At 39.9% G+C, this 72,089-nt stretch overlaps 1 protein-coding gene across 2 annotated transcripts; it reads right to left on the bottom strand.

Annotated features, from left to right (window-relative positions):
- Positions 1–18,569: 18,569 nt before the first annotated feature.
- On the bottom strand, positions 18,570–68,140 carry ALOX5AP (arachidonate 5-lipoxygenase activating protein). 2 transcript variants are annotated; one of them, XM_072611846.1, is made up of 6 exons: positions 67,841–67,974; positions 56,724–56,849; positions 39,389–39,488; positions 30,327–30,397; positions 28,244–28,325; positions 18,570–18,990 (listed from the first exon to the last, which is right to left on the bottom strand). In XM_072611846.1, exons 2-6 carry the CDS (start codon positions 56,791–56,793, stop codon positions 18,828–18,830), a joined length of 486 nt encoding a protein of 161 aa, XP_072467947.1. In that variant the 5' UTR covers positions 56,794–56,849; positions 67,841–67,974; the 3' UTR covers positions 18,570–18,827. The 2 variants fall into 2 exon arrangements, with proteins under 2 accessions (XP_072467947.1, XP_072467948.1); XM_072611847.1 differs by lacking the exon at positions 56,724–56,849 and having other exon boundaries at positions 67,841–68,140.
- Positions 68,141–72,089: the final 3,949 nt, after the last annotated feature.

Here is a 72,089-nt window from a genome sequence, read left to right as displayed (position 1 = left end):
GAACGTAAGTCCCACTTGGGGTCCATTCCTGGACAAAGATTGTAAAGAGAAAGCCATTAGGTCTGCCTTGATGAGGAAGCTTAGATAACTTGACAGCAAAGTGGCATCCTTGTTGGCAGGTCTGAAAAGTGGGCCAGAGAAAACTAAAAACATCTTCTATTTATAGGATAAAATCAGAGGGAGGTCAGGAAATCCCTTTCCAGTGAACGAATGAGTTCTATATGCCACAGGAAGAGCAAAGGAAAGGATAAGTCCCTCTTATATTCTTGGGTGCTACTTATTTACTCATTAATCAAATGAATGGTGTTCTCTCTTTGATTGATCAGGGTGTTCCCTCTAGGAATCAATCAATCAACAAGCATTTATTAAGTGCTTATTATGTGCCAAGTACTATGGTAAGAGTGGGAATGCAAAGAAAAAACAAAAAGGGAGGAAAGGAAAAAGCATTTATATAGTGCCTACCATGTGCTAGTGCAAAGCACTTTTACAAATATTATCTCATTTGATCCTCACAACAACCATGAGAGGTAGGTACTGCTATTATCCTCATTTTTTCAGTTGAGGAAACTGAGGCAAACAGAGGCTGAGTAACTTGCTCAGGGTCACACAGTAAGTATCTGAGGAAGGATTTGAACTTAGATCTTCTTGACTTCGTATCCCAATTTGATACCAAGACCTGTTGATTCCACCTTCATAATATCTTTCCTATATACCTCCTTCTCTCCCCTGATGTGATATCTTCTTTGTTCAGGCACTCATCACCTCATGTGTGCCCAAAGGCCAAGGTCCCCCACTGTATCCTGGGCCAGCTCCAGTCATTCTGATGTGTATCTGGCCACTGGACTCAAATGGCTCTGGAGGAGAAAGTGAGGCTGGTAACTTTGCACAGCCCTCCCTCACTTAAATCCAGTTCATTTGCATGTCATGGCATCTCCTCCCTGATGTCATTGTGGTCTTCAAGAATAAAGGACCTCATCATTTTTAGGAAATCATTCTCCCATTTTGACCCTTTACTAGCTCTTCTCCATGACAGTGGCAAACACCCTTGATATCTCCATTTCATGACTCACTGGATCACCAAGCATCATACACTCATCAAACTTGGTTATGTCTTCTTTCTTATCTTTTAAGGAATTTGGTATGATTTTGACACATGCTTGTGAAACATCTTATTGGAGGCATACTCTACTTCATCAAAGGTTTAATATAATCAACAAATATATGCACAGTGAAATCTTGTATTCCCTACATCTTTCAGTCAGTTGTGTGATGGTGAAGATGTTGATTTCTTATGTATCTCTTTCTATAGGCTACCTGTTCCCTTCCATTACCTTCATCAAGCATGTCCTTTCTGTCTATGTAAATCATTCTCGTAGGATTGTTATATAGATAGTAAATAAGAATATGAGTTAGTAGTCATTGACACATACTTGGACAGTTTTTGGTTGAGTTTTTTTGGGGGGGGGGGCGCTAATAAGGCCCAAGATTGTTTCAGTGCTTTTGCTACCTTCTCTTCCTTCAGATGAATTGAGAATCACTCCACCAATGTCCTCAAAATTCTATCACCTGCAATGCGGATCTCCTCTGGGTATACCTGTTCTAGTCTAGCTGCTTTTCCACCTATGCTATCTTCAATTCCATTTCCACTTCCTCTATTTCCAATTCCCCTTTCCACTTCCTTCTGTCTGTGCTGTGCTGTGCTGTTACAGTTCAAATGTGGTAGCTCCAGTATACTTGATGTCAAAAAGATCTCGTGTTCAAATGTCTTTGCAGGTTTTTCTTCTCTCTTTCATCTATTATGTCCTTTTCCATTTTCATCCTTAAATGCCTTTGAGATGATTTTGCTTGGTTGGGTATCTTGCCAAGCTTTCTTTAAACTGTTTTTCCCTTTCCTGTTTGTTGTTTTGTGAAATAGAACTTTTCATTATTTTCCACCATCCTTCTCTGTAGAATGTTTTTATAGTAAGTTTTATTGATGCCTTTGCTTTTATACCACAATCATTTCTGCATACTCCATCCCCATCCTATAAGACTTTTTAAATAAGTTTATATTCCAAGCCAATTTTACTCTTGGCTACCATATCTCTCTCCATGCAAAGAAAGTCAAGTGTTTGCTAAGGCAATTTTTAGGCTCTTTTTTTATTTGTTTCTTGCTTAGGATAATTGATTATTTAACTTCTGCATATAATTTTTATAACCACCACCAATGTCTTTTCCACCATCTATTCCCCATTTGTGACATTAATAACTTATTTAAATGAGTAATGAGAGGTTCGTTAACAGAAAACTAACCACTCGGTAAGGAATCCTTTGGCCGTGAAACAAAAGAAGGAAAACAACAGACAAAAAAATGGAAAAGCTCTTTAGAGAGTTCTTAACAAACTGATTTCTCCAACAATGACAGTGGAAATGCCACATTTGGATTCTAACATCAAGAAATAGCACTAAAGAAAATAAAGTTGAGGAAAATGACTTAATTAGACCAGGAATATGGAGAGGATGTCTGCAGGAGGTGATGAAATTTTGAAGGCCCTAAGGGATTCATTCTGAAAATATCTGAAACCAGAAAGCATACTATACACTTGGATCAAATCATGGACCTTACAGTTACTGAAAAAGCTGATTAAGAAAATGCTGACAAGAACTATATATGCCAACTTTTCCGTCTCTACAAAACCTTTCTTAGAACAACCTACACACCTATGAAATACACATATGAAGGGCAGCTAGGTGGTGCAGTGGATAGAGTGCCAGGCCTGGTGTCGGGAAGACCCTTCTTTGTGAGTTCAACTCTGGCCTGAGACACTTACTAGTCATGTGACCCTAGACAAGTCACTTAGCCCTGTCTGCCTCCATTTCCTCATCTATAAGGTGAGCTGGAGAAGGAAATGGCAAAACATTCTAGCATCTTTGTCCAAAAAAAACCCAAGTGGTATCCCAAAGAGTAAGACACCATTTGACAACAACATAAAGTACATCTTTGATGAAAATATGAGAAAGGAGGGGTGTATGGGGTTTTCAGGGAGACCTAGCACCTCTGAAGAGAGAGCTTATTAAGACTTTTTGGGGCTGCTCATCTGTCTTTGGTGTCCATCTCTCAACCAATTCTCACTTGTGACTCCAAGAAACTGTAGTGTGCACAGCCATCTCAGCAGATGGCTAAACTAGGTTGAGGATAACCAATAGGCCTGAAACCCATCAGTGAGTTCAGGTGATGTCTACCCTAAGCATGTGAAGACTGTCCCCAGTGGAGAACAGCTTGTTCCAATAACCATGAAAACAGCTGAAGCAGGTGCTATAAAGTGCTTAGGGTTTGGTCAAACACCCGAGATGCCAAGGTCATCCACTGCATCCCAGGCTATTGCTGGTTGTCGTGACTTTTGATCTGCCACTGGACTTCAATGACTCTGGAAGAGAGAGTGAGGCTGAAACTCTTATATGACTCTGCTTTGCTTAAATCCAGTTCACAACCCATTCATTGATCCATTTCAAAAACAAAGGATGAACAATGAGAAGAGAACAGCTAGGCTTTTCCAAAACATACATAACAGGTCACATCGTTCCAGTCACACAACTGACTGAAAGATGTAGAGTATACACGATCCCGCTGGCTAAATCCCATTGATTATAAGAAAGTATTGCCTTCAGTTAAGCAAAATGTTACCATAACTATTGTTATTCAGTTGTTTCAGTCATGTCCAACTCTTTGTGACCCTCTTTGAGGTTTTCTTGGAAAAGATATTAGAGTGGTTTGCCATTTCCTTCTCCAGTTCATTTCACAGATAAAGAGCTGAGGCAAACAGGATTAAGTGACTTGTCCAAGGTCATAGCTAGTAAGTGTCTGAGTCTAAAGTAAGTCTTCCTGAATTTAGCCCTGGCACTCTATCCATTGTGCCATCTTGCTGCCCCCCATAACTGGGAATCTCCAACAGGGAGTCTCCTTTGAATATGATAAAATCATACTAACCTTTAAAAGATATAAGAATCAAAATAACTTTGATAATTAGTAATATCAAGTCAATGTTCAGTTTTTAGGGTTGATCCACTAGTAAATGTATTGTAGACAAATGCTATAGAGGGACAACAAAAAAATTATTCAGAGGTAAATACAAGACAGAGTAGGCTGTATTGTCTTTGGAAAATTATGCTTTTAATGTCTTTTAATCACCTCAAGACTCTCCCTGAAGCAAAAGTCCATCTTTTGACATTGTTATTCTTCTAGTGCTATTTTTCAGCAATATCAAGTACTCAAGGAGTTAGTGACAAGTCACCCAAAGGACACTGGAGAATGACATGGTGGCTGAGTCACTGTCATGTATTGCCAGCAAGAATTTAACAAGAAAAGTGGTATAAAGCAGTGATGTCAAACTCAAGAGACCACTAAATCATACATACAGATCTCTGCTGGCCCCATATTAGCTTAGAAAACTACATGTTAACATTATCTATGTTCTATTATATTTTTATTCCTTTTGTTAAATATTACCTGATTATACTCGGGAATGTTGCCAGCTACAAGTTTGATACCTCTGATGCAAAGAACAATGGGTTTGGAATTGGAAGGCCTAGAGTCAAGCCTCAGCTTCCCCATTTAACTAACTGCATGACCATGAATTGACAGATTGACATAAAGAAATTAATTTTTCTAACCTTTAGTCTCATCCTCCATAATTCAAGGATAATAATTCTTACACTACTGATCTCATATCTCTTTTGTCAGGACAGTGCCCTTGTGAACTGGAACATGTAATTTTAAGTATGATTTAATATTATTTTAGAGAAACTGATCTGTAGCTATATATGTGTCAAGTAGACCAAGAGCAAGAACCAGAGTTATCAAAAGAAATTCAAGTTCTCCACAACCATATTAAAGAAGACTCCAAATCACCAATAACAAGAGAAATGAATATTAAAACAACTTTGAGGTTTCACTTCATACCCATCAGATTGGCAAAAATGACAAATAACAAAAATGGCTATGTGTTCGAGAGGCTAAGGGATGAAAGATGCACTAATACATTGTTAGTAGAGCTGCTAATTGGTCCAACTATTCTGGAAAACAATCTGGAATTATACTTTAAAAGTCCTTGTGTTATACATATCAATTGATCAGGCAATTCCACTTCTAGGAATATACTACAAGGAAGTCAAAGACAGAGGTAAAGGACTGGTATATACAAAAATACTTATAGTAGCACTTTTTTTAGCCGCAAAGTACTGGAAGGAAAATGAGTGTCCATCAATTGGGAAATGACTAAACTAATTGTGAGATATAAATATAATGGAATATTTTGGGGTCATAAGAAATGACCAATATAAGAAACTCAAAGAAGACTTTATGAACTAATGCAAAGCAAAATAAGGAGAACAAAGTCATGATAACCAGAATAACACAAAGGAAAGCAACGTTGTACAACCAGAATTCTGGTCAGCGCAGTAACCAGCTGTGGTTTCAGAAGAGAGACAGTGAAACATTTCTCCCTCTTCTGAAAAGAGAAGTGGTGAGTCTTAGGTATGAAATAAGTCATACATTTTCAGACAGAGCCAATGTGTTGATTTATTTTGACTGTACTTTTTTGTTATAAAGGAGGGAGAGTTCTGTGGCAGCAGGAGAGAGGGGAGTCAATTAAAAATGACAGTAATATAAAAAAAGGAAAGAATATCAATAAAATATTTTTAAAGGAACAAATGAACAAAAGAACAGAACCTGTTAGAATAGTTATCTAACCAGTGCAAGACATCAAAAACAGGAACTCTTCACAACAAATGGGAATGTCGAAGTGGTTGACTACATAATACAGGGGATGTCATTGTGACTCTCTGGACTGGCCATGACTAGGCAAGCAGGCACACAGGTGGGTATGGATACTTTGGGAGCTACTGAGCAACACCCTCTGAGAGCATCTGAATTTGTCCCTGTGTGGCTGGCAGTACCCTAGGCATATTCTAAAAGACTGGGAGACTGGACCCAGAGCTGTAACTAAGACAGAGTGACCAATACTTTGCCTCACAGGGCTGGATTTAGATGAAACAACTCACAGGACACTAACAGCTTTTGAAGTCCTCCCCTAACACAGGAACCATAGAGTTTAGCACCTAAATAGCAAGATTAATTAATTAAAACAGGAAACTACCAGATGGTGGGCTGGAATGAGATCCTCCCCTTTGCCTTTTTATTTCTCTCTTCCTTCGCTTGTTCCTCTCCCCTCTCAACTGCGGTCCATGCTATGTGCCACTTTCCCTGATCATGATGTGTGGCATTTGCCCCAGTGCAGAAACTCCTAATTATAAGTCTGACTGGACCAGAAATGCTTTGATCTCCATCAAAGCTGATTTCTCCAGATCAGAGAACTAAGTCTAGGGCTAAGATACACTAAGATGTATTTAACTGATGCAATTCCCACCACTGGCATGTTCCCAAAGTGGGTACAAGACATTACCAGATTACATGGGTTTTGAGGATATGAGGACACTAGTTGTCATCACTGGAAGCAGCTATCCCTTGTCTTCCCTTTCTTCTCACTCCAGTCTTTACAAATACAGCCCAATTTCTTCTTGGGCACAAAAGTGCATGGCATAGAAAGGCATGTCAACCCTCCTCCTGTATGTGGCAACTGCACTTACTGGGTATGAGCCAACAGTAGAAGAGAGAGATAAAACCAGAGAAGGTCTATTGTTGGAGAGAGACATCACTACTCCATACTGTTTGTACCTTCTGGTTAATTGTATTTCATGCTCACTCACCGCCCCCCCCCCCACCTCCCCGCCAGCCTCCAGGCTTCTCATGGCACATTCTGATCCCCTGTAACTGGGATAATTGAAGCACAAGGGAGACTCCCCAAATCTGAGCAGTTTTTGGACATGGGCTGGCCAGGGCTGGACTTTTTCAGGTACTTCAAGTCCTGTTCTCAAGACTTACCCATCTAAGTGGCCAAGCAGCAGGGGGGCCTCCCATCTACTTCATCTGGCTATTCTCCCTGCATTGTGGAAAGTATTCTAAGTATGGAAAATGAGCGTTCTATAAATAGTGATGAGAATTTGAATTAAAAAATGCCTTTGGCTTTGAGTCTCCTGGATCTAAAAAGGCAAATTCACCCAACCCAAGGACTGCTTATTAAAAGTAAAACATATGGTCCCATTCACAATAGAATTTACATAATGAGAGCACAGGGGTCTCTTCTGTTTCTAACCTCTAGAACAAACCTTCTCTGTGTTTCCTCAATACTCTTAAAACAAACATCATTCATGAGTAGTTACTATCACTATCAAGAAGCCAGGGCTGCTATAAACAGTCCATTGTCAGGACAGAATATCTCGGTCGGGCTGTAAAACAGTAGTCATTTGAGACGTGCAAACCTGATTTTCTAGTTCTCTTGCTGTTCCCAGCAATCTTGGAAGAAAAATCTAGAAATGAAGGTGGCTTACTCTCACCCTTTTCTCTCACACTGAAATAATTATAGGCCATTTTTTACACATTGTAAGAAAGGCCTATAGGAGAGGAGCAGGGGACAAGGTGGCAGGCCAACTTCCAATGACCTTTAACTTCATGGACTGGGAATTGGCACTAAATTTAAAGACTACGTCCAATGCCATGACCTTAGTGGAATTGCAATGCCCTGTGTTTACAGCATCTCTTAAAATCGCATCACATCACAATTCCGTGCTGAAACCTTCAACACACCATCATCACAGCAAAATGGTTCCCAGCCCAGGGAAGACAGTTTGTGCACAGGCTAACCCAAGACATGAAAGTCAATAAAACTGAAATATGCATCAGTAATAAGGACTGGGCTCTAAGCTTGCTTATGGATGAAATCTTTCCATGTGACTTTTCTGCTACTTCAAAATTTTAGTATTAAAAAAAATAAGGAAGTAGCATGGCAAAGAGAATCAGTGGGCCTAAAGTCAAATCTCACTCCTGCTTATTTGTCAGATCTGGGACAAATCACTCAATCTTACTTAGCCCCAGTTTCCTTGTCTGTAAAATGAGTGGAGTTGGGCTAGATAAGTCCTGAGGTCTCATCCCGTCATAAATTCTATGATCTTCCAATTCTTACTATAGGTTATAGAGAAATGCAATTATCTAGGCATTTGGTAGAGTTCTCAATGTCATTCAAGGTTGACAGGTTCACCAGCAGTAATCTCACTCTGCTCCTGTGGAATCCTCCCACCAGGGAGTTCTTTCCAGAATCACCATTTTGGGGAAGATTATTCCTCATTCTCCAGACTTAAGCACCATGCCTATCCCTCTTTCTTGTTCCCTCCAACCTCCATATTAGCTCCTTTCTTATGTGTTGTCGTCTTCCATTGAATTGTAAGACCCTGAGGGCAGGATCTATTTTCTTTTTTGACCGTATTTGTATCCCCAGAACTTAGTACAGTCCTGACACATAGTAAGTGCTTTAAAAATGCCAGTTGACTGATTGAATAAGCTACTCTGAATCTAATTCTGACAAACAGGAACAAGTTGCTAACATAGAACTGATGGAAACCTTGAAGGGGAGTAACCATTCCATTTTAGAATTACTGATGGAGAATCAGTCAATCAATACGCATTTATTAAGCACCTAGTATATGCCAGGCATAGTGCTAGACTCTAGTGAACATTAATACAAGGGAGGATGCAATAACTACTCTCAAGGGGTTTACATTCTAGTAGGGAAAACAATAATACATAAGTTGGTATATTCAGAGGAAAATAGAGGAAAATGCAAATAAATACAAGGTTGCTTGGGAAGAACACTAGAAATTGTGAGAATCGAGAAGACCCTAATCAATTTTTTGCTGTCTGTACTCCTACTGCTACTTAAGGCTTCCTTGTCTTCATTTCATCCTGTCTCTTCCCTCTTCTTCTCTATTTTAGTTCTAATTCTTTCCCCTTTCACTTTCTACTCTTTTCCCAGCCTTAATGGCTCAAAGGCTGTTTGGTTTTTTTGGTTTTGTTTCTTTCCAGTTGTTTTAGTCCTATCAGACTCTTCATGACCCCATTTGGGGTTTTCTAGGCAAAGATACTGGAGTGATTTGCCATTTCCTTCTCCAGCTTATTTTACAGATGAGGAACTGAGGCAAACAGGGTTGCCCTGTGGTTGAGGTATTATCCATGATGACCCTGTTTCCTAATAACCCATTTCATTCGAATGGAGAACCTATCCACCTAATCACAAATTTTCTTTCCTGTACAGTGTTTTCTCTTGCTGGAGATCCACAACCTCATTTTCATGTCAGAAATTATAACAAGCATGCAGCCTCACAAAAGTCAGTCTAATCAACAGGAACACCTCTTGTATGTCACCAGGGCCAGTACACTAATAAGTTTAAATACAATTAGAAGGGAGAAAAATGTGCCAGCCATCGGAAGCCACGTCCTAAGTAAGCACACAAATTTCCCATCAGCCTCCGTGGTCCTCTCTTGGTTGCCATAGCACTGGCATTGGAGGACCTGCCTAGAACTGAGCCATTGTCTGCCAGATGCCTGAGCCTTTGCCCTTCTGTTGATTGGCTGAGCAAATGTTTATTAGTTTCAGTTTCAAGGAGATTTATGTCTCATTGTGTTCATTCAGTGATTTCTACTCTTCTATTTATAGCATCTTCAGCTTTGGAGGCAGCCTTTTCAACGACAAATACTCATTTCCATGTAAACCAAACAGAAAAAAAATCATATAGAATGAAAATTAAAGAGGAATAGGGTGTTTATGTTTTACAGTGCAAAGAACACTTGGACTTCAGAGTCGAAAGATGGATTCAAGTACCCACTCTGCTGCTTACTGGTCCTTGGGCAAGTTGCCTATTCTGTTTCAGCTACAGTTTTCTCATCTATAAAATGGGAATGATAATTCTTACCCCATCTCCCTCATGGGATTGGCAGGAGGATCAAATGAGACCATTAAAGCACAAAACACTCCAGGAAGGTAAGCTCTGTCATTGTCACTGATTATTGTGAGGTCTAATTCAGAGTACTTTTAAGTCCTGGTCCTATAACCATGTGCTAATGTGCAAAAAAAAAAAAAAAATTCTAAAATATTGATAGAGGCCCATAGTAGGCACTGTATAAATGCTAGGTATTATTACTATTACATTTGCTTGTAACTGTTCTTAGAACCTGAATCATCCCTAATCTTTGTGAGAGCCAGGGAGGCTGGAGGGAGAAGGGACAAGGAGTCCTCAGGACCATGGCCTGAGTATCTCACCTTGAGTTTTTCTATCAAGGCAAGGAGGACAGCAGCCTCCAAGGGCATTCACTTCATAATGCTTACCATCTCAGCATCTAAGTGTTTAGGCCGTGAGGACAAGGAAAAAGGAAAATAAACTTCTCTTGGGAACCAGAGTCTAGCTGGATTTTTAATTTGGAGAGCAGCTCTGCAGAACTGAACAGAAACACCTTATCTAAACATTTTGATAAGAATAAAGCCCTGAGCTAATACGCAGTGGAGTTCTTGGCTTTCTGGTGATTCCATTTATAAAACAGCTCCACAAGCTGTTTCTGTGTACACATATGCAGATAACCTTAGTCTCTAGGGTGACAGGGAAAATGATATTTTAATAACACTACACAGCCGTGATCAGAAATACTGAAAGAAAGCCTGAAATGTTCACATGGCAATCTTCAAACAATTAATTACTTGACTTGCTTAGGCAAGACCACTTTGCTTGTCTGCATTCATGTTCTGAAGCATGCTTCTCAACACTGGAAACAGGAAATATACCCCAAAGTGAGTGCTCAGACCTGGACTCCTTGGTGAGTGCTGACGTAAGGTCAGAGAACTGGTTATCCAGCACTGTGTGCACCTCCACCACCAGATAAATAGTACACACACACACACACACACACACACACACACACACACACACACACACACACACACTTACACAAGCATACAGGGAGGACCAAGGCATTCCTTTAGAATGACATGAATAGAGCTATATCGTCCCAAGGAGAATGCCAAGAGCCTGAAGGAAGCTCACAGTCGTGATAATCCCAAGACTATACAGTAATTACTGCCTCCCCGAGTTCGTGGAGTGCCCAGAGGGGAGTGGGGAGGGACAGGGGTTATCTTTTGCAGATTTGGGGAGTGACCTTGTGGAGAGGTTGAATTAAAGTTATCCCTGCCACATCATAAGGGTTAGGTGTGGTGTCCCTTACAATCTGGAAAATCTGCATAAAATTTTTTTGCCCTGTCTTTGTAACAGGGAAGTCTGATTTTTTTTCTTTTTCTTTTATAGGGTGTTTACAGTACCTTATTGTGAAATTTAGGTTAAGTATTTGGTCATTGGCTTTGTGTCATCTGCTGGCATTCTCATGGCATCCTCAAAACTTCCAAAAAATTCCCATTTAATTTCTTAGGTCAACCTATGGTACATCAAAATCATGTTGGGGAAAGGCATAAGGTGGAAGGAATAATTGTATTATGGTTTTTTGAGCTGCAGTGCCCTGCTCAAGAATTGTTTTTATTTACTTCTTCAAACCTTGGGCCAGCATAGGGAAACTGAGTTAGCAAAGAAATGGAAAGAACATCCAATGGCCTGCCCTTCTACCAAGAGTCTGGGGTTAAAAGGAGAGACTAAGAATGGGCTGCTCCAGTGCTTCATTCAGCACCCCTAGGAAGATGAACCCCAAAATAGGGGATAGGGAGGAGAAAAGGGAAGAACAGTTCTGATCGTATGGCTTAATTAATAGAGTACTGAACTTTGAAGCAAGAAGACCTGTGTTCAAATCCCACACCAATTACCTGTCTGGTGAGAGTATTTCTTTTGTGCATGACTTGAACCAGATAGCCTCTGAGGTCCCTTCTCTCTCAAATTCTGTGATTCTGACAGTAAGTCACTTAAAGCTTCTAAGCCTCAATTTTTCCCCTCTATATAAAGAAGTTGGACTAGGTGGTCTCCAAGGGCCCTTTCAGCCCCAGATCTGTGATTCTGGGTCTGTGGTGAAGGACATGATATGGGATTGCCTGCCTAGAAAGGCTAATGAGCTATGCTAGGCCTGGGTCACTTTAGTTAATGATTATCCTGGAAAGTTTAGGTGCCACTCAGTCTGAGACTGGGTAGATTAAGAAATCTAATTATCTGACCTTGTTGTATTATTATACTGAATTTGTATATGCTTTATTTTTTTCCCTTGTGAATAAGCCTAGGGAACCGTACTCTGTGTGGATTAAGTAGGGATAGGAGTAGAAAAGAAAACAGAGGCTAGAACTGGGTACCATGGCATTGTGACAATAGCAAGAGAACATTTAAGATGGCAAGTTGGAAGGAAACTTAAATATCATGCCATCTAATGCCTTTATTTTAAGATGAAGAAACCCAAATCCAGGAGTGATTAAGTGACTTGCCCAAGGCAGGCAGTTGGCAAGGAGCAAAGCCAAGATTTGAACCTAGAAAGTCAACCTGACTCAGGAGCCATATTCTAGGAGGTTCAGTTCTCTAATTGAGAAGAGCTTTAAATGAAAGAGCTTTAAAAATAGAGTGAAAAGTGAAAGCTCTGAGGCCAAAGGCTAGACTATTTCCAAGAGTTACAGCTGGATAACACAATATGTCTCCCATCAAACGACACAACTCTCTTCTTATCCTCATCCTAAAACAACACAGCCATATTGTTGTTGTTCAGCCAATACAATTATGTTTGACTCTGTGCAATTCTTGGCAAAGAGTGGAGTGGTTTGTCATTTCCTTCTCCATCTCATTTTACAGTTGAGAAATACGAGGCAAACAGGGTCAAGTGACTTGCCCAAGGTCACACAGCTAGTAAGTAAGAAAATGAGTCTTCCTGATTCCAAGCTCAGTGCTCTATCCGCCGTACCACTAGATGCCCTACATGCCACAGTCATACATACACTAAAGTAGCTATTTTTCAAGATTAGATATGCAGGTTTAGAGTTTGAACTGGAGAAGGATTGGTACTTTCATCATCAGTTTTAGCTTTTTCTTCATGAAGTTCCATATATAAAACCAACCAATCAATAAAACTTATTAAATATTTACTACATGCTATGTACAATGCTAAGTGCTGGGAATTCCAAAAGAGGCAAAAGACAGTTTCTGCCCTCAAGGAATTCATGATGTAGTACTCTACAAAAACTCAACCTAAGGATCATAGATCCTCCCTCACCATCAAGGCTATCCATCTCCCTGAGACTGAAGAGGTACTCTCTGTCCTGGCCAGAAAATGTTCCATATCTGAAAGGGCCTGAACTTAAACTACTCTTCTCCTTTATGGGTAGAGCTCTTCTCGAACCCTAAGTTTTCTTGTCTCTCGTTCTACCATCCAACCTAATATCAAACTTTACCTAAGGTATTTTGCTCTCTGAGTTAATACCAACCTGCCAATTTTCAGGTGTCTATGCTTATAATTCTCCCTTCTGTACAATCCCTGATCAGATATGGCTTTGTTTACTAGCTCTAATCTCTGGTAGGTTGCTCACTCACCAAAACATGCCATCTGTGCCCTAGACTTTGGCCAATCATCAACTTCCCATTCTGTTTTTGTCCATTACTTTCCTTAATGCAGCCTCCCCTCAAAAAAAAAACTGAATTCATCCATCATTTTAGGAATCAGCTTGAAATTATGTGAGAAAAATCACTAAACTGTTTAAATTGAGAGAGCCCACAGATGGGCATGTTTCAAGAAAGTCAAAGGTGAAAGAAAAGTGTTATATATACCAAAATATTCATAGTAGATTTTGTATGTGTGTGTGGCAGCAAAAAACTGGAAACAAAGTGAATGTCTATAGTTGGGAGATGGTCAAACAAATCTTAGCATATGAAAGTAATGGAATTCTGTTGGGTTATAAGAAATGATGAATGTAATGAATTCAGAAAAATATTGGAAAACATGTATAAACTAATGCAGTGAAGTAAGCAGAACCAGGAAAACAATATACATAAAAATACTAAAGAAAAGAAAGAGAAAAGAATACTAAAATGAAGGAAAGAGGAAGAAAACAAACATTTATTCGGTATTTACTACATTCCATGCTTACTAAGTGCTGGGAATACAAATACAAGTGTAATCCCAGTCCCAAAACCCACCAGCATCGGACTTTCTCCTTATTAACGAAGATCAGTCAGTCTCCTGAGCCTGAGTGAGAGGATGGGTGGAGTTGGGGGAGGGGGGGAGAGAGAGAGAGAAAGAGAGAGAGAGAGAGAGAGAACTCTTCATTCTTCAAGTCTTCTTGAATCTTCTTTGAGTTATTTTCAAGTCATTGAGTCTCTTCAGACTTTGAGTACTTCCAGCTTCCAAAAAGAAAATTGAAGATACCAATCCAACCAAAAGAAAAGATTCTGGGGACATGATGGAGACCTCCAGCTCATCTCATGCCTTTTTTTAAATTTATTTTGAAAACTGAAAACGTTTTCTACAATCACTTTCATAAGTCTTAGATTTTCTCTCCCTCCCTCCCCGAGATGGCATGCAATCTTATATGGATTCTACACTTACATTCTTATTAAACACATTTTCGCATTAGTCATGTTGCATAGAAAAATTAAAATGAATGGGAGAAACCATGAGATAAAACAAAACATAACACGGGAGAAAATGGTCTGCTTCACTCTGCATTCTAATTCCATAGTTCTTTCTCTGGATATGGATGACATTTTGCCTCAGGAGTCCTTTGGGAATGTTTTAGATCCTTGCATTGCTATGAAGGGCTAAGTCTATCAGAAACAGTCCTGCCACACTGTGGCTGTTACTGTGTACTATGTTCTCCTGGTCCTGCTCATTTCACTCAGCATCAGTTTATATAAGTCTTTCCAGGCTTCTCTGAAGTCTTACTGCTCATCATTTCTTATAGCACAACAGTATTCCATTACATTCATATACCACAACTTGTTCAGCCAACATTTATCATCTTCCTGTTTTGTCATGTTAGCCAATCTGATAGGTATGATGTGATACCTCAGAGTTGTTTTATTTGCATTTCTCTAAGCAATAGTAATTTAGAACATTTTTATATGACTATAGATAAGCTTTTATTCTTCCTCTGAAAACTGCCTGTTCATATCCTTTGATCCTTTATCAACTGGGGCTCAGTTCTCTATATATTTTAGAAATGAGGCCTTTATCACAGACACTAATTGCAAAAATTCTTTCCCAGTTTTCTGCCTCCCTTCTAATCTTGGTTGCATTAGGTTCATCTCATTTCTTTCAAGAGTCTTTTTTATTCAGCAACCTGAAATGGGGTTGGTATCTTCCATCTTTCTAGAATCTGGAAGAGCCTGAAAAACAGAGACTTGGAAACTCAAAGACGTATCAAAAAAGACTTGAAGAAGACTGGAGGACTCTCTCTCTCTCTCTCTCTCTCTCTCTCTCTCTCTCTCTCTCTCTCTCTCTCTCTCTCTCTCTCTCTCTCCCTTTCTCTCTCTCTCCCCCTCTCTCTCTTTCTCTCTCTCTCCCCCTCCCCCACCTCAACTGCACCCAGCCTTTCATTCAGGTTCAGGACATTGATCTCCACCAATAAGGAAACAGTCCCATACCTTTAGTGCTGGAGTTCCACAAGCAAAAAGAAAGACAGTTGTTATCCTCAAGGAACTTATATTCTAGTGAGAAAAGATCATGTACAAAAAGAAACTGAAAAGTTGGAGGTGGGATCAAAGGTACCTCTTGATTTTGAAGTCCAGAGAAAGTCTGAAACAAGGCTGAGAGGAGAAAGCCAAATGTTTATATAATGAAAATACCCAATTTTTACCTAAAAGAAATAATAATTTCCTTAAATATGAGAAATTGAGAAACTCTAGGTAAGGAAGGTTGTAGATGTAGTCATTACATGAAAGGGAAGGCTCCCTGTCTTAGAGGGTCGGGGAATAGGATGTGGGTGGAGCATCCAAACAAGTCTAAAGTGATTAGCTACACAGATGACCACAATATGAAAAAAAAAGCTTTTTGAGAAAGGAAGAAGTTCAAATATATTGAGTGCAAACTATGTAAGAAAACCTGGGCATATTTGATAAAGTCTAGAAAGATATAACAAATTTGGATTACTATCAATAATTCTGATAGCATTAAGTTTAGCCACATAAAGAAAATTGAAATAATGGTAGCAGCAGTATATAACCAAGTTTCATGGTTATTCTGTTGTTGAGTCAGGATGGGGCTATGATGGTCAGTCACATATCAAGCTGACAAATTATCTTAAGCCAGGTCTATATTAAAGTACAAGCTATTCATGCCAGATGTTTTGGGACAAGAACCGAGAAACCTCTCAATATGAGTTAAGAAGAATATACATGGGATTGTCTTGCTGAATCAAGAAATGACCCAAGCTTGGAGGACTAATTAGTATGTTGGATGACAGAGTCAGAATCCAAAATAGATCTTGACAGATTAGAATTATATGCCAGGTCTAATAAGACACAGAAATCACTGTAAAATCTTATGTGGTTTCAAAAAATTATCAGCACAAAGACAAGATAAAGGAAATGTGACTAGACAAGTTTGTGTGAAAAATATCTGGGGATTTTGGTAAATTCTAAGTTCACTAAGTCAGTAATGTGACATGACATTCCCCCCCACTCACCCACCAAACTACAGTGACTTTAGAATGCCTTAGTAGGTACGTGGTATGCAGACCATGGCAAGTAAGAGTCCCACTGCATCATGTTCTAGCTAGAAAATATTTGAAGTACTGTGTCCAATTCTGAGTACCACATTCTAGGAAAAGCAATGATAAAATGAAGTCTATCTAGAGAAAAGTAAGGAGGCTGGAGGCCATACTATATAATGATCATTGAATGAAGTAGGGATGTTTCACTTAAAGAGGAAAATATGTGATAAGAGCCTTCAAAAATGTACAGTTCTGTCACATGAAAGATGGATTAGATAAGTTTTTCTTGTGTGTGAATAGCAAAAGTCAAAACTATGGGCAGCATGGAATGGAGTCTCTCAATGAAGTGGCAGAGAGGCAGATTTTGAAGTAAGATAAAGAAAACACCTGACAACAAATGCTATGTAAGAGTAGAATGGGAACTATTGGATGTTCAGTGAAGCTCTTCAGGTGGAGACCAGATGAATCTTTGTGAGGGATGGTCTTGAGGGGATGTTTCTGTATAGGTTCAGCCTCTGGGGATCCTTCCTTCGAACTCTGAGATTACATAGTTCTCTTTTTAAAAATATATAATTTAAAATATATATGCATGTATACATGTATATATACATGCATGTATGTATTGTGTTGTATATCTATATGTATATGTGTACATATATACATATACTTAGAAGATGCTTTAATGCAGATGTCACGGCAATTTAGACTCCTCATTTGCATCTGTGTTGATCACTTTGTTGCCAAACAAATGCCATTGTTAGGGTAATGGATTTTGGTCATGAGTTCAAAGCTAAATAGGCTTTACCTCATACTTCTAAATTTAAGTGTATGATTATTGGCCTGAGTAATCCCAAGTCTCTGGCTAATTAATAGACACATTAATAGTGCTAAGATGACACATTGGATAGAGCACTGAATCTGCAGTCAGGAAGACCTGAGATCAAATCTAGTCTCTGATATGTATTAGCTATGTGACACTTTAACCTCTACCTCAGTTTCCTCACCTGTAAAAATAGGGATAATAATAACACTTTCCTTACAGGGTTGTTGTAAGGATAAAAGGAGATATTTGTAAAGTGCTTTACAAACTTTAACTATAACTGGTCATAGGTGGTGGGGAGATCATACCAGAATGGGACTCAGATTCAATAATATTAAGGTAAAAACTCCCAACCCCTCAGGGATACCCCTACAACCCTGAGTTGGATATGTAGCCAGCCAGCCCTCTAGAAATCCAACTTGGTAATTCTAGTAGGAGCTGGGGTCAGGACTCTGCAGAGCTCATGAGGGTTATAAACGAATGAATGAAAAACTTTGATCCTTTATACTATTTATTATATGTTTATAACCTTTATTATATGTTAATTAAGCATTGCTTAGACTAATTTAAAAAAGTGAATAGTCCCTTTCCTCAAGGAGTTCACATTCTAAATGATGGAGACCAGACATACAGGAGAGTTCAACTTCATGGTGGATGGTCAGGCCTAATGGCCCATGGGGTTCAGTGGCAAGTCACATAGCAATACCCAGTGCTTGGAGGGCAGAGGGGCAACACAGGTGATAAGACCCAGTGACTATCTTATTGGAAAGATTGTATTGGTAACTCCCAATACTATCTTGAAGGATTGTGTTGGAGACTCCTTGTTCATCCAGGTAATTCAAGTGACTATGAATGACAACCTGAAGAGAAGGAGGGAGTGCTAAATGGGGGAAGGACATGGCCACCAAGAAGGGTAGGGTGGACCTAAGAGTCAGAGTTGCCATGGGAGCTGTGAAGGAGGGGTGGGGAGGAAGGGCAGTGTCTCATTGGTGAGAAGATTGGGAGGAAGGGATCCCAGAAATATTTGCTTTCTTGGACGTTCCTGGGCTAAGTTGGTAAAGAGGGAGATTTCCTTTCAGGGCCAGATCCTGCTAGGCCCTCTGGTGCCTGGTTGGGAAAAACAAGCAAAGTAGGGCTCTTCTTTTCCAGTTCCAATCCTATGAATTCTCCAATGTTATATACATGCTCAAAGACAAAACTCAACCACCGAATACAAGTGCATCTCATTTTATTAAAGAAAACGTGCTGGTGACGCCATAAGGCACACAATATTCAACCATTCTTAAGGTATGGAGCTGATTCTAAATCCTTTTCTTCTGTAAAAAGGTAGGTGACCTCAAACCATGAAGCTCAGGAAGTTATCTGATTTACAGCCACAGAAAGAGGGGATGGGTCCTACAAAGGGTTGAATTGCCATGGTTTCTATGTATCAATTAGCTGAGACCACCAACTCCATGCTCAGGGTAGAATTAGGGAATGAGAAGCAGTGGGGAGATGGTCGTAGTTATTGTCTTTATGTACTTTTCAAAGTCACTTCCAAAAAAGAGGACGAGGTAATAGTTGAATATGCCAGCAACAGACATTAGGAAAAGGAACAGTATGATGCGTTTTCCAAAGATGTAGCCAGGAGTGCTGGAAGGAAAGAGAAAAAGAAATTGTGGGTATAGAACCAATATAACCCATTTAACAATGCACATTCTGACTTGGGGGTGCCTGCAGTTTAAATTATAGTTCTTTCCCCTAAAGAATCTTTGATTTGATTTATATGGAAGATGCTTGTGTCACAGTATCTTTACTTAATGATCACGTTTTAAAAGTAAACTTAAGAAACCTAGACTTCTATTTGCCTGGGTTGGGTTCCCCATTCCCCAAACGAATGTTCCCACAAACCTATTGTGTTTTGGACACTCTTGAACTGGCTTATTTTTGTGCCCCTTGCCCTCTGTCATCCCGTTTCTTTCTTAATGCAGCTTTCTCAGGGGCGTGGGAGGGGACATGGGTTCACAATGCCAGGCATCTTTTAGTAATCAGGTACCCTTACTGGAGATTAGAAACACAATTACCTTATTAAAGTCCTTTCTGAGACTGTCGTCTTTCTAAAGGAAAAACAGTAAGGAAGGCCTTGGCATCTATATGTATCATGCAATACTTTAAGTACCTCTGTGTTATAACTGATGGCTTAAATGAGCCAATAAAGCTCGTTAAGACTAAAAGGTGCTCCAGCATCTAAGGGGCTAATCTATTCTCCTCTGGCTGCACAGGAATAACTCATGTTCCCATTAATGAGGGCTGGGCGCACATCAGCGGCAGAATCGACTCTTCCACTGTAAAGTGTGCAGTGAGAGAGACATTTTTAGTACATCCATACACCTCTTAGCAGGACTATAAATCTTAGACTGTCCAAGCAAAGCATCAGCCTGGGTCAGGAAGAAATTTCCCACTAACGTATGATCACATAATTGGGTTATTGAGATTGCTCTCACCACATTTATTCCCTTTTCCCAAACCCTTCCACGGCTTTCTTTAACCACGTCTATATCTAGCTGTCCCCAAAGAGCTTGGCAGGGTTAAACTCATTTGTAGGGTCCACCTGGATCTGCCTTTAAAGAGTTTAACATTGCCACATCTGTCCTTGGGCAAATAATGTTTTGCTTTTGTCTTTCCATTGCCCTCTAACTTATTTGTGAATTTGATCTTTTTTAAATAAGTGTTATTGATGCCTTTTAATTTAACATCACAGTAATTTCCAACTATATCTCTTCCTCATTCTCCACCAATAAGCCTTCCCGCTGTTCACATATAGGGTGTGCTATAGTGCATAGAGCACCGTTCCAGGAGTCACCAAGATGTGACTTCAAATCCAGCCTTTGGACCTTCACTAGCTGTGCAACCTTGGGCAAAGTGAATTATCCTCTTGCTGCCTCATTTTCCCCATCTGTAAAAGGAGGTGGGGGTAGAATAATATCACCTGCTTCTCAGAGTTGTTGTGAGGAGAATATCTGGAAAGTGCTTGGCAATTCTTAAAGTTGTATTTAAATGGTAACTATCATTTCTAATAAAGAAAAACAAATTAAGCCATTGTTTCTAATACATAAAGAAATAAGTATTGTTTTTAATATTTTGTTATTTGATTCTTAATTAACTGATTTAAAAATAATTAAATTTTCATTATTTGATTATTAATTTATTATTTCTAATGAATAAATAAATAAATATGTTATTTCTGATAAAAAGAAAAACAAAAAAGTTAACAAAACCAGGGGACTCGTAGCACCCGACAACATACCATTCCAGACCCAAAGACCCCACCACCACCTCTGCATCAAAAGGAAGGTGGTGCATTTCTTCATCTCTTCTCCAGAGTCAAAACTGGCCATTTTTATGACACAATTTTCTGCTTGATTTTGTGCAGCATTTTTTTTATTTTACTGTAATCACTTAATCCCCCTGACCCTCAGTTTGCTTAGCCATAAAACAAAGAAGTTGGACTAGATGACTTCCAAGGTCCATTTTAGCTCTAAATCTGTGGTGCTAGGAAGGAAGGAAGGAAGGAAGGAAGGAAGGAAGGAAGGAAGGAAGGAAGGAAGGAAGGAAGGAAGGAAGGAAGGAAGGAAGGAGGGAAGGAAGGAGGGAAGGAAGGAAGGAAGGAAGGAAGGAAGGAAGGAAGGAAGGAAGGAAGGAAGGAAGGAAGGAAGGAAGGAGAAGGAGGAACGGAGAGAGGGGGAAGGAAAGGAGGGAGGGAGAAGGGGAGGAAGGAAAAAAACATTAATTAATCAATCAATAAACATTTATTAAGCACCTGCTATGTTCCAGACACTGTGCTAAGCACTGGGGATACAAAAAAGATAAAAGACAGTACCTGTCCTCAAGGACCTTACAGTCTAATATGGAGGAAATAGGATGCAAACAAATACACACAAAGCAGGCTATGTACAGGACAAATAAGAGAAATAGCTAACAAAGGGAAGACACTGTAATTAAGAAGGATTAGGAAAGGCTTCTCATGGAAAATAGGATTTTAGTTCGGACTTAAAGGAAGTCAGAGCTGTCAGTAGTTGATGTAGAGGTGGGAGAGCACTCCAGGCTTGGAGGCCAGCCAGAGAGAATGTCCAGAGCCAAGACATGGACTCTCTTGTTCATGGAACAAGACCAATGTCACTGGATTAAAGAATATAAGTCAGGGAGCCAGGTGTAAGAAGCCTGGAAAGGCAGGAGGGAACTAGGTTATGAAGGGCTTTGAATGTCAAATATAGTATTTTGTATTTGCTCCTGGTGGTACTAGGAAGTCACTGGAATTTACTGGGGGAGAGGAGTGACATGATCGGACCTGTGCTTTAGGAAAATCACTTTAGTGGCTGAATGGAGGATGGATTGGAGTGGAGAAAGACAAGGTGGGAAGACCCACCAGCTATTGCAATAATCCAGGTGTGAGATAAGGGCTGGCACCAGAGCGGTAGTGATGTCAAAGGAGGGAAGGGGATGTATTCAAGAGATGTTACAAAGGTGAAATTAAAAAGCCTTGGCAACAGACTAGATATGGGGAGGTTGAGAAATAGTGAGGGATCCAGGATGACTCCTAGGTTGTTGAGGAACTGGAGGATGGTGATACCCTCTTCAAGTAATAGGGAAAGAGGAGGGTAGAGGAGTATCTAGGGATATTGAGTTCTGTTCTGTTCACATTGAGCTTAAGGTGTCTACTAGACATCCAGTTAGAGACGTCTGAAAGGTAGTTGGAGATGAAAGATTGGAGGTCAACAGAGAGATTGAGGCTGGAAAAGTCAGATGTGAGAATCATTTTACATAGAGACAACAATTAAATCCATGGGAGCTGATGAAATCATCAAGTGAATTAGTATATATGAGAAGAGGGCCCAAGACAGAATCCCTAAGGACACCTACATTTTTGGGCCTTATCTGAATGAGGATCCAACAGAGGAGACAGAAAAGGGGCAGTCAGATGGATAGGAGGAAAATGAGGATTGAGAAAGTACACTGGATTTGACAGCTAAGAGATCATTAGTAAATTGGAATTAGGTTTTACTGGAATAAGATCAGAAGCCAGATTGTGAGGGGTTAAGAAGGGAGTCAGAGGAGAAAAAGTGGAAGTATCTATTAGAGATGGCCTTTCTGAGCTCAGCTACAAAGGACAAAGGAGATACAGGATAACAGCAGGGGTGGAAGGGCCAAGTGAGGCTTTTTTCAGGTTAGGAGAAACATGGGGAGATTTGTAGATAATGAGCCAGTAGAAAGGGAGAGACTGAAATTAAGTGAAAGAGTAAGGATGCAGAGGGATTAGCCTTGGTAAAGAGAGGAAGGCCACTTCATCACATGAAATGGGGGTGAAAGAGGAGATAGCGTCTCCTGACTGACTCAGTCACCTGAGAGATAGGACATGAGAAAAGAGAACAAAGAGCCCATGACGAATGGCCTTAATTTTTTCTGTAAAATATATCAAAGTTCTCAGCTGAGAGAGTGAGGGAGGGGAAGCTATGAGATGTCTGAGGAGGAATGAAAAGGTTTAGAAGAGTCGCTGTGGAGAGTAGGATGGTAAGTTGATAAGTTAGGTACAGTAAGAATGCCTAGCAGCAGTGAGGTCCCAGTTGAGTTTTTATAACTTAAATTTGTGGTGGACTCAGTCAGAATGGTTGCATGATTTTCTATGCCTTCATTCAGCATCACATGTTTAGGCATCAAGACAATGAATGGTGAAAGTGATTTAAAGCTGAGGCTTGACTGGGCCTCATCATTAATATGATAAGGGAGTTAAGGATTCAAGAGAAGAGCACAGTGTTAAGAGCACAGAATTAAAGGTCACAGTCCAGACAAAGAGTAGGGGTATATGAAGCAAGGCACTGGGAGAGGTGAAATGCCAATAGATCTGATAAGGGGATTTAAAAATTCAACCTGGAAGTGGTACATCTGTGGGTGATGCAAAATCAAGAGTATGATCTTCTTTGTGTGTGGCTGAGGTGGGATGGAGGAGTGGGTCATGGGAGGTGAGTAGATTGAGGGTATTTGAAGGAGAATCAATATATATGTTGAAGTTCCCTAATATGAGGTCAGGAGTTGAGGAGGAGAAAAAATATGAATCTCATACTAAACTCATTGAGAAAGGAAGGTGAGTGTCCTAGAGTTTTGTAGACAACAGTTTCCAGGATTTTGATTGGGTGGTAGAAATGAATAACATGGAGCTCAAAGAAGGAGTGATGGAATAAGGGAAGAATCTGGAAGGGGCATTGGGTTGGCAAGGACTGTCCCAACTCCCCTGACTTGACCAGTGAGCTGAAGGGAATAAATGAAGGTGCAGCTAGTACGAGAAAGGGTGTCTAGGAAGGCTGTGTCATTAGGGAGAAGCCAGGATTCAGAGATTGCTAGAAGATGGAAGGAGTGGAAGAGGAAAGGATTTAAGATGAAGGGAAGTTTGTTGCCTATGGAACAGGCATTACAGAGGGCAAGGTGAAAGGGCTGGGTGGAGTTTAGGATAAAACTTTGGGATGGAAAAGTTGAGGGCGATGAGAATGAGGAATTGGCTGGTAGGGGTGAGGAGTGGGGTTTAGAAAATGATTTACAGGGTTTCATTGTCCCTGGAATGCAAAGTATGTGCCAGGTGTGAGAATGTTCATCACCAAATCGAGGCACTACTCCTCTACCTCCAAAGGATAGGTGAAGCAGGAGGGGGAGACCTGAAGTTGAAGGGAGCAATGTTCTTTACACTGGAGATTCTCCACACCCTAATTGGGAGATTGGGCTGGCAGCAGGAGGTAAAAGACACCTTGGGTTGGTACAAATAGAACTGAGTGCTTTGGGGTAGATGAAAGATGCCCAGTCTGGCCCTGAACAGCCCTTTCTCAGAGAAGACATGGTGCCCAGCAAGAGAAGGAAGTTTCAAGGCACGAGTACACCAAAGTCTGAGGGTCTGAGAACTGACTGTGATCCAGACACTAGGCTAAGCACTTTTAAAATACCTCATTGAATTCTAGAAACAACCCTGTAAAGTAGGCACTACGATTATTCCTATTTTGCAGGTGAGGAAACTGAGGCAGACAGAGGTTAAGTGACTTGCCTGGGGTCACATAGCTAGTAAGTTTCTGAGTCTGGATTTGAACTCAGGTCTTCCTGACTCCAGGTCCAGTATTCTATCTGCTGACTTAGCTGTCTCTGACAGTAAACTAAGAGACATAATTTTTAAACCTTGCCCAGGAAGCATAAATGCCCCTGTCTGGTTTAAGGGAGCTGAGTACTCATTCAGGCTGGAGAGTCTTTGTTTGATTTACTAAACCTGTGATAGATGTACCAATTGTCTTCCTTTTAGCTGCACACACAGCATAAAATTCCAAAATATGTCTAGTGATGGACTCAAACTAATTTGATTCTCACTCTTCAGAGGACTTAGTTCTAAAAGGAGGTAAGGTAGCATAATGGAAAATACCCTGGACTGCAGGTCAAGAAACCTGGGTTCTAATCCCAGGACTCCCACTAATTTGAGCAAATTACTTAATCTCTTCAGATCTCAGCTTCCAGTGACACTAGATTATCTCTAAAGTCACTTCCAGCCCTAACATTCAATTCAATTCTAATTAGGAAAAGGTCACAGGAGCATGGTGACTAGTTCTGCAAGGTAAGCAGCCAGACTAATGAAAGCAGATTTCCTATGGATGTCTCCCCAAGGAGGGGAATCAGCAGCTTCCACCTTCACACACATACCCACATGCACATGAATACACACGCACATGCACATGAATATACACACACACACACACACACACATCACAAAAGAAAGTTAATTTCTCCCATGAAGCTCAAAAAGTCACACCATGATCCAAAAACTGAAAATCCAAAGCCTGGGGGTAAGAAATAGTGAAATTTACTCGTGACAGCACACACTTACAGAATACTAGTTTACCAAGCACTTTTCCTCCTTAAGAAGCTGGGAGACAGGACACATAAGCATTATTATCCTTAGGTTACACAGGAGAAAAATTATGCCTAGAAAGGTATGTGATTTGCCCAAGGTGTTAGACAACTAGTGAATGGCAGTCCCAGGCCTAGAATTCCTTCCACTTCCACTCACTGCCTCACTTCCCTGGAAGAGGTCCTACACGCTCTAACAGCAGTCTTTGAAGGCTACTATCTGAACATATAATTACAATGACATTGGTGGAGTGATGCTACCAGAAAATACAGATGAGAGAAATGAGTGGGGGAAAAATCAAAGCAATCGTGGGGAAAGCTAGTCTCAGCAAGGGAGGATCAAGGCCATTCTTGGCATCCCTGTGACTTATTCCTTGGCAGTTGCTTCTGATTGCTAAGGGCTGCCTCTTGAGTATTTGGTATGTAGCTGCAGGGAGGGTGGTTCCCCTTGTAGCTATAATAATCAATTGTTGTATGACAAGGTGGCTGTGTGACCCCAGTAAAGTCACTTAACCCTGTTTGCCTCAGTTTCCTCATCTGTAAACCTAGAGAGGTAAAGAACAAACCATTCTGGTATTTTTGCCAAGGAAACCCCAAATGGGGTCACAAAGAGTCAGATACAACTGAGCAGCAACAACTATTAGATTCTAGGCAGACTGGCTCAGTTGTGATGAGAGTAATTGCAGCTTTTAGATTTCACATCTGCTTTGGTCTATAAATAACGTAACTGTGCAGAATAGTGGAGTGAGCAGTACAATATTTTTGAAAAGAGTGCTGGATGTGGAGAGAGGCGTTCTTGGGTTCAAGTCTCACGTCTTCCATTTACCGGCTGTGTGATCTTGGCCAACACCCTGGACCAATCTAAACCTCAGTTTCCTCATTTGTAAAAAAAAAAAAAAAAAGGGATAATTATATTCATACTACCCACTTCACAAGCTGATTGTAATCATTCAATGAGATAGTAAAAGTTCTTTATGACCACAGGGTCTCATATTAATTTAGGTTTTTACAATTATCCTTCCTCACTATTGATTATCACCATGGTTTCCATTCAGCTCATTCCCTAAAGACCTATCCCTAAAACAAGCGTAGCACAAATGGTGTACTTTGGCTCTTGTTGCACTCTCAGAGCTCAAGAGAAATCTTTGGAAGAGGCAGACACAAAATAGTATTAACTGACATTTACATTATGAGCTACAAAGCACATGGTGCACATTTCCTCATTTGATCCTTACAACAACCCCCTCTAGGCCATACACTTTTACCCCCATTTTATAACTGAGAAAACCTGCTCTCAGTTAAATTGCTTGTCCCCTGTGATGGGGACAGGAAGGAAGTAGCAAATCCAGGATTCAAATCCAGGACTTGCAACCCCAGATTCCATATGATTTTCACTCTGCCACTATCCTTTCCACCAAGGAAGGATCAGGTGAGGAGGAGGTAGAATAATCATATCCCTAAGAGCACTTTGATCCCCAAAAGGCCTCCCAGGTCTTTACTCCAATCCCATAGCTGAAGAGGAATCCCTCCTGTAGCATTCAGCTGCCACCAGACAACCTCCAGATTCTAAAGCAGGCCATTTCACTGTGGAGGCTCTAAAGCTGTTAAGTGTTTCCATACATGGAGTCTAAATTTGTCTCTTTGCAACTAGCACCTGTTGATCCTAGTTCTGCCCCTCAGGTGCTAAGCAGAACAAATACAATCATGGATTTAGAATTGGAAAGGACCTTGGAAATAATCTAAAGCAAGTCTGATGGGACCTCTCATTGCACTCTATTTTGCAGCTCTCTAATACATTTAAGTAACATTCTCCATAGGATTATCCAGGTTTGAGATTGAGCCTCCTTCTAGGCTGTAAACCCCATGAGGGCAGGGACATATAGTATCTTCCTTAGCACTTAGTACAATACTTTACACCAGGGATGGGGAACCTGTGGCCTGAAGGCCCTTTGACTAAACTCAAACTTCACAGAACAAATTCCCTTAATAAGGAGATTTATTCTGTAAACCTTGCATTCAGTCAAAAGGTCTAACTCAAGGACCTAGAAGGCCACATGTGGCCTTGAGACCACAGGTATACCCTGCTCTACACATACAGAGGTGGGATTCCAACCCAAATCCTTACACTCCAAAGCCAGCACCCTTTCTACTGCCTACATTTAAATGTCAGAAAGAAAAGAGGAAGGAAGGAAGGAAGGAAAGAAGGAAGGAAGGAAGGAAGGAAGGAAGGAAGGAAGGAAGGAAGGAAGGAAGGAAGGAAGGAAGGAAGGAAGGAAGGAAAGACTTATTAAGCATCCACTCTGTGCTGAGCACTCTAAGCACTTTACAAATATTATCTCATTAGATCCTCACAACAACCCGGCAAAGTAGATGCTATTATTATCCTCATTTGACAACTGAAGACACAGGTAGATTTGCCCAGGGTCACATAACTAGTGTCTGAGATCAGATTTGAGTTCAAGTGTTCCTAACTCCCAGTCTAACTCTCTGTCCACTATACTACCTGGCTGCCTCTACTGCCTTATTAGGACCTAGTAGTAGGTAATTAACAATGGGGTAGATGGGTGATGCAGTAGATAGAGCTCTGGGCCTAGAGTCAGGAGTATCTGAGTTCAAATCTGGCCTCAGACCCTTACTAGCTGCGTGACTCTGAGTAAGTTACTTAACCCTGTTTGCCTCAGTTTCCTTCTCTGTAAAATGAGTTAGAGAAGGAAATGACAAACCACTCCAGCATTTTTGCCAAGAAAACCCCAAATGAGGTCACAAAGAGTCAGATACTATTGAAAATGACTGAACAATAATAGGTCATTAATAAGGGTTTGAGGATTTTAGAAACAATAATACTGCTCAGTCACTCTATTCATGTGTTTTCAGGTCTTGGACAGGATGGTAGACTCAGTTAAGAATCTTTTTGAATTATCACCAGCCCAACATTAATCACTCCAGTGATTCCTAACCAATCCCAGTGACCCACCTCTGCGTCCTTTCTCCTAGATAACCTACAAAGTATTTTTGCCTCACAAACAGGTACATCAGTCCAGCAAAGGCAGCAGGAACTAAATGGAAAAAGAAAGAAAAAACAACATATTAGGAAATGTTCTTTTGTTAAATATTTTGAGCCAGTTCCGGGAAGAAAGGTGCCCTGCTAAAACAAAATCAATGCTGCATACTATAATGGACAAGAACCTTGGAAAACACACCTCCATTGGTATGTGTCTTGCAGAAGAAGAAAGTTATGAGACGGGAAACAAGAACCTTAGGAGTCCTACTGATTTACTATCCCCCTTCTTAAGCAATACCCAAATATTCAAACCATCCCAGGAGGAGTTGAGAGACCTTTAGAGAAGATGTTTCAAGTAGACTTTACCAAATGTTGAAAGCCCTGTTAGAGATTGACCCAAAAGTGGAATCCAACTTGATTGCTAAGGTTTTTTTCAGGTCTAAAATTCCACAAAAATATTAGCCCATATGCATGTGATACTTTAAGATTTTAAAAGCATAGGAAGCACTTTTATATATGGCCCAAGAAATATAAAGTAAGGGTAAAGTTTAGAATGGGGCACTATTTCTCTAGTAATCATAGATTCTTAGTCTTGTCAGTTTGGAAGATAATTCCAAAAGCCATGGAGTCCAACATCAACCCAAAGTGTGACTCTGCTGGACAACGTCCCAGATGAGTTCATTTAGCCTCCACCAGACCTCTAGTGACAGTAAGCTCACCATGGCCTGGGGCAGCTTGTTCCACTTTCAGACAGTTCTAATTCTTAGGAAGTTTTTTTTTCTCATAGTGAGCTGAAATATGACTCTCTGGAACATTCACCCATTGGGTCTAATTCTGCTGTCCAGAGCCAAACATAACAAATCTAACCCCTTCTTCCATATGACAGCCCTTGAAATATTCTAAGAGAATTCCAACAGCAGGGGCTGCAATTGGGTATTATATGAGTATTCCTGGTCCACTTACTTTGACAGTTTCCTCTTTTGTGTCTCCGGTATTTCCATGGACCTGTGATTCTCATCAACATGTATAATCCTTCCAACCAGGCAGATCCCAACCCATCCATGCTTTCCAATCTTGTACAAATGTTGACCATGTTCTCCCATAAGACCTCTTCAAGGATTTCATCTATCGAGAGGCCTTCCTCTCTCTCTAAAGGACAATCTTTGATTTAGCCAAAGTCAGGACTCCTAGTTTTCAGTCTTGTCATCATTTGTGCTGCAGTGTTGGTCAGGGTATCTAACTGAGTGTAAGAAAGGGGAAAGCTCTCTAGGAGGGCCTATCAGCAACTTCATGAGAGCTGGATGAGAATTAATGAGATGGTACCTGAAGAGTCCTTTAGGTTTTTTTTCTCTGAGTACCACTAGGGGGCAGGTACATGTAGCCATCACTTGGCTAGATAGCCCAATTCAAGCTTGTACCAAAAACCTCAGCCAGACATGGTTTTGATCATTAACAAGACTATGAGGTGCTGTAATCTTGGAAAGGAATTTTTAAAATGCCTCTGGTTTCCATTTAATTTTAAGTCAACTGATTATAGAGTCGCTCTGTTCCTCCAGCTTACTGGAGTCCAAACTGGAAGCTGCTGATAACCTGGAGAAAGGATGGTGTGCTGTAAGACAACCCCGCTATCACTGGCATACATATGCACAGAGAAGGGAAACAGCTGGAAACTTATTAACAGAAGAACAGTGACAGCAGCCCTAGAATATATCCCTCAGGCTCTCTCATTTGTAATGCCCTTGTATCTGAGCTAACTCTTCTTATGGATTCTGAGTCACATTTAGCCTTAAACCATCCTTGTCAGACCTGCAGCTCTCCACCAGTCATCAGGGAGCAAGCATTAGTGATGCATTATCATACCCCTCTCCCTTCTCCAGTAGAAAATGCCTGGACTGTGACCTCGGAGTGCTCTCAGCCACTGAAGGGTTTCAAACATCAGAACTGAAAGGTTGGCAAAGGGTCCGAGGTGGGGATGGGAGTGGGTCCTCAGTTCTGAACATATGGAGAAGTACACATAAATAACAAAAGAGAAGAAAATCCAAAAGGGAAATATTACCTTGGCTACAAAGTAGCCCTGCACTCCAAAGCATGACAAGAAATGTGGGATAGGCATCTATGCAGTTTTGGCTGGAAAAGAAAAAGAAAAATATTCACTTAAAAATGATCAAAACTTGATTTTTAACCTCCAAATGAACAATTACCATCTCACAGCACAAACAATGAAAAACAGGCTCATGTTCATAATTCCCCCTACATCTGTCCTATAAGAGGTGGCAGCCAGCCACCAAATTGGAAACAGGCAGGGATATAAAATGAACACATGTATGAAACTCATTTATTCTGCTCTTTCGATGAAACCTCTCTGATTCAGCGTTTCCTGATGGACTCCTCTGGCCCTCTCCCTAATGGTGGCTGTGCCAGGAAACTCATTAGAATTGAAAAGTGAACAATGCAAACAAGAGGGGCATGGTGGGGAAGACTAACACTGAATCCAGCCTTGTAAACCAGTCAAGGGCTACAGGCTATGGGTCTGAAATGGAAGACAGTATCAAGCCTAGAAAAATATCAGTGTTGTATTATGGAAAGAGCACCAGATTTGGGGTCAGAGAAGCCCAGTTTAAATCTGAACTCTGCTACTTTACAAATACAAGATGGTGGAGGTAAAGCTAGACAACTGGTCAGCTGAAAAAGATCTGGGGGGCTTAGAGGACTGCAAACTTGAGACTTTGTGGACAAAAGAGCTAACATATTAACTCTCTCCTTTAAGAGAGGTTCAGTTTCTAAAATGAGGGAGGGGATGGTCCTCTATTTCCTTCCCTGCTCAGTAACATCTGGAGTATTTTATTCAGTTCTGGGTACCATGTTTTGAGATGGAGGTCACTAAGCTGGAAAGTGTTCAAAAAAGGGTACCTAGGATGATGAGAAGTCTTGAAACTATATATGAGAAGTAGTTGAAGGGACTAGAAACATTTCACCAGAGAAGACTTTGGCAGAATAGAAGCCATATGTATTTGAAGTATCTCCCACGTTAAGGAGAGATCAAATTGATTTTGCTTTGCCCCAGAGGGCAGAACTAAGAGCCATGTGCTGAAGCTGTAAAGAGACAGATATTTTTGCTTTGGCATAAGGAAAAACTTATTAAAAATTAGAGCTATTAAAAATATAATGGACTATGGGTGGAAGAAGTCAAGATAGAAGAGTAAAAAGAACTGAGTCAAAAAAAGATCTAAGCCCTTATTCTAGTTCTGTCACTGGTTATCAGTATGATTTTGGACAATTCACTTTAACCTCTGGGTCTCGGTTTACTCATCTGTAAAAAGGGGAGGGGTTACAGTCTCAGGAGATTGCCCCAGGCACTAAAACATAAATCAATTTGTCCAGGATCACAAAACTAAAATGCGTCAGAGGCAACACTTGAACCTGGTTTTTCCTGAGACCAGGTTTACCTTGACTTGACACTATACTGTTTTTCCTGTCTTAACACAGTTAAAAATAGTAGCAAAAATAAAAAAACTATTTAAGTTAAGTTCCAAGTAAGTTTGTTAGAACCTTGACAGAGATTTCTCTTTAACAACTGCTTAGATCAGGTAAAGAACATCCTACTTTTTGCACTAACTGTGACTACTTGTTATAGCCCCTAGTGTGATGGTCCTTTGGTGACTGAACAGGATGAGCTTGAAAATGAAACAAAGAACCCAGAGATCAAGAAGATCTCGGGGTATATTCATTTCAATTAAATTAAATTCAACAAAAATTTATTAAGTACCTATATGCAAGGCACTAAGAAAACAATGGTATATTTAAAAAATGGCCTGGTCCCTATCCTCAAGAAGCATATAATCCACTAAGGGTTACTGTGTATCATGGAACAGTTGACAGCATGCCCCTTAAAGAGATCTCCATCAAAGAAGGAGATGCTTTTAGAAATCGTGTCTCCACCAAAGAAATGAATACTTATTAAATACTTATTAAAGAAAAACTTATTAAACAGTAGTATGGTGTAGCTCTGGAAGAGAAGTCTTGTCTCATCTTTGCCATTAACTCTGTATGACATCAGTGTCTGGCACATAAATGCTTATTGAATGTGCACATGTCTGGACCTAGGTTCCCTTTTTTTTTTTAAATGAGGGGGTAGAACTAGATGAACTCTAATATTCCATCTAGACAGATCACTTAACCTCTCTTAGTTTCAATTTGCTTATAAATGGGATTAGTATGTGTATGTACATTACATGTAAATGGAAATATACGTATGTAATTATAAAAATAAAATCAGAAGAATAGTACCACCTACCTCACAAGGTTGTTGTGAGGAACCAATGAGATAACAGAAAAGTGTTTGGCAAACTTTAAAGTACTATATCTCTTCCATCATCATCATTATTAAATCTCTCAACTCTTGTAAGAAGCAAAATGGAAGATCTGCCCACCAGATTATAGAAATAGATAAAATGAATTTAAGAAAGATTTATTGGACAATCCAGTCATTACAAGGCTGCTCCTTTGCAACTTATCCTCTGATTCTAATACTTTCTAATTATTTCAAGAGATGGAATGTCCATGCTTTATCATAATCAATCGATCAACAAATATTTATTAAGTAATTATTATGTGCCAGACATAGTGATAAGTTCTGGTAATAAAGAGATGCAAGTCCCTGTACTCAAGAAACTTATGCTCTAAAAGGGGAAACAATACCTATGAGTATCTGCAAAGTACATACCAAATGGATCCAAGGTAATCTGGAGAGGTGGAACCCTAATAGCAGGGGTGAGTGGGGTAGCTGGATGGGAAAAGTTTCATGAAAAAGGTAACCTTTAAACTGAATCTTGAAGGAAATCAGACATCCCTAGAGGTGGATGTGAAGAGAGAGGGAGTTCCAGGGATGGGGAACAGCCTGTGCAAAGACACAGAGCTGGTAGATGAAGCATCATGTGTGCAGAATAGCAAAAAGGCCAGTGTAACTAAAATATTGGGTACACACTGGGAAATAAAGTGGAAGACTGCAAAGGTAGGAAGGCTCTAAACCATATATGTGGCATTTATTTTTCTTTCAACCTTGAAATATCCCATTGCTTTTATATTTTTCTGTTATACTCTTGACAGTACAAGCTGGTATTTTTTCCTGATGGTATTTGCTGAACACAAGTTATGTGTAAATTGTATAACTTCATACCATCAAACCAAATGGGTATGATGTGAAAGTTTAAATCATCTACATCATCTAAGCAAAATAAAAACAGACTATCCCTACCCCTCTGGACCTGGCCCCTGACCTGATAAATTTTTGGATTAAAATGGTCAAAAGATCGGGCACTGAGTAGATATCAAAGTCAAAGAATCAAATCAGCCCTGCTTAAATCTCAGTCTTATTATGATTACTATAAATAGAATCAGCAAAGAAACTAATTTTGCCTCTATTCTTCACAAAATCTTCCAAAGTAGAATGTTTTGCCTTCAAAGAGAGTGGATTCCCCTCCAACAGAGGTCTTCAAGCAGAGACCAGATAACAACTTAGCACAGGTATTGCAGATTGGAGAGGATGTTACTGTTCTTTGTCTGCTGTCTCTACGGTTCCAAACTGAACACAAGACTCTGGACCCATTTAGAATACATTCCTCATCTGAACCCGCCACTGAGCATGGTAGTTGGCCCATAAATGCTTATTAACTTGACTTGCTTGTTAAATTATCTCATACAACTAGCATTGGATGTTCTGCCTTCTTGTCCCCTTCTTGTTCTCCTTTCTCTCATCAAAAATAGGAGGAAATGAAGAAGGATCTCACATCTCCCAACTCCTCCACAGAAGCCTCATCCATGAGTCCAGTGTCATAGCATCATAAACTTTCAGCAGATAGTGACCTTAGGGATTATCTAGTCCAACTCTCTCCATTTTATAGATGAGGAAACTGTGACCCAGAGGAATTAAGTGACTTGGCCAGTGTCATACAGGTTCAAACGCAAGTCTTCTCACTCCAAATCCTGTACTCTTTCCACTGGACATGTCTTGTATTTTGATGTTATTGTTGCTTTGTTGAATTCAAGTGGTTCCTGGTCACTGAATCAGTCCGATTCACTGTCATGTCAGGGTTTCTCTCTGCTTTTCCCTAGACTGTCACCGACAAACCCATGATTATTTGGAATTCTCTTCCAAGGAAAGTTTTGTGCCATTATTTCTGCAAGATCCAGCTGTTATTTTTTGATGACTAAATGTGAATTGTTAAACAGATTTTTATGTTAGTTACTTTCATTCTATTCTTTTGGTGCTATGCATGAATCATCAATTTTTCCTTCATGAAGAAATACCCTAATTCCTTTCACTATTTCTTCCTCTTATTTTTCTGTGTCTCTCAGAGTGATCTGGTACATTTTTTAACCTATGAAATCAGCCAAATGTAGAAATTATGAGTTTTGGCTCATTTAGAATAATAGATAATAAATGTCATTAGATAATAGCTGAATTTGACATCTGTTTGGCTCTGGCCACTTCAGAAAATTTTATGTATGGGCTTCTTATTTTCAAGAGTTCTCCTTACCAATGAAATCCATGACCCCTAAAAGAAATCAGCCTAACAAGCCATAGGAAAAAATCAAACCGAAGAAGAAAGTTTTTTGTCCTATCTATAACATGTCATTGGATAGGAATCCCATCGAGTCAGTCCAACAGTACACATAAATGTCATGGACAGGAACTGCAAATAGATAAGTTGAACCCATTTCTATAGAGGTAGAAGGAAACACATTTCTTTTAAGTTCACCTGGATTTTAAAGGCAGCATTGAGGTGAATGTTCACTTACCTCTTGTTTCAGGCTTTCTACCAAGAGGAAGATATTGGTCATGTGAGAAATGAGTATTTCTCTCTTATATTTAATATCTAATTATTGTGTTAGGACCAAAACTTTTCTCTTTTTCTGCTTCCCCATCTTGAAATAAACCAATGTGGGAAATTTCCCTTAAATATTTACCCAGGTCAACATCTAATCAAACAGGAAGAGAAATTCTAACTTTGGGATGCATACCTGCTCATTGCATTTGCTAAGATAGGTCTGGGGAAGTATTGATTCTCCCTTTTGTCAGACAGGTGATATGGTATAATGTTAATGTGATATAAGATTTTCCCCCACCATTAATAGGCCTCATATGGAGCCCATTAAGAGAAGCTTGCTCAGAAGAGCCTTGCTTGTAGGAAGGCTTGCATACCTTTTGGTACTAGGCTGATTAGGCACTGAGTCAAGAGGGTTGTGATGCCTTCTGGCTCTGAGAAATGTATATACTCTGAGATGAGATATTTTACTTTGGGGGCTAGCTTATGAGAAGGATCCTGTGATTCCCTGGTCAAGACTCTGAGTATGTGCAGAGTGTCAGACTGCTCAGATGTAAAGGCTCTCTTGATCCAGTGGTGTATGTAAAGTGTAAGCAAGATTGCTTTGATTCAGGCAATTAGAGCACTGTCTGTTGGTCTTTATATTAATTTCTCTGTTTGTATTTTCTCTGACATTCAGGGTGCTGACTTTTCCCCTGAACTAGTGAATGTAATTAAAGAAGAATGTTGACCCCTTAAAAGTTGCTTTCCTTTAAGAAAATCAGATCCACTTCATAGCAATGCAAGGACATTAAAAAAAAAATTTCCAGTGGTCTTCTAAGGCAAAATGCCTTCCACATTCAGAGAAAGAACTATGGAATTCAATCTCAGAATGTAGCAGATCATTTGTGTGTGTGTGTGTGTGTGTGTGTGTGTGCATGTGTGCATGTGTGTATTATGTTTTGGTTTGTTATATGATTTCTCCCATTTATTTTAGTTCTTCTACACAGCATGACTATAATGAAAATGTATTCAATAGAAACATATATGTAGATTCCATATAGTATTGTATGCTGTCTTGGGGAGGGGAGGTGGGAGCTAGGTAGGGGGAAAAAATCTAAGTTTTATGGTAGTGATTGTACAGCATTAAAAATAAATAAAGTGAATATATTAAGGTTTGAATAAAAGAAATGGAAAACAAAAGAAAAAGAAAATCAGATCCAAGAACCTGTGCTAGCAAGTCATCGTGGATATGCTAGGGTGCTTTCTGTTACATGTAGAAATTGATGTCTCTTTGACCAAGATTTGAGTGACTCAAGTCATGTACCCCAAGACCCACATTGTAATATGACCCAGCCTTTCATTGTAATATTCATTTTCTTATTACTTGTTAAGCAGTTAGAGTTCATTGCAAATACCTATATTTGACATCCATTTGGCTCTGACCTCTTCAGAAAATTTTATGTAAGGAATACCTACTCTTTAAAGGGTGTATAAACTGTGAACCCATTGCCATGAGGGGTCTTTTGTCTAAGAGAGAAAACCAAATGACTATCTTTTTATTAATAAATGTGCGGGCCTTATTAATAAAATTATTAAATTATCCAGAAACTATGTCTCTCAAATTTTTAATCATCACCACCAAGATCACAAAATCTATCATAAAAATAACCAATGTAGTTAATTAATGGAAATCAATTACATGTTCAAATTCATTGTCTTGCTATGACAACAAAAAGAAGAACCTTGATTTCCAGCATTTCACCTAAAAGAATGCCTGGTGTATGTGGAGGGATTATCTCCTAAGATTTTCTGGATGAATATAGAGGAAACTAAACAGAAATAGGCTCTAAAAGGTGACAGTTAGGATTAAAATAGCTGTCAGACTATTAAAAGTGGCCCACAGAGAGGGCTGAACCAGAGAAGCCTTCAAAGAAATGAGAATTTGGAGTCTGGATTGTTATTTACACCTAGTTGCATCCTTTTTCATTCTGTACGATTTGGTCAATAAAGCCTCTCTCCCTCTCTCCTCCCCAGACTGTGTAAGGTAAACAGCAGGTGAAGAACAGAGAAGAGTTTAAAGAGATCTGATTCTCTAGAGAGATCGAGTAAATGACTTCAACCTTCCCATTCCCTTCCCTTCTCCCTATCTCAAAGGAAAGGGACCTCAAAGATCATTTATTCTAAAGCATACCTGAACAGTAACATCCTCTACAATCTACAGTACCTCTGCTAAGTTGTTATCTGGTCTCTGCTTGAAGACCTCCATTGGAGGGGAATCTACTCTCCCTGAAGGCAAACCATTCTACTTTGGAAGACTCTAACTATTAAAAATAATCCTTACACAGAGTCAAAATTAGTTTCTCTGCTGATTCCACTCATTGTAATCATAACACTAATAACCAGAACTTATTTATATAATACTAATTACTTTACAATTATCATCTCACTTGCTCCTCACAAAGATTCTAGAAGGTAGGTGCTATTATTATCCCCATTTGACAGATGAGAAAACTAAAGCAAACAAAGATGAAATGACTTGCCCAGGGTTACACAGCTAATAAGTGTCTGAGGTCAGATGTGAAATCAGGTCTTGCTGACTCCAGATCTGGTGCTCTATCCACTGTGCCACCTGACTGCTTCCCATTAGTTCTGCCTTCTAGGACCAAGAAGAACAAGTTTAATTTATATAATAGCCCCTAAAATACTTGAAGAAAGGCATCATGGTCACCTATTCACCTTTCCCTTCCCTTCCCCCGCTCATAAAAAAAAAAACAAACCTTCTACCAGGCTAATCATCCATAGTTCTTTCAAATGAAATGGTCTTCAGTTCCCCCAATATTCTAGTTGATTTCCTCTGAGAAGGTTCCAATTTTTCAATAATATTCCTAAAATATGTGATCTATAACTAAAGCAAATATTCTAGACTCACCTCCCTTATTCTGTATACTTTGTCATAATGGAGCAGCCCAAGATGGCACTCACTTGTTTGGCTGCCATGTCCAATTGCTGACTCATTGAGCTTGCAGACCCAGTTCTTTCTCATTTGAACTGTTTCCTAGCCATATTTCCCCATCCCATACTTCAATAAATGATGTTTTGAACCCATTTGTGGGATTTTATATTTGTCCTGATTAACTTTCATCTTATTAGATTTGGTCCACTGTTTTAGCCTTTCTCCTCCAAGCTTTTTGAGATATTTTTTAGAACCTCTTTCTGTAATCTAACAAGTAAGCAATTCCTCTTAATACTGTTATATGTAAATTCAACTAGTATGACAGTGTCATTAATAAAAATGCTGGATTACATGAAGCTGAGGAGAAGTTCCTGAACATTCCACTAGGCACCTCTAAGTTGGCAATGATCCACTAATGACTACTTTTTACATCTTATCATTCTGATGATTCTGAATACATCTAACTGTACTATCAGCTAACATATTCTTCTGCCCAAACACCTTCAATGGATCTCAGTTTGGTTCCAGTATCTGTCTGATGGGGTTGGGATGGGGTGGGAATGGGGGAAAGGTGAGAAGTGTTTATAATATAATGGGGTAAGGAGAATGCTTTGTCAGTGGGTCCTTTAAACCTTGCAGAAGCAGACCAATGGGTAGCTGTCTTGAAACTTTTATTTAAATTCAGCACAAAAGAAAAATGTTTAATTTGAATAACATCCATTTGAATTTATATCTGCAGTCTCACCTATCTCCTATACTCCTTAAATCATGTGTTTTCCAACAGTCTCTTTTACATAAAATGAAAAAAGGAGAAGAGAAAGTGATAAGAAGCACTTCAAAATTCCTCCACTATTGTTTTATAAACACTGGGGACACCAATGAAACTGAAATCCCCTCTCAGCTTCCCCCATGGGTGGAAAGGAGTGGGTGTGTAAGGAGGAGGCTGGTACAAAGCTATGTACCAGCTTTTTGGTGGTTTTGGTGATGAGTAAGGGCCAGTTTCCATGACAGCAGCACTGGACTAACCTCACAGGAAATTGGGTGACTGCCCTGACTAGTGAGGCTAACCCACAATTTTCCCGGTACAAGGAGTACACTGGTGACTGGCTCCACCTCTCTCCTAATCTCACCCTTTCATAACATCATTTGGGGTAGAGTTAAGACTCCAAAGCCCCACCCTCTAAAAGAACCACCCCATGAACACTCCCTCCACCCAATCATTCTGGTATCCTGAAAATTGGCCAATCTTCAAAACAGATATACTTGATAAATACATATAAGAAGTTATTGTATATAACATGCCTTGCCTGCTGACTTCCCTCCCTTTTTTAAACAGTTGTGTGAAGTCTGGGGTCTTACTTGGCAGTGTAGACACGCTCAAAGGCAAAGGTCCCAGTTCGCTGGAAGCTCCTGACATTTTGACTCCGGCTTTCATGCTCTACTTTGTGTGCGAAGAATCCTGTGAGAGGATAAGATTTGAGTTTAGAGTTTAATAAGGGACAGTGTCTGAAATCCCATATTCTCTTTCCATAATTCACCAGTCCCCAAAATGGATCTTGCAAAAAGGCTAACTCTCTTGTATGTTGTATCTCTTTCCATATTCACTTGAGTTAGACTATAGGGGAAAATATGACTGCTTCATATGTACCCAAAGTAGTGGAGTAGTCAATAGGGACACAGATTTGAGACAGACACAGTGTTAGGCCCTAGGCAAAGCTCCAGAGGCTCTAGGCTACTACTGATCACTCTTCTTTTGGAAAAAGAGCATTTTCCTGCCCTTGGGGATAGGACCTGTATCCCCTTCTACAGAAGATCTAGGTGGGAAGAATCTAAGATAGGAAAAAAGATAATAGCAATGCATGCCAGGTGGGAGTGTGCCAAAGTGGATGAAAGTATAGCCCAGAACCCAAAAGTGTCTGCAAAACTCATATAGACAGAATTTTAGTTTTTAGAATGCTCCATACAGAACCAAAACTAAGGTTGGGTGAGGTAAGTGAGGGTAATAGAATCAAAACTAACAACCTTTGCTTCTGGGATGAGAAGCTGAAGATAGACCTTTAATTCACTTGAGCTGGGATGAGGGCTTTGGTGGCACAGACCCTAACAGGCTGCTGCTGGAGATGTCACTTCATAAAGAGAAGGGTGGAGTAGGAACTGGAAGAAACTTACTTGAGAAGGCGGTGGTGTGTAGCCACCAAGAGGAAGAAAAGAAATACCATCTGGAAGCTTCCCATTTTAACTAGTAGTTCTTGCTAAGTAGGCACAAAGTTCACTGTCTCTATGCAGCTGAAGAGCTACCAATACTGTCCACATGTTCCAAATGGTATTATCTGGGATCAAAGATCTAACACCCTGCCCTAGGTAGAACTCTGATGGGAACATCTAAGAAATGAAATTCTGACCACACAATTGTGAAAAATTCAAAATGATACCCTCACAAACTTATAAAGAACATCAACGGTCACTTAGTCTAACCCATGCCTTAAGCAGGACCCTCTTTAATATCCCACTGAGACATACGCAACCAGATGTTAAAATATGGTATATATAATGGAAAGAACACTAAACTTGAAAACAGAATACCTTGGCTTGAATTCTGGCTCTGCAACTTGTTAAATATGTGAAATGAGAAAAGATTCTTCCCCCTTCCGGGGCTGTTTCCTAATTTATAAAATAGGGATAATAATACTTGTATTGTGAGCTACAGGTATGAGGGAAGACCTTTGTCAACCTTGAAGCACTGCATGAATTTTAATTACTGTTATTTTGGTCTCCATCTGCAAAATGAAGGGGTGGGATTAGAGCATCTCAAAAGTCCTTTCCAATTTGAACATCTTGGAGCCTCTGAGTCTCCAGATAGGGAAACGTTTAAAGAGACCAATGTAGATCAACAGGAAGTTTCCTGATTAGCTCAGACAAAAGGTGGTCAGACAGTCAAAGACGACAGCAAAACCACATAGAAAGGAACTAAGAATAATATAAAAAGGCTAACATCAAGATTTAATTTTCTCACAAAAAAATTCAAAAGATAATACAGGTTTTAATTATATTTTGAGGAAAGGGAAGGATGAAGAAGATAAACATTTGAGAAAGATAGTATAATGATAACAGTGGAATGAGGGCAGAAATACTCAACTCCTATTTTGCTTCCATCTTTACCTAGAGCTCCCTCTTTTTCCCTCCTGCTCATCTTACATCATCTCTCAGATGACTTCCACCACTATTTCCTTCACTCTTCATCTCACACAAAGGGGTAGATCCCACTACATCCATCCTAGATCACCTCTCATCTTCTCTAGCAAATTGTCCCCTCTGTCCATACTCTTTTTCTAAACTTCAACCTCTCCTGATATACTGGCTCCTACCCTGCTGCCTACAAACACACCCCTGTCTTTTGCATCCCTACAAAACCTTGACTTGATCATACAGTTCCTGGTATTGTCTTCTATCTTTCATCCCCTTCTTGGCTAACTCCTTGAGGAAATCATCTAAAATTGGTACCTCCATTTGCTTTCAATGGATTCTAAATCTTTTTCAGTCTGGCTTCCATCCTTATCTTTTGACTAAAATTATTCTCTCCAAAGTCACCAGAGATTACCAAAGCTAATGACTTCTTCTTAGCCTTCATCCTTCTTGAACTCTCTGCAGCATTTGAAATTATTGATCACTTTCTTCTAGACATGTTCTTATCTCTAGGTTTCAGGTGTTTTTCTTTTGACACGGTATCATAACAAAGTTTCTGCAATTTTCAGGTGGTGTCTTTATTTCTTCATAGTGCTTTCCTCTAAGAATTCTAAGCATTCTTGAGTAGAAACATATTTTGCCCTTGCCAGCTAGGTGGCACAGTGAATAGAATATTGGTCCCCTAGTCAAGATCTCATTCCAATCCCACTTCAGACACTAGCTGTGTGACTCTGGACAAGTCATATAACCATGGTCTGCCTCAGTTTCCTCAATTGTAAAATGGGGATAATAATGAGCTCTGTGGATCTCCACTACCTAACTCATAGGGTTCTTGTGAGAATCAAATAAGATAATAATGCTAAAGTGCTTAGCACAATGCCTGACACATGGTTAGTACTTAATAAATGCTTATTCCATCCCCCTGTTTCCATTCTTAGAAGTACAAAAATTCTTTTATTGGATTTTCCAGTCATCTAGTCACTGTTACAGTGTCTCAGGTATAACACATTTTTTTCTTCAATCTCAAAATTCCACCTTTGCCATAGGAAGCTTATCAGATAACAATAAACAGCCATGCTACTTTAGATTTCCTAATAGGTAAGAAGGCTAACACTTGGAATATCCTTTTCATAAAAGCACATTTTCATATTAGTCATATTGCAAAGAATTAGAACCAGTGGAAGGAACCACAAGAGAGAAGAAGCAAAACAAAACAATTAAATAAAGAACAAATAGTATTCTTCAATCTGCATTCAGACTCCGTAGTTCTTTTTTTGGATGTGGATAGTGTTTCCTATCAGGAGTCTGTTGGAATTGTCTTAGATCCCTGCATTGCTCAGAGGAGTTAAGTCTATCAAAGTAAACATTGAACAATGTTGCTGTCACCATGTACGATGTTCTGAGTCTGCTCACTTCACTCAATATCAGTTCATGTAAATCTTTCCAGGTTTTTTTTGAAATCCACCTGCTAACTATTCCTTATGGAACAATAGTATTCCATTACATTCATGTACCACAACTTGTTCAGCCGTTCCCCAATTGATGGGCATCCCCTCAATTTACAATTCTTGGACACCACAAAAAGAGCTGCTATCGATATTTTTGTACATGTCAGTCCTTTTCCTGTTTTTATGATCTCTTTGGAATACAGACCTAGATGTGGTATTGCTGAGTCAAAGGTTATGTACATTTTTATAGCCTTTTGAACATAGTTCCAAATTGCTCTCCAAAACATTTGGATCAATTCATAACTCCACCAACAGTGCATTAATGTTCCAATTTTCCCACATCTTCTCCAACATTTATCATTTTCCTGTTTTGTCATGTTAGCCAATCTGATAGGTGTCATGTGGGACCTCAGAGTTGTTTTGATTTGCATTTCTCTAATCTATAGTGATTCAGAGCATTTTTTCATGTGACTATAGATAGCTTTAACTTCTTCATCTAAAAAGGTGCTGTTCGTATCCTTTGACAATTTATCAATTGGTGAATGACTTGTATTCTTATAAATTTGACTCAGTTCTCCATATATTTTAGAAATGAGGCCTTTATTAGAGATCCTAGCTATAAAAATTGTTTCCCAGCTTGTTGCTTCCCTTCTAATCTTGGTTGCATTGATTTTGTTCAAAAAGTTTTTAATTTAATGTAATCAAAATTATCCATTTTGCATTTCATAATGTTCTCTAGCTCTTATTTGGTCATAAATTTTTCTGCTCTCCATAAATCTGTCAAGTAAACTATCATCTCCCAGTTTGCTTATAGTATCAGCCTTTATATCTAAATCATGTACCCATTTTGACTTTATCTTGGTATAGGGTGTAAGATGTTGGTTTATGCCTAGTTTCTGCCATACTATTTTCCAGTTTTCCCAGCAGTTTTTGTCAAATAATGAGTTCTTATCCCAGGAGCTGGAGTTTTTGGGTTTATCAAACAGTAGATTATTATAGTCACTGACTATTGCATCTTGTGTACCTACCCCATTCCACTAATCCCCCACTCGATTTCTTAGCCAGTACCAGGTAGTTTTGATGATTGCTGCTTTATAATACAATTTAAGATCTAATATGGCTCAGCCACCTTTGGAATATTCTTAATAGTATGCTACAACATAGAAGAGATTTCAAAGGTCAAAAGGATCCTGTAGGATCCTGTGATCTAAAACTTTATAAAGGAAGTGGACTAAAGAGGGATAGAAAACTCTCCAGAACCAACCAGTTCCAATGAAGAAGATAAATGGAGCATAAAGACACTAATGTGTTTGAATAAGGAAATCATTAAGATTTTGTTAACACATGCACAGAAGATGGAAGCAAGAACTGGTGGCTAAAAATGGATACAAAAGACTGCCACAGACCTATAAAAATAATATCAGGAAAAGACTCTTGTCAGTCTGATGCTTATGATGAAAACTAAGAACCACCACAAAAAAAAAAAAGTCTTTTTAAGATATGCTAGAAGAGAGGAGATGCTCAAGGATGAGACAGGACCAGTTTGTTTGGAGGTAGTGGCATTGGCTCTGGGGTAAGAGCACTCTGATTTAAATCCTGCCTCTCAAATTTACTACCTATGCACCAAGAGTAAGTCACCCATCCTCCCTGTGCCTCCATTTATATATCTATAAAATGAGAGGGTTGGACAAGACAATCTCTGAGGTCTCTGCCAGCTCTATGATCTTATATGGCAATGATCACAGACAACATAGACCAAAAGGAACTACTCAACTCCTATTTTGGTTTTTTTATTTGTTTTTTAAATTTTGAGTCCCAAACTCTCTCCCTCCTGCCACTTTTCCCCCACCTATGAGAAGGTTGTTGTGTTGTCAGAGAAATGATGACATGACTTGCATTTGACTTTGATACGAGTGAGGGAATGAGAAGGCAAGCAATATGGTACTGATTATACATAGGATGTTATGAAAAATGTTGCTGTTCATCCTTCATTTTCAAAGAGGACCAGTGAAATCCCAGGGGGATGTCTTGACTTGTATGTGAATTGGATTTAAGTGAAGCAGAGTTGTACAAAGCCTTACTCTTTCTTCTACAGTCATTAAAATCCAGTGGCAGGACAAAATTCAAGATGGCTGGTGATGGCCCAGGATGCAGTGGATGACCTTGGCATCTTTGATGTCTAATCAGACTCTAAGTGCTCCACAGTGTCTACTTCAGCTACTACCTTCATGGCCACTGGGATAGATTGTTCTCATCTGTCCATTCTATCAGAGAAAGTCTTCACATGCTTGGGGTAGACATCCTCCTGGGTTTGGCTGAGACAGGTTTAACCAGGGTATGGCCCCTGTGCATTCTACAGCTTCTTGGAGGCACAAGTGAGAATTGGGTGGCAAGTAGACACCAAAAGTGGATGAGCAGCCCTGAAAAGGGCTCAGTAACACTCACACACCAGTGGTATGTTAGCTCACATGGGAACCTCTATGTTTGTACAAGGTGAACAGATCAGACAAGCAATATACTCTTAATTGGGAATAAAATGAGTAAAGAAAGAGGAGACCATTCTCAACACAAATGCTTCAGAGGTTAGTAACTCATCCCTTAGCAAACAGTAGGTAAAAATACCTAAATACCCCATACACTCCATGCAAAACATATTTCTACTTTCACCATTTAACTCTTATTTTGGTGCTGGTTTCTCTTCCAAGAAAAACAAATATCAAACTGGGAAAGATAAATGAAAAATCTGCCTAAGGATTGAAATGTGTATATGAAGAGATGAGATGAGAACACCAAGCTGCCTTCAAATGACTTCAAGTGACCAAATCCAAATAAACAACTCCTAAGGATACTAAAAGACCTGGACTATGTGACTGCCTTCTCAGTGATCCTCGGAAAAGCATGAAGAATTAGATAGATGTCAAAGGGCCAAAGCCAACAGATCACAAGGACAGAGCCTAAGGTTGGAAGGGACCTGACAAGCCATATAGTCCAGCTTCCTCATTTGACAGATAAGGAAACTATGATGAAGGGCTAATTTTCAAAAAGAAAATAATTTCCTTTGAAACATGGGCAACTGAAATTGGATATCAATCCTTTCAAAATTCTAGAACAAATTCTTAAAGGAATGGTTTGGAAGGGAAGTGGCTATCCGGACAAGCCACCACAGATACACCAAGAACAAGTCAGACCAGTCTAATTTCATATCCTCTTTTTTTTCTCAGTGTTACTTGACCAGTAGATGGATGATGATGTCCTTGTGGAAAAGACAGAGAGAGGTAGATTGGATAAGAATACGGTTAGGCAGATTTGAAATTGATGGAACAACTGAACCAACAGGGAGATTTCTCGTGAAGGACTCTGTCCTTTCATTTAATGTTTTATCAATGCCTTGGATGTTACGCTAATGAGATTTGCAGATAAAGTAAAACTAAGAGGGATAGCTAATATATAAGATGACAGAATTGGAATCCAGAAGGATTGCAACAGGGAGAAATGGAACAAATCTAATAAGATAAAATTAATAAAGGTAAGTGAAAAATCCTACACTTGGGTCCTAAAACTCTATTACACAGGTACAGTATGAGAAAAATATGCGAAACAGCATAGCACAGTGGAAAAACTACTGTGTTTGGAGTCAGAAAAGCTCATTTCACATTCCAGTTCTGTTATGTTACCTGTGTGACCTTAGGCAAGTCACTGAAGTTTCTGAATCTCAGTTTTCTCATCTGCCAAAGGAGAGATTAGGGGGTCAGGACTGGATGACCCCCAAGTTCTTTTCCCTCTCTATGATCCTATGATACAACTAGAGTTCATTTGAAGAGGACCTAGAAATTTGAGGAAATTACAAATCTAATCTGAGTCAACAGTATGATGTGAGAACTCAGAGTAATGGGAACAAAGCTAATGTAGACTGAAATTGCATTCATAGAAATTCAGGGTCCAGAATGAAAAATGTGATCATTCCTCTGTACTCTCTCTTGATCAGACTACATTCTAGGCACCCCATTTTAGGAAGAGCATTGACAAGCTATGGCACCTCTAAAGAAGGATGAATATGTTAATGAAAGAACTAGAAACTGTATCATGTGAATGCTGGTCGAAGAAACTAGACGTAGAGGGTCTGGAAAGAAGAAAATTTTGTGGAGACACGACTCATCTGAGATATTAAACTTTTCTGCTTGTCCTAGAAGGTAGAATTAGAACTAATGGATGACTGTTAGCTTAACCTACATATCATTTAACTCTGGATTCATGCAGATTTCTGGGTTAAATATACAGCACAAAAGTATACCTCCTCAACTTAAAACCCCCATCCAAAGCTTAGCACAGTTATTGGCACATAGCTGGCACTTAATAAAGGTTTGTTGACTGACCATCTCAGCTTATCTGGGAACCTCTAAGTTTGTACAAAATGAGCAGACCAGACAAGCAATATGTACTTAATTGGGAATAAAATAATGAGTAAAGAAAGAGGTGATCATTCTCAATACAAATCCTTCAGGGATTAGTAACTCATTCCTTACTAAACAGTAGGAAAACATTCTCTCCCAAGACTCAATCCCCATTGTAGAGAGAACATATCAAACATTTCTTGTGAGAACAAACTGAAGGTTTGGAAGTTTCCCTAATGCAGTATCTGAATCTTTGCTTACTATACCTGCCAATTTCAGCCATATCAGTCACATCAAAAGGTCCTCTCTCTCCTCTTTCTCTCTTTCTCCCTTTCCTTTCTTTCCTTCTCTCTCTCCCTCCATATATATGTATGACATACATATATGTATATGCATATACACACATACATATACTCATTATAGAATGATCTGGGAGGCATCTGGGTGGCACAGTGAATAGAGGGGTAGACTTGGAGTCAGAAAGATCTAAGTTCAAATGCCACTTTAGACACTCATTAGCTGTCTAACCCTGGGCAAGTTACCTGAACTTTCTCACTTCCACTGTCCTTATCTGTAAAATGGGTATAGTAATGTCAGTGACCTGACCAGGCTGCTGTGAGGTTCAAACGAGATAGCACAGGTATAGGGCTTTATAAACCTATTTAAATTATGCTTTGCAAAATGCTGCATAAATGTTAGTATCTGTGATAGTAGATGTACTATATAGTGGCTTGCTAATAAGAATCCCAAGTGATTTCAAGAGATTTTGTTTTTTTTTAAATACCAGGCCAGAAAAGGGTGAAGTCATATTGTCTGAGTGGGTCACTTTGGAGCAGAGACCTGTACCTGCACCTGTACCTGTTAGTTGTTAATGTTATACATGAAACATGGTTGGTCGGTGTACTTCTAAGGTCAGAAGTGGGTCACTAAATAATAATTGAATCAAAGAAAGACATTTCCCAAGACTGAAAATCCCTAAAGCCTACTACTATTCCCTTCCTCTCACCATCTGAGTTTATACAACACATTTGTGTTGATCAAAACACTATGTGTACCTATTTCCTTTGTCAAGAAGACTCTAGATCGTCCATCGTCTTTGATGGTCTCTGAAGTCTATGTCCTTGTGAATTGGGCTAGTACTGAACAATTATTAAAGACCAAGTGTTTGTTACATGAGGAAGAACAACAAATAGGATACAGAAAGAATGTTAATGGAAATGCCCAACCATCCAGGGAGGAAGGACAGATTATTCTGGGGCTCAGTTTTGTCATCTGTAAAATAAGGTGTTTGGACTGGATGACTTCTAAGGTCACTTCCAGTTCTAGGTCTATAAATCACCAACATGAATAAGACTGTAAGACCTATGCCTATAAATATCATCAGGAGATGTTTCCATTGGAATGCAGCTCCCATAGATTGATATTTCCCAAAGGACTTCCAGTACTGAGGCAGGGTGATTGGTTTTATAGCCCCGAGGGATTAGCCAGGACAGGTGTGATGGAGGACCTCAGAACATGGAAAGCAACAAAGAGGGAAAAGAAGTGACGAGATGGAGACTTGGTGGACTAGCAGGACCACATCCATAGGGATGGTCCCATAATTCCCTATTCTGCTCAGATGAGAGCAAGAAGAATTCACACAGCTCAAGGAGTCAGGATGGACAGTGGCCAACAGTTCTGCAGCTGTCAGCATTGGATGGAGAAGTCTAGCGCCCAGTCCAGTACCAACAAACTGCTGGAAAAACTGTATTACCAGGTGAAGTTGCTGATTGCTTCCTGTGCCATTCAAGACCAGAAAGGGAGCAAGTAGGAAGTAAAGCTTTATCCTGGATGTGGAAAGGAGGGAGAACTAAGATGTGCTACAGTTTCTGCTACAATGCATGATATTAGCAAGTCTTTACTAATCTAATTAATGTGTTTGTTTAAGCAGGACCTTGAGGGTGAATGCTAACAGCTTGAATCTACCCAAGGGAGTGTGGTAGGTAGAAGTTTGCCAGTGATTGACAGATAACTCTTACATAGAGCCTAGGAGGGGCAGAGTGCTAGGAGATTGACTGTAGAAAGCACTTGTTTCTGTGGCCCCATGTCCTGTTGCATGTAGTACATACGTGCAGAACATGTTACGTGTCTGTACAACAATAAACTGAATGACTAATAAAGTAACCCGGGGATTCTAATGCAAGGATATAAATTATATAAAATTTGTTTGTATTACTTATATTTATTAAAATGGATTATTTATATGGTATCTATCCATGAAATTAAATACTAGTCAATCAAATATATGTATTTATATATTTCTATTTCTTTTGTTTCAAAAGAGATGATAATGAGAAGTCCTTTCCAATCCTTCAAAGTTCATAAGGTCATCTTCTGGTCAAGAGGTTGGGAGAGAGTGGCAGAGAAAGGTTCTTCTTTTGCCCCCTTCTCCCCCACCACGATTCCTTCTGAGGAACTTTACTGGAACTGCTCTTAGCCAATCCATCAGGGACTACATTAAGCCCTGGGAATATAAAGAAAGGTGAAAACAGTGCAGACCTTCAAGGAATTCACATTCCAATGGGGCAAACATCAAACAAATAACTGTACTTTCAAGATACATACAGTGCAAACAGAAGATCACCTCAGACCAATGGCTCTGGGGGCAGGGGCTTGGGGGACTCAGGGAAAGGCCTCCTACAGAAGGTAGAATTTGAGATCTCTCCTCTAGTCTACCAGACAATTAAATGCTGCTTTCTGAACTAGCTTGCCATTTTTATAGGAGCACCATAGAGCATGACTAAGTCTCTCAAACCAATTACAATATTCTTCCTATGTAGCATCATTTCATCCCTCTAGTGGTTGGAAGTATTCCATACCTTCCCCATTAGATTCACTTAGTTTAGTGCTTTTTATTATTCATCGATCAATTCAATAGAAATGTCTAGACCTTTTCATACCTAGTTTATACCTCTGATAAAATCCAAGCCCTCTATAATTATTGAGGCAGAGATATGGAATACCCTTCTTACAATGGAAGGTCATCACTGGAGGGGCTGCAGGAAGTGAAATATATTAACACGCTAGTGGTAAAGTTATGAGCTGATCTAATTGCTCTGGAAAACAATGTGAAACTATTGGATAAAATAAACTAAATTTTTCATAGTCTTTGAGCCAGCAAAATTCCACTCCTGGGTAAATGTTCCCAAGGAAGTCAAAGACAAAAAGAAGGTCCAATATGTATTAAAACATTCATAGTAACACTTTGTGTGGTAGGCAAAAACTGGAAGCAAAGTGAATGTCCATCAATTGGGAAATGGTTGAATAAATTGTGATATATAAATAGAACAGTATTATTGTATTATAAGAACTGATGAACATGGGGAACTCAGAAAATATGGGAAGACTTGTATGAACTTATGGAGAGTGAAATAACCAAAACCCAGAGAGAAAATACACAATTATTAAAATAATATAAAGAAAAGAAACACAAAAAGGTAACTAAATTCACAATAAATATAATCTCTAATACTAAATCCAGGTCAGATAACAATGGATGACAGATGTGGCAGACATGGACAGATACAGTTGCTGTTTTGATCTGTTTAACTTTTTTTATTGTTATTATAAGGAAGGGTTCTGGGCAATAGGGAAAGGGTGTATAGGGAAATGATTGAAATATTAAAAAATACAAAAAGAAATTCATAAAAACTAGTATTTTGTATATAATACATATCAATAAATGCATGTTGAATGAGATGAAGGAATTGATATTCAAATTTTTTTTAAAAGGATGGATTAGAACCAGGGTTAAATTTGAGGTTAAAATGTAAATTCTTGAATAATGTTGTGTTTTTTTTTTAATCTGCACAAGTAAAGGATAGAGGAAATGTTACTTGGCAATAACTCACATGAAAACTATTTCAGGGGTTTTGGTGACCACAAAGTTAACACAAGCCAGTAGGGCGGGAAAGATGCTTCAAAGTCTAACAGAAGCTCAGGTTGCTTTAATAGAGAAAGATTATACAGATTGCAAAAAGTAATGGTCCTGCCATATTGGTCAGATGATATCTGGAATATTTATTCATTCGTGGACAGAGCTGTAACTGCAGCTGTGAAAGCTCCACGTGGGGCCAAATTAAAAGAGGGCCAAACTGACCTCAAAGGCATATGGAAGGAGGGGTAACTGCTGGTAGGAGTCAATGAAGGGAAGAATGCAGGGCAAGGGTAGGACCATCAACACTACAGCCCTTGTGGAATATATTGTTCAGCAAGCCCCTTTACCAGTGTCTGAGGAACTCAGATCCAGTTGCCTTACAAGCCCTCCCACTCACATACCCTTTCTGCCTCCATCTGGGCAGCATAGGGATCATGGGAGGAACCACACATGACCCATGATCATTCATTCCCTTCTATACCACCTCTCCCCTTCCCATCATACATATACATATACACTTGAAGGAGGTGCAATCACTCAGGCACAAATCTGCTTGACCTTGGTGGATAGGTAAAGTCCCAATTCAACTACTTTGAATGCCTCCAAGGAAAATCCCTGTCTTTTACCACCATGGAAGACATGGGTGCTTGGGGTCCCACCTGTATGGGAATGGGAATGATGGTAGAACTTGAAAAGAGAGGTAGGTGGGTAGGGAAGGGAATCAGTTTTCCATTTGTCATATATCTGCTAACCTGAAACTGCCAGGCATTCTTTAAACAGCACCTGGCTTTAAAGAATGATGAGTTGAAATAAAAAAGTTATATGTCTTCTCCATTTCACAAATGCCTAGAAAAAGCCATTTCCACTCCTTGTTTATACTTCTCTCATTCACTTCTCAGTTCTTGTAATCTGACTTCCAAATTTACCACCCTACTGAAACCACCCTCTCCAAGGTTATCTCTGATTGCTCAGTTGATACATTTGATAGCCTTTCCTCAAGTCCTCATCCTTCTTACTTCTCTGCAGGTTTTAATGATGTTAACTATCCCTTCCTCCTGCTTATTCTCTCTTCTCTCAACTTTTACAGTACTGCTGTCTACTAATTCTCCTTCTCCCTGTCTGACCGCTCTTATGGTCCCCTTTGTTGTATCATCCACATCCCATCTCCTATAGAGTGACTTCTAAGTCTTTATCCTAGGCCCTCTTCTCTTTCTCTTAGTGATTCCATCAGCCCCCATTGGTTTAAGTATCATCCATTTGCAAATGTTCCCAGATCCTAATCTCTCTCCTGTGCTCTAGTTAATAATCACCAATAATCAACTGTCCATTATATATCTGTAGGTGGAAGCCTCAAAATTCAATTCAGTTTAACAAGTAGTTATTAAATGCCTACTATATGCTAGACAAAAAAAAAAGTTCTCAGGGAGGTTACATTCTATTGAGAGCATCTCAAATTCAGTGCACAAAAAAAAAAAAAAAAAGCTCATTCTCTCCCTCCACTCAAGTCCCTAAACCTAGAACATAAGTTCATTGAAAGCAGGAACAATTTTTCCCATTGTCTTCTATATTGCCAGTGCCAAGTAAGCGCTCAATAAATGCTAATTGGATGTATTAAACTGCAAGCTATCAGGTGATGCAAAGGAGCAAGCTCTTCCCCAACCCAAGCCAGGGCCCCTGTGTTTCTATCCACTGCCTCCTCTACCCCCCAATTAAAGATAATGGGAAAAGTATGCAGAAACATTTGGATTTCTAAAAGGGAGGAAGCATCCAACTGAGACTACCTTTACCCTCTTGCCCCAGGTGCAAAAATACCTGGTTCTCTGGTTCTGGGCACTGTTGCTTTTTTTTAATAAAACATTATTGATATATTTTTGTTTTATATCAACTACATGTCCCAATACATCCCTCTCCCTCTACCTCCATCTCTGAGAGAGCCAATGCATTATGACAAAGGTTTTAAAACAAAGCCTTACTAAAGAGAAGGAAAAAGACAGCAAAACTAACCAATGTATCAAAAAAAAGAAGTCTGACTTTATAGGATGAATCAAAAGAAAGGAAACAGTAGAATCAGGCCTTCTGCTGTGGTGGATGAGGTGATGATACACATCTGACGCCTGGAGTATTCCTAAACACCAAGTAGTACTTCTGTGGGTACATCTCCTGGCACTCAGACACATCTGTTCCACCTTCACAAAACCTGGTTTTCATCAACATAACTTTATTTCCCTCTCTCTTTCTTTTCCTTCATCCTTGTCTCCCTTTTTCAATTAGCTTGGTTTCCTAAGAAAAGTGCTTTCTATGGGTCTGTGTTTCCTGGCTCTCTCTTCCTGTCAAAAGCAGCTGGCAACTTTGCAGGATCAGTTCGAAGCTTCCTGGCTCCCTGTATCCAAGCAATGCATTTCTCTTTCTTGGAAAAGAAACCAGGTTTCACAGGCTTTACAGGTTGGATTCTTGGAATTAAGAGTTTTCAACTTGTTCTGGTCTAAGGTTTTGGTTGTCTAATTTCTAACCCACCCCACCCCTAAATCTTATTTGTACAGCGTTGATGGCTAGATGTTTGCTACAAATTCAAAAATCTTGATGACCAAAGGAACTTTGAAAGCAAAAAAAAGGGGAAGTGAAGTCAGGCAGGCCTGATATCTTTCTTCCTCCAGGGCCCTCCTCATTTGGACAGAGAACTGGTATCACTCAATCAAACCCCAGAGGTAAGCCCTGAGTCATGGGATATGAACAGCACAATTTCTCATTGTCTAGGACTACAACGAGAACGGAGCCCCTGGTAACAAAATGCAAATTTAAAAAATTAGTAATACACCCATAGAAAAGGGACTTGGAAAAAGACCCATCATTTTTGCATCTTTCTCTTACTATTTTCAATAAGCCTATGAGTGGCACATTGGGTAGCTCATGATTACAAAGAAATGTTTTTAAATATCAGAGAATCATGCAGGAGGGATATCATGGAATCATAAAAGCCATGTGTCCATCTGACCATTTCATTTTACAGATGATAAGAGGTTAAGTGACTTGTTCCTGGCCACACAGGTAGAGAACTGTAGAGCCTAAGATTCGATCTTAGATTCCCTGACTCTAAATCCAACCCTCTTTCCACTGCACCCCATACATCATTGTTTAATATCCCTAAGAGATTCCTCTGGGATTCATCTTCATCTCTGAGTGCCTCTAGGGAGTCTGGCTCACTGCCTTCAGAGGAGATTGGATTGTCATCATGCCAGACAGAGATATAAAAGGTGTTCCTCTATGACTCTATGTGGGCAATGACAAATCCTTGTCTCTCCTGTCCAGATAGGGCAGTAATGTCATGTCACATTTCCCAGTCACTGCCCTAAAAGCAGAGACCCCAAAGAGGGCTACAACATGATGTTAGGGAGAAGCAGAACCAAAGGAAGCAGGATTGTTGTTATAAGCAGAGTTGTTAAAAGTAGAGACAAACAGCCCTTTATTTTATGGAAAGTGGTGCTTTGTACATATCGGGTGCTTTGGCGCAAAATATTAGATACATTTAGGGACAAAATATTTGTTTGGATTTTATTTGTTTGAATTTATAACTCATAATCGAACTATGAGGCAGAGAAGACAAACTGACAAATATCCAAATACACTTAAACTTCATTACCTGTAGGTGGTGTGATGGGCTAGTGTTTGACATGGAGTCAAGGAGGCCTGAGTTCAAATCCCATGTCAGATATTTACTACATTCATGAACCTGGACAAATCACTAGACTTCTGTTTGCTCCGGATTCCTTATCTGTTTAATGGGGATAACAATGGCACAAATGAGGAAACTGAGGCATGCAGAGTTAAATGACTTGCCCAGAGTCATATAGCTAGTAAATGGCTGAGGCCAGATGACATATATGAGTCTTCTTGATTCCGAGACAGGCACTCCATTTACTGTGCCACTTAGCAGCTCACAAATGTCCAATAGCTAAATCCATCAGACACAAATGGAAAAAATCCCAACACAAGCTAAACAAAGACTCCCGTTCAACCAGGAATTTCAAGGTAGTTTCAGAAGCACTTGGCTACCAACCACTGCCTTCCCAGAGGAGAGGAATAGTTTCTCTTAACTGTGGCTAGCCTTTGCTGATGACAGGGCAGCAGGGAGTCTATCCTATGAGCCTGAGAGGAGTGTGAAACCATGAAGATAAATCAACATAAGCAAAGTTTCTTCACAGCTATAATCTCTGTACCATATAGACTTGCTAGAAAAAAAAAGTTTAGACTAAGAGTAGCTAATGGTTAGGAATTGAATTCTTTTAAGTGAGTCTAGTCACAGTTGTCTGCAAGCTCCCTTACAAAGGGCAATGTGGCTGCAGGCTAGCAGGGTCTGCATCTCTGTGTTGCAGAAGGTAAGACTCTACAGATGTAGAGAGAGTCTTCTCTTTGGTCAGGAAACAATAAAGAGAGCATCCGACCAAACTTCAAAGACAAAAGAGTGTCCCAAACTTGATCAAGTACTCCACAATTCTTAGATACCAATGTAGCTAAATGCTTAATCATTGTTATTAAATCACATCCAGTCTTTTTAATGGTGCCTCTTTAATTCAAAATCCTTTTGGTTATTTTTTTCTTCTTTTATACATTCCTACCTCACTCAAGCATCAGTTATAGATTTAGAGTTGGAAGAGAACTTCAAGGGAATCGAATCCGACTCCCTCACTTTACAAATGAGGAAACTGAGGCCCAAAGAAATTAAATAGATTGTCCAGGGTCACTCAGCTAGTAAGTGTCTGTGGCAGGATTTGAACTCAGGTCTTTCAGACTCTAAATTCAGTACTCTATGAATTACACCATGCCACAAGAAGTAGCTAAAGTTCCAGAGTCATTTATTGTGTTTTGCCAAAACTATCCTAACTTGAGATTTAATGGATGCAAAAGTCCACTTCCAAATGCTACAGACTTTTTCAAATGAGATGCTATATCTAAAGTACCTTACAGACCTTGAAGTACAATATAAATATGAAAGTTCATTAACATTTTCAATTCTAGAGCACTTTCAATAATAATACCATTATCAAAGAAACAATAAAATCCTCCACCTGTATGATGACCAGAAAGAAATTTCAGATATCTATCCATAGAGACATAAATATAGAGAGTACTGAATGGATGGGTCGGTTAATGAACCTAAAAACTGTCAAACTATACAGGAATAAGGAGATATGATTATGAAGTCAGACTTGCCATTGGAGGCTCTCAAGAAGAAAGCAGACAAGAAAGCTAATCTCTAAATAAATCTTGGAAGAGAAGGGCCATGCTCTCTGGAATCCAATTGGTCTTAGTAGCATGAAGGTCAAAACTGGTAAAATTTTAGTGGCGGAGGGACCTGGTTCGTTGTTCCATCTGAATCTCATTTTTTCCTCATTGCCTGTCTACCCTGTTGGACTTTGGATCATTAAACACTGAGACTATTACTCCTTTGCCAAGTACTTTGAAACAATCCTTGGGCTATGGACACAGCTCAAAAAACATAATTAGCCATCATGATTGAAATAAAAGGGGGAAACACTGGGGGGAACAGTAACGGTGAGAAAGCCTAAACCCCAGCACCCCATATATCTGAATATCCATAAAGAAACACACACATACATGAACATACTCACACACACACACACATACACACACAAACACACTACTTCACAAGCCTTAACTGAGTAACTGCTGACTTCTAAATTCTGTCTACCTCTTATAAAAAGAACACTTATCATCCTGAATCAAGGGACTTCCCTTACCATTCTGGACGGCACTGATGAGGGTGACAATTGCCAGCAAAACAATATTCCCCACTGTTTCATGGTCCATATTCACTGCAGTCTCAAGAAAGAGGATTGTACAGGCTTCTCAGCACTACCCCAGCTCTGCAATGCACAAGAAGGAGGAAGTGACCTGTCCTTACTTCATCACTAGGATTTCCTGAGAACCCCTACTATGATCACACATGTGTCTTTTATGAGCCATCAAAGAGTTCTCCTCAGGTTTAGTGAGACTCCACTAATCAGAACAAGATTTAGGTGGTGGAGGGATAGACCTAAAGAACTCTACTCCACTGTCTGTCAAAGGAAGGTAGTTTCTTGGCCATCAGAACAGTCTGATGTCTTGTCTTGTCTTGCAGAACCCTGGGCAGACACTGAGGGCTTGGAGTCCTGTTTCTCTTCTGTTCTTGGCAGAGGAAGGGGAAGGGTGGGGAAAGAGGGGTGAATGAAACTTTATTTTTATCTTTACACTATCAGCAAATCTTCTATCTTAAGTGTTTTCCATTTCTTCACTGAGTCCTGAGAGAGAATGAGTGACAGAGGCTCTGTGCCTAGGTGAAGGAAGGAGAACAGGAAGTAAATGAGAACTGAAGAAGTATTTTAGAAATGGAAATGGGCTTCACTGACAGAAGAAGGGGTTTAGATCATCTCTAAGGAGGTCTGTCTTGACAAGGAAGATTGTTAAATCCAGACCCATGGGATTTCCCTGACTTCTGAGAACAATTATGGAAACTCTTACAACATAGATAAGCAATTGCTTGTTGAATGAATGAAGGAAGGCAAGAATGATTATTCTGGGCCATCATTTGCTTCCAAGCAGAACTGCTCTTAAAGCTTTCCCAGCAGATGAAATATCTGTATCATTATTATTAAGTGAAGTTGAAAATCATTTATTAAAAAAATTTCTATGTGCTAGACATTGAGCTATATACTGGGATACAAAGAGATAGCAAAAACAAACAAACAAAAACGGTCCATAATCTCCAGAAACTCATAGTCTATTATTATTATTTGTATGATGTAGACTTGTATCTATGCATAGCTAGGTAGTTGCAGTGATAAAGAGCCAGATCTGGAATCAGGAAAACTCTTCTTTCTGAGTTCAAATCCAGCCTCAGACACTTACTATTTGTGTGACCCTGGGCAAGTCACTTGATTCTGTTTGCTGAAGTTTCCTCATCTCTAAAATCAGCTGGAGAATGAAATGGCAAACCACTACAGTACCTTTGCCAAGAAAACTCCAAAAGGGGAGATGAAGAGTCAGACACAATGGAAAAACGACTGAACAACTGTCAAAAATGGTTTAAGAGCTGTCCTGTTCACAGGTAAAGGATCAGCTACATCACTTTTTATTCATTCAGTTGTAAAAGGCATGGGAAGGGGAGGGGAAAAAAACAGAAGAAAAAGTAAGATGTAGTTCCTGCCCTCCAAGAGATATCAAATTAGTAGGAGTAGAAAGATATGCACATAAAAGAATATTATAAAAATTAGATTATTCTAAATAGCAGATTTATCCCAGTATAAGTTGAAACTTCTGGAGAAATCCATCAGTTATTTCATCCATCAATCAACAAACATTCATTTAGCATTTAATATGTGCCAGGCATTGTGTTGGGCATACAAAGACAAAAACAAGACACTCCCTACCCTCAAGGAGCTTATATTCTATCAAGGGGAATGTGACACATTCACTGTTCAGTGAATATAGGGCAGCTAGATGGTAGAGTGAATGGAGCACTGAGTTTGGAGTCAGTAAGACTCCTCCTAAGTTCAAATCTGACCTCAGACACTTACTAGCTGGGTGACCCTGGGAAATAACCCTGTTCTCTTCAGTACCTCATCTATAAAATGCCAGTTTTTAAAGATACAAAGAAAGGTAAAAACATAGTCCCTGCCCTCAAGAAGCTCACACAGAAGGACACAACATAGAAATAGCTAAATACATCCAAAATATGTACAGTACAGTGTAAATGCGAGGTAATATCAAACAGAGGGCATTAACTTAGGGAAGGAGTGGAGGGTACATGCCAGTGTTTTAGGAGGGGAGGGAATCCTGGAAAAGCCATTTACAGAAAGTTGGATTAGCCATAAGTCTTCAAGGAAGTTAAAGAAACCAAAAGATGGAAGGGAGAGCAGTCTTGACGTGGCACCAGCCAGTGAAAAAGTCAAGAGAAAGATTCAAAGTGCTTGTGGAAATCTGAACTACAGAAGCAAATGGCACCTTAGCAGGAGCTAGTGTTTTAAAAACTTTTCTTCTATTATGGAGATCACTTCTGCTCCCTGGCTGCCCCTTCTTCACCAGAAAGCCAGCTGTCAGCACTTACTAACTCTATTTTGAATGCACAATACTGTCTCTTCACCAGTATGTGATATCTTTCCTCTCCTGAGCTAAAATGTTTTAAATGCCTCATAGTAGTTACAGCTAAAACAGACCTTCAAGTTATCTGAATCAATCATTAAACAAGCACTTATTAATCACGTATCATATGCCAGGTGCTGTGCTCAATGCTGGGGATGAAAAAAAATTTTTTTTTTAAATCAAACAATCCCTACTTTCAAGGAGTTTACATTCTGACAACCCTCTCTCATTTTATAGATGAGGAAACTTGAGTCTAGAGAGGTGACCTTAATCAAGACCATCGGGGTAGATCTACTGGGAATTGAACGAAATGATCTGATTCCATCCCCAAAGCTCTTTCTACCACAGGGCATTCAACACCCTTTCCCACTGATTACCCTCCTTCTTCAGCACAGTAGGATAGTAACAGTTTTGAACTTATGGGTCAAGATTTGAATCTTGCCTCTGATACATATAATGATCTTAGGCAAGTCACCTCCATTTCCCCATCCTCCAAAAAGGGGGAAGGGGATAACTTCTGATCTTTGCCCCTTACAGGCTGAAAAGTATGGGGGAGTTGGGGGGAGAAGAGGAAGAAGGAATAACAGTTCTTGTGAGACTGGAGTGAGACAATGTCACTAAGCATTTATTTAACTCCCACTATGTGCCAGGCAAGTTGTGCTAAGCACTGGGGATGTAAAAAGAGGCAAAAGAAAGTTTCTCCTCTCATGGACCTTACAATCTAATAGGGAAGCCTGAAAAGATCCTTACAAACTATAAAACCCTATGAACAAATCCTACCTATTGTCTTCACCTCTGCCTCTTCCAACCCCTTCTTGTATTCCAGGATCAGCTCAAAAGCCATCTCCTTCAAGAGACCTTTCCTAATTCTCACAGTTTTTAGTGTTTTCCCAATCTCTGTGTATGCATTTTGCACATATATTTGTTGTGGTTCAGCTGCTTTTCAGTTCAGTTTCACTCTTCGTGATCCCATTTGGAGTTTCCTCGGCAAAGATACTGGAATGGTTTGCCATTTCTTTCTCCAGCTCATTTTACAGTTGAGGAAACTAAGACAAACAGGGTTAAATGACTTGACCAGGGTGACACAGCTAAAAAATATCAGGGGCCTGATTTGAACTCAGGAGGATGAGAATTCCTGATTCCAGGCATAGTGCTCTATCCATTACATCAAATAGCTGCCCTATATTTACTGATCTGTGAATGTGTCACATTCCACCTGATAGATTAGAAAACAGAAAACATCACTGAGGATAGAGAGCGCCTCATTTTGTCTTTGTACGCCCAGCACAGTGCCTGGCACAGAGTAGGTGTTAAGCCATTATGGATGGATGGATGAATTATTATCACTCGTCCGTTATTCACCCAAATAACAGTAGCTCGTATTTATTAAGTGCTTTAAAGGAAGTTTATGAAGGTTTGTGAAGTGCCATGCATAAATTCTCTCACACTAATCCAATGAAGAATGTGTTAATAATCTCTCCATTTTATGGATGAGGAAACTATTGCTGAAAGAAATTATGTGGTTTGTCCAGAGTTGTACAGCTAGTGTCTCAGGCAGTGTTTGAACTCAGATTTTCCTGAATCTAAATTCAATGCCTCACTGCCTGTAGTCAGTTGCCAAGTCCCAAGTTGAAGAGAAATGTATAGCCTATATCAGATTGCTTGCCATCTTGGGGAGGGATAGGGGCGAGAGGGAGAAAAAATTGAAACTCAAAATATTATAAAAGTGAATGTTGAAAAAAATTTAATATACTAAAAAATAAATTAAATAAAAAATATAGAATTGCAAAGGAAACTAGTCATACTGAAATATAGTTATCAAAATATCTTTTTAAAACCAAGTTCACACACCTCAGTTTAAAAATCCCTCCTCTAAAGGGTTTAATACCTACTATATTATGCAGGACACTGTGCTAAGGGCTTTAAAAATATTACCTCATTTGGTGCTCCCAACAACTCTGGGAGGTAAATGTTCACCATTTCATAAATGAGGAAACTGAGGCAGGCAGAGGTTGTGACTTCCTCAGGGTCACATAGTAAATTTCTGAGGTCATATTTGAATTCAAGTTTTCCTGACTCCAGGATCAACACCCCATCCATTATACTATCTAGCTGCTTCTAAAGGATCACAGGATCATAAAAACTAAGAATGAGAAACGTTTTCAGTGACTATCTAGTTTCTAGTCCACAGATTCACAAAGTGGGCAATACTGCTCCCTGGGGGTGCTGGAGCAATCCAGGGGTGTTTGGGGGGGAGGGTTGAATAAAAATAAGGGGGTGGTGAAGCATAAGCAGAGAAGAGAAGAAAATTTTGAAAAACCACTTGTACATGCTTCATCAGTTATGTAACAGAGTTAAAGTCATAGTGATAATGTTATTTTCCAAATAAACACACAAAACTCAAGTTATAACTGATCAGTGGTCAAGCCCACCGACAGGTCTTAACAAGCAAGTGTTGGCAGGCAAGTGTGTCTCACATTGTTGGGTTGTCTAGCATGCATTGGCAGGAATATGTACATGTAATGACTTGTTTACAGTACAATACTGTATAATTACATGATGCAATAATTACATCATCAAAATTTCAATGCAGGAAAAAATACAAATTTGCAATAAATTATTAAATTTAAGATTCCTTAAAGATTATGATGGAGCAGAGCTTTATGAAAAAAATCAAGAAATTATAAAACAAAACCAAAGGAATGAAAAAATAGCAGACAATGGGAAACATCTCATCAGAAAAACAACTGACCTGGAAAATAGATCCAGGAGAGACAATTTAAAAATTATGAGACTACCTGAAAGCCATGATCAAGAAAAGAACCTAGACATCATCCTTCAAGAAGTCATCAAGGAAAACTGCCCTGATATTCTAGAACCAGAGGGTAAAATAAATATTGGAAGAATCCACCAATCACCTCCTGAAAGAGATCACAAAAGGAAAACTCCTAGGAATATTGTAGCCAAATTCTAGAGTTCCCAGGTCAAGGAGAAAATATTGGAAGCAGCCAGAAAGAAACAATTCAAGTATTGTGGAAATATAATCAGGATAACACAAGACCTAGCAGCTTCTACATTTAGGGATTACAGGGCTTGGAATATGATATTCCAGAGATCAAAGGAGCTAGGATTAAAACCAAGTATCACCTACCCAGTAAAACTGAGTATAATACTTCAGGGAGAAAAAAATGGCTATTCAATGAAATAGAGAACTTTTAAGCATTCTTGATGAAAAGACCAGAGCTGAATAGAAAATTTGACTTTCAAACACAAGAATCATGAGAACCATGAAAAGGTAAACAGGAAAGAGAAATCATAAGGAACTTGCTAAAGTTGAACTGTTTACATTCCTACATAGAAAGATAATGTTTGTAACTCTTGAGATTTTTCTCAGTATTTGTGTAGTTGGAGGGATTATCTCCATATAGACAGAGGGCATAGGGTGAGTTGAATAGGAAGGGATGATATCTAAAAAAATAAAATTAAGGGGTGAAAGAGGAATATATTGGGAGGAGAAAGGGAGAAATAGAATGGGCAAATTATCTCTCACATAAAAGAGGCAAGAAAAAGCTTTTTCAATGGAGGGGAAGAGGGGGAAGGTGAGAGGGAAAAAGTGAACCTTATGCTCATCATATTTGGCTTAAAGAAGGAATAACATGAACACTCAATTTGGTACGAAAATCTATCTTATACTACAGGAAAGTAGCAGAGAAGTGGATAAGCAGGGTGTAGTGAGGATTACAGAAGGGAAGCAAATGGGAGGAGGGGGTAATTAGAAGTAAGCACTTTTGAGGAGGGATAAGGTCAAAAGAGAGAATAGAATAAATGGGGGGCAGGATAGAATAGAGGGAAATATAATTAGTCTTTCACAACATGACTTTTATGGAGGTCTTTTGCATAACTACACATGTATAACATATATCAAATTGCTTTGCCTTCTCAGTGGGGATGGGTGGAGAGGGAGGAGAAGTTGGAACTCAAAATTTTAAAAATGAATGTTAAAAATTGTTTTTACATGCAACTGGGGTAATGGGGTATAGAAATCTATCTGCCCTGCAAGAAAATAGAGGAGATGGGGATAAGGGAAGGGAGGGGTGTAACAGAAGGGAGAGCAAATTAGGGGAAGGGGTAATCAGAATGCATGCTGTCCTGGGGTGGGCAGAGGGGAGAGATAGGGAGAAAATTTGGAACTCAAAATCTTGTGGAAATAAATGTTGAAAACAAAAAATAAATAAATTTTTAGAAAAGAAAAAAATTCATTCTATATTGCACATTGACCTACCGTGAAGTACTCTTTACAAATTACAATGGAGATAGATGAAGTCCCAATACAGCAGACCTGCACAACTTGGCAGTAGGTAGGGGTCAAAATTAAAATAGGCTAAACTTCTTTGGGCCACAGACAGGTTAAGGTAGAGACAGATTGACAATGGTTGACTGTCGTGGGTTGCGTGACAAATGGGAGAGTGCACAGTGGCAACCCTACATTTTTTTCCAGGTTGCTGGAAATCCTTTGGTGGCTGCAAACAGTCCATGGGTCATATGCTGTACAGGCGTGCAATACAGGGTCCAATGCCAAGGGTAGAGGAACCCAGGAAATCCTATGTAGCCTAATTCATCTCCTCTATTCCCATTTTTTCCTTGACTTTGGTGTTCACTAAAATATCCTATACACACATACATGTACACATATATAGAAATACATAAATATGTGTATGTGTATATAAATATGTCTGTGTGTGTGTGTGTGTGTGTGTGTGTGTGTGTGTGTGTGTGTATTCTAGGGAATAAAGGTTAAAATCTTCCTCCCCCCTCTTCTGTCCATCTCTGTCTCTGTCTCTCTGTCCCTACCTTTCTGTCTCTTTCTGTTTTTCATTCTCTCTCTCCCTCTCCTCTTATTCTTCCTTGTTTATTATCTTGGGCTGGCCAAAAGATCCTATATTCTCAGGTGGCAACTGCCTGGGACCAGTCCCACTCCCCAGGCCCCTCTTCAATTTCCAGCTTTGTACCAGCACTAGGCAGGACTATAACAAGGCAAATAAAGATTAAGAAAACACTAAATATTCTTTTATATGATATAAAAAAGGAATGGTCAGAAACCTCTAGGGGATACAGAAACCACCATCAGCAGATAGTGACTGCATAGCCCAATGCCACAGAGTGGTTAGTTTATTGTTTATCCTTTATTTTCAAAGAGTTCCATGACATTAGGAAGGTGATGTCGTGACTTGCAAGTGAACTGGATTTAAGTGAGGCAGGGTTATGAAGAGTCACCAGTCTCACTTTCACCTCCAGAGCCATCTGGGTCCAGTGACAAAATATAGATCTGGAGATGAACCCAGATGCAGTGGGAGACCTTGACCTTTTTAAGCTAAGGTCTTTCCCAGGTCTCAGTTTGACTGAGGTCACACCATTCAGTGATTAAGGCTAGATAAGAAGAAATGAGGCAAAGAATTGAGGAAACCTAGTAAAAAAAAAAATCAATCTGGGAGGGGAAGACCCTCAGGGTTTCTGGCTAAGTGTGTATGGAAGAGATGAAGTACCCACTCCAGAGGGATAGGGCTATTTAGGGCAGCTCAGAGCTGTAGGGGAAGGTAATTGCACTTAGGAACAGTAAGGGTCATCTCTCCTGGCCTAGACTAGTCTCCCCACTCATTAGTCACAGTCATACTCCTCCTGCCCCACTCCCCAGATACACAGCTCCTCAGCTGGCTGCCACTGATCCACTTTTTGCAGATTACAAATTCCATGCTAAGCATTTGACTCTACAAAATCTACACATGACCTCAAGATGGAAAGACCTGATCTTATACATTAATTCACAGTTTCTTCCAATGTCTTTTCCCCAGAACTCTCTGTGAAACCATTGCCAATCACCTTCACTCACAGCTGTCCCAGATTCAGTCTGTTCCAAAATGTGTCACGGTCCATCCTTGGATTGGTGTACCACATAAAGCAAGGTTATACGTACAGAATATTTAAATGTTTTAAAAATCAAAAACAGGCTTATTCTCTCATTTACAAATGGTTTTAACATTTTAATTTTATACTTTCAGATGGAAACCTATCAGTAAGCCATTAATACTGCTCTGTTAGATCATAAATTGTAAAAGAAAAGCCAGATTCAAAAAATATAAAAGCTGAGTCATTGTAAATTGATTGCAGTTTTGACAAATAAAATCAAGAAAACAAATTTGAGACAGGCTGATCGACAGTGTATTTTTCCCAATAGCTTGAAATTATTATCAAGCATTATGAAATGCTTTAAGGTTTGTAAAATGCTTTACAAATACTATCTCATTTAATCCTCACAATAACACTGAGAGGTAAGTGCTGTTATTATTCTCATCTTACAGCAAAGAAAACTAAGGCAGACAGACCCTACACTTGCCTAGGGTCACACAACTAGTAAATGTCTGAGTCTGGATTTGAACTCAGGGCTTCTGACTCCAGCTGTAGCACTCTGAGAGACTGAGAGACTCCATCAACAATGGCAGCATCAGATGCCCTAGTGGAAGGTATGATGTGGAGGAGAGGGACAGATGGACCAGGAAGAGCCATATAGTAATGAGAGGGAACTATAACAAATTCTTCTCTCTTAGTCCATGAAAGTAGGGTCATGTTGAAATTATATTACTACCAGGCAAACCCTGGCCACCAAGGACATTTGCTACTGGACATAGATACTGTTCTCATCTGAAGGCCCATAGCCCAAAGACAGTAGAAGGAGGAAGTGGGGTCAGTCTGGCACAACCACCACAGAAACAAAAACTTAACAATACTCTCTCTTTTTTTGTTTTTGGCAACCTTCTGTACCACCTTTATTGGGATGCACACACACCAAAGCAATTCAGCCCACCGATGGTTGGGACAATTTGCCTACACAAAGGTAGAAGGCCCCTGAAGAAGCAGAGAACTTAGAGACCCTAAGGACTGGATCAGTATTGTGTTTGTCCTTCATTACCGAAGATCATGCCACCAGAGAAATGATGACATGACTTGCACTTGACTTTGTTTTGAGTGAGGAAGGGCTGTGCAGGTCACCAGCCTCACTTCTCCTCCAGAGCCATCTGAATCTGGATCAGTATTATAAACTGTCTATAAACAATGGAAGATCATGAGTAGCCTTGCAGAATCATCTCTATATAAATGGGAAAGAGACCCATGAAAGGAAAGTTCAACAGCTATGGCTTTTTTCACAGGCCCCCATCTCTGGCTTTCCTGAATTGACCAGTTCAGGCCCCTAAAATGAAAAACTATTCTCAGGACCAGCACGGGGAGCAAGGGAGTCAGGAGGTCCTTAAAGTGGCCAGTTTTAATAGTCAGCTGAGATAATCATTAAATTAGAGTGCAGCACATTCAGATTCCATCTGCAGCTACAGGGGAACACTTAGCAGAGATGAAGTCTCTGGAAATGCCATTTATCTCAATAGAGAGCTGCTGGGACGGAACAGAAAGACAAGAGGCAAACAGCAAAAGGTAGGGGTTGGAAGTAGGGTGGGGGGTGGGGAAGGAGTCCAGACTTCACCCTGTACTCACATGCAACAGCAGAGTGGTCTCCCAACCCAGCAGCAAGCCCCTTGGATTGTAGTGAAGCACCATCACTGTCCTGAACCTAAACTGGCACCAGAATTCAGGGGGCCCAGAGCAGTTGCCAGCAGTCTCTTGCATCTGCAAAATGCTGACCTCAGAGTCCTTCACATCTGCCTATCTCATATCAGGCAAGCCCTGGATCACTGATCCTCAGCCCCCCAAAATTATTTAAAACAGAAAAACAATGTAAATGTTTTCCATAAGCTAACACATATATATTCAATAGGAAATCATTCTATCCCATAAAATAAGCAACATGGAAATAATCTTAATAGATTGTGACACTTTAAGGTTTGCAAATCACCATTTTTTCCCTCACAACATCCCTGGGAAAGGGGTGCTGTTTTTAATCCCCATTTTACAGATAAGGACATGAAGGCAGGCAGAGGCTAGGTGGCTTGCTTGGGGTCACACAACTAATAAGTGTCTGAGGTCAGCTTTCCAGCTGGAACAGACTTCATCCACTGAGTCACCTAGCATGGAATTTGGAGTCAGGAAATCCAAGTTCAATATGTTTCTGTTACTTAATACCTGTATGAGCCTGGACAAGTCACTAGGCTTCTTTGGAATTTGGCTTTCTCATATGTAAAATGAGTCCAAGGTCCCCTGTAGTGCTAAATCTATGATCCTTTGAATGACAGGAAAGGCAAATCCCATAGCCACTGGCACATGGAAAACCAAAAAGTGCTGTGGAAATATGAGTTGTTTTTTGTTATTGTTCTTTTTCTTCTTTTTCCTCCTCGTCCTCCTCCTTCTCCTCTTCCTCCTGCTATAATTCACTCCTGGTCTCTTTATTCCATGTCCCCTCAATACTTAAGTATATGCTTAGGTATAGGACCCACTCTAGGGTACCTCTCCAACTCAGTACTCACAGTTTTGCAGTTTGAGTCCTCCAAGAAGTGACTACTCCTAAGTTCAAAGGGTCCACACTCCAGCTCACCAGTCCCAACTAGTATATCTCCCTTTAACAATCAGCCAGTAGACATAATTAGCTCAAAGCAAAGGCATTTAGTAAAATGGAATAGAAAGAGCAGTGGCCTCTAAACATTCCTCTAAAAACCTGGGAAATACTCTCCCACAGATACACACCACATCTGTGAGAAGAATGAGTACCAGCTTAGAGTATAATGGCAGTAAAGCTCACCTAAGCCCATGACAATTCATTCGTGCAGTACCACAGGACCCCAGTGTCCTTTCTCTTCTTGTTGACCTGACTGTACCATCTCTGCTGGAGAGGTTGCTCAGCTGAACTCCCTGAGTTCTTCTCTCCACAGCTATTCTCAGCTGTCAGAGCTGGGTCTCCTCAGAATCCACAGATATCTCTCTTCTCTGCTGCCAAAGACCTTACTCTTTGAACCTTGTTTCTGCCTTGAATGCTGGCTCTCTGTGTTTGTGGCGACTTGTAGAGTGTTTTCCTTGGCTCCTCTCAAACAGCTCAACATCTGAACCGTTGGATACAGCATGTCCTACTAGGCAAGATGCCCACTGCTAAGTGTCATGGCCAAATGAAGGGGAGGGGGAGGACAAGAGAAAAGTCCCCTCTCCTCCTGCTGCCCTCTGTCAGAGGAGCAAGGGTCACCTCCACAAAGCCAATCCTTGTCTTGAATTCTCAAACTGTCTCAAAGCCGTCAGGCTTTCCTCTTAAGGGCCACCTGGACCATGGCTAATCTTCACACAGCCAATGCCAAGTTCCCCTCTGATTCAAACAGAGAACTTTTTTCTATGCTTTGTAAAGGGATGATAGTGTAGACACTCTTTGTACTTTACCAGAATATCAATACCCCCAGACCATTACTTTCTGTGATTACATCAACTAAGCTGAGTAGGAGAACCAAAGCCCTCCACTCCTACTACATATGTTGCAAGTTGGACTAAAATCTCACCAACTGGGGAGAATCCATGTAGTCCTTAGTGTGGGAGCCATTGCTAGTTTAATTTATGAAGGACAATTTGTTTTTAGCAGAAGACTGAGCCCACACAATCCGTGATGTGACTCACAAAGGGAGGCAGGCAAGAATAAAAGACGTGAGGCTTCCGTGGATGCACTGTCAGCACGTCATGGGCAGAAAGGGTCCTGGCTGCCTGGCAACCATGTTCCCTAGCTGCTTCCCCGCACCAACCACAGCCTGCGTGTGATCCTTTTTTCTCCTTGTCACCGTTTATGGCTGTTCTTGATGCTCTTTCCGATTGAGTAAATAATTGAATAAAAACAGACTTACACCAAGCTGCAACAACTGATTTGTCCTTGCACTCATATGTCTCCTCCCTCCCCGCCCCCAACAATCCCTGGAAACACTCTGTCCCCTCAATTCATGCGAGACCCAACATTTAAATACAAGTTACGTTTGCAGTCACAAAATGCATAAAGTGTGGCTGATGGGGCAGTAGATTTTAGTGCTGAACTCAGGAGGGACTTGAATTCAAATGCTACTCTGACATTACTATCTAGGGGATCTTATGCAAATGACATGGTCTCTCTAAATCTCAGTTTTCTCATCTGTAAAATAATAAGTGTTAAGTCTAACTAGCAGAATTGTTGTGACATTTAACTGAGATAATGTATTATAAAGAACTTTCTAAACTTTAAGATGCTATAAATATCAGTAATAAAGCTGATCCAATTAATCTAAGCCATTTTGATCAATGGTTTGAAATTTCATACAAGTCAGAAGTGATAACTATGAACCCATACTGATCATGAGGGTCACATGTTTGGGTTTGTTAAGAGTTTATAAAGACTGTCCTAGGCCTAAAATAAGGTCAGAATTCTGGGTGAAAATGCGGATGTAATTCTTACTTCACAGAGTTCTTTGCAAGTATCTTGCTTTTACCATAGTTTAGTAAGGGTAATCATGAACCCACTTCCTGATCTGCTCTAACTAGTGCATACTCCTTTGAAGCAAAGCATGTCTAGGGGTGAGCCTCCAGGGAACCACCTCAGGGATATGCACTGAGTTCCCTTGGCCAGTTACCGGGACTCAGTACCTAAGGACTTGCACTTTTGGATGACCTACCCTACATGCACGCACGCACGCACACACACACACACACACACACACACACACACACACACACACACACACACACACACACACACACACACACACACACGCCAGGAAGAATGAACAAGTCTGTGGACCTTAGATGGAGTGATTCCATCCTCTCTCTCTCTCTCTCTCTCTCTCTCTCTCTCCCCCTCCTCTCTTGTCTCTCTCCCCTTCTTTCTTGTCTCTCTCCCCTTCTTTCTCGCTTCTCTCTCTGTCTCTCTATTTCTTTCTCTCTTACTCCCCCATCTCTGTCTCTCCCTCTCTTCCCTCTCCCCTTTCTCCTCTTTCTCTCTCTCTCCCTTTTCTCACTCCCTGCTTCTCTATCTCCCCCCCTACCCTCCTTCTTTCTGTCTCTCCCCTCTTTTCTCTCATTCTCTCTCTTCCTATTACCTCCCATTCTTCCTCCCCCTTTCTCTCCCTCTCTTTCTCTCTCTCTCTCAGTGGAGATCTCAAGGCCCGATCTTCTTTTGGTTTGCATTTCTTTCCTTAAGAAGTTTTTTTTTCCCCTCCCAACCCTGTTCCTGACTCTGGATTTCAAAACCATGCCCCTGGGCCAGGAACCTTCCTTCACTTCTCTCTCCAGCCCTAACTTGCCTTTCAGCTCTCTTGTGTGTTGTTATCTTCCACTATTTGAATATAAGCTTCTTGAGGGTAGGAACTGTCTCCTTTTGCTTATATTTGTATCCCTAGCACTTAGCATAGTGTCTGGCATACAGTAAATTCTTAATAAATGCTTGTTTCTTTCCTACTCTCTTTTCCTCCCTCCTTCCTCAGCACAGGTGACTGAATAGATTCTGAGATGGACAATTCTAGCCTTTGAGACAAACGCATGAGTTTAAGTGGCTTCAGGAGGAGCTTTCTGCAACAATACCCTCTTTGGAAAAGATAACTACCAACAGAAAGGTGAGTTCAAGTCTTGCCCAGGCTCGCCAAAAGATATGGGCCTGAGGAATCTATTCCATCAGTGCAGAAGGTAAGATGGTTATTCAATAATACTATTAAATGTTTCAAGTTTTGATGTTTTAACTGCCAGCCTCCTGGGGGAATATAACAGAAGGTAGAAGCTATTATTCCCCATTTTTAAGTCCTCATCAATATATAGTTTCGTGGTTTAAACATTCCTTTAGTGTGAAGAAATAAATAGGTATTATTAAGTTATTATTAAATAGATAATCATATACCTTATCTACGCTACACATTGAATACACTTCTGATCCCTTTGTGGGGAGACTCTAGACATGAGCCAAAATTAAGAAATTTTCCCCAGAATTCCCTAGAGAAGTAAAAGAAAGAGGCTGAAACAAATTTGCTTTGAATGGAATTGAATTGAATGAAAATTAACTAGCCAATCAATTTTGTAGAAAAAACAATAATGTCTTATGTCTGCATTGCATTTTGCAGTTTTCAAAGCCTTTCACATACATAATCTCAATTAAACCTCATGTATAGACAGGATTGTCAGTATCATCTCCAAGGCACAGATGAGAAATCTGGGACTCAGAGAAATGACTTGTCCAAGTTTATTTGACCGCTGAATAGTAAATCCAGAACTGGAATCCAAGCCTTTCCTTTCTAGTCCAACATTCTTTCCACTTATACTACACATAGTGCCATTTTCTTAGCCTGTCCTAAAATTCTAAGGGTGCTCAGAGCCTCCAGTCTTTGGAGCCTTCATCTCCCTGTGTGCTACCTATGCATGACCAAGGTTGGGGAACCTGCAGCCTCGAGGCCACATGTGGCCCTCTAGGTCTTCAAGTGCAGCCCTTTGACTCCAAAATTCCCAGAACAAATCCCTGAAATAAAAGGATTTGTTCTATAAAACTTAGACTCAGTCAAAAGGCTGCACCCAAGGTCCTAGAAGGCCACAAGTTCCCCAGCCCTGGTCTAGACCTTATACCCAGTTGCTCATTGAGTAGACTCAATTTACTTCAGGTAACATTTATTGAGCACTAACTATGTGCCCAGCATTGGCTGAGTTCTGTAGAATAGATGGGAAAAATTCCACCTCTAAATATATAATCTTATGCTCAGGTGTTCCTGATCCAAAAGCTCAGCCTAGTTGTAGAGGTAAAACCCAACACACAAAACATTGTAGAATACACCATAATCACTGATAAACATCTTTGTGATACAGGCATAAGTATTCTGGGAGATAAGGAAGTGAGGAGGGACTAACGTCAGCTGAGACATTCCATAAGATAAAAAGATTCTTCAAAGTTATAAATCCATTGGAGATAGAAAACTGTGCTTCAGAGAACTTGGTCTAACTTCCTGATAACCCTGATCTGGGTGCCATATAAAGCATCTTGTACAGATATAGCCCCTGCCTGATAGGAGCTCAAGAAT

Source organism: Notamacropus eugenii, chromosome 5, assembly GCF_028372415.1.
Source record: "Notamacropus eugenii isolate mMacEug1 chromosome 5, mMacEug1.pri_v2, whole genome shotgun sequence".
NCBI lineage: Eukaryota > Metazoa > Chordata > Mammalia > Diprotodontia > Macropodidae > Notamacropus > Notamacropus eugenii.
The sequence above is the reverse complement of the archived record's forward strand: the minus strand, read 5'-3'. Positions and strand labels throughout refer to the sequence as shown.

Coding starts and splice junctions, on each gene's coding strand:
- ALOX5AP (XM_072611846.1), bottom strand. CDS start 56,793: ATGGACCATGAAACAGTGGGGAATATTGTTTTGCTGGCAATTGTCACC. Junction 39,489..56,723: donor CATCAGTGCCGTCCAGAATG/GTAAGGGAAGTC, acceptor ATCCTCTCACAG/GATTCTTCGCACACAAAGTA. Junction 28,326..30,326: donor AGGGCTACTTTGTAGCCAAG/GTAATATTTCCC, acceptor TTTTCCATTTAG/TTCCTGCTGCCTTTGCTGGA.